Source organism: Mytilus galloprovincialis, chromosome 7, assembly GCF_965363235.1.
Source record: "Mytilus galloprovincialis chromosome 7, xbMytGall1.hap1.1, whole genome shotgun sequence".
NCBI lineage: Eukaryota > Metazoa > Mollusca > Bivalvia > Mytilida > Mytilidae > Mytilus > Mytilus galloprovincialis.
In genome coordinates, this window is record NC_134844.1 from 32,128,543 (window position 1) to 32,200,631 (window position 72,089).

The window sequence follows — 72,089 nt, forward strand, 5'->3', positions numbered from 1 at the left end:
ATCTATATAAAAATGTTATGATGTGATTCAAAATGTTCATGAAAAACATCATGTTTGAAATGAATATACTTTTATTTTGTCAGTTACGTTACTAATTATTTTGAACTAAACCTTGACCTTTGTACAGCACATATTTGAGTTGCAAAGGAGATTATAAATATCAAGTTAGTTATTACTTTTATCTAGCCTGCAAACCATACAAAGTGCAACACTTTGAAGGGACAACATTGATATAATTTTCAAAAAATCAACTAAAACAAAATGGCTCAATTCATAGGGACATGGCAGGGTGTCAAAGGTTCAATGACAAATTATGAAGCATTTGATAAGGCGATCGGTAAGTTCTTTATCCAGTGAAATGATATAACGTCTGGCTGGTTTATTGGGAATTTGTTTTATAAATTTCCTGCTTACTAAAGTATATTTTTTTTCAAAATACTTAGGATTTTCATGTTCCAGGCAAAACCTAAAATCACAAAAATACTTAAATTCAAAACGGAAAGTCCCTAATGAAATGGCAAAATCAAAAGATAAAACACATCAAACGAATGGACAACAACTGTCATATTCCTGACATGGGTACAGGCATTTCATATGTAGAAAATGGTGGATAGAACCTGGTTTTATAGAGCTAAACCTCTTACTTGTAAGACAGTCGCATCAATTTCCATTATATTAAAAATGATGTGTGAACAAAATCGCACACATAGGGGTACAAAAACAGTACGGACCCACCAAATATTAAAATGATTTTATGTGCTCTAGAAGGGTGAAGCAGATCCTTCTCTACATGTGGCACCCATCGTGTTGCTCATGTAAACAGTCTAATTCGATAGGTCACATTCGTCAAAAGGGAAGGGGATTGAAGCTACGAAATAAGGAACATATCCGATATCTTCTGTATAACGAATTCTATATAATGTTCAACCAACTCGTGATGGCGTCCGTAATATTTACGAAGTGATGATTACAACTTCCCTATTTGGATCTCTTTATTTAAAAATGAAAAGGTAACAATGGCAGCCTTAAATCATCTGTTTTGTCGTAAAGTTTTGTTTTCAACCGACCAACATAGTCCATTTCTAGTTACAAGTCTTAATCAAATGGCAAAATCAAACGCTCAAACACATCAAACGAATGGATAACAACTGTCATATTCCTGACTTGTTACAGGCATTTCATTATGTAGAAAATAATGTATTGAACCTGGTTTTATAGCGCTAAACTACTCACTTGTATGACAGTCGCATCAAATTCCTTTGTATTTATAACGATGCGTGAATAAAACAAACATAATAGGTAAAATTGTCAAAAAAGGGATACAGCAGTCATCGTTGTGTCAAAATCTCATTTAGATCAAAACAGAAAAACACCCAACAGAGAAACAGAAAAAGCATCTATCAAATCTAACAACCACATGCATTGCTAAAAGTCAGGTGTTTGTCGACACAATATTAACGTCAATATAAAATAATTGTGTCGTTTAAAGTATTTTCAATTTTCAAAATTATTATTTCTAATGGGGAACGGTGGTATACAGGGTTGAAAAATTAAAAGTTTTGTTAGAACTAATTTCAGAAAAAGACCGAGATTTAAAAATTCTTTTAGAATTCTTGAGAATGTTTTAAGCATCCACATATGGTTAATAACATTACGCGAGTAAAATAATTTTGTCGTTCAAAGTATGTTCATAGTTGTAATAGAACACTTACATTATGGCAATAGAACACATTTACGGGATGTTTAAGTACCGGGCCACGTCAAATGGGTATCACATAAAACAGACCAAACAGTTAAAGTAATATTAATAATAGCACAACGACAAATAAAAGAACAATATAATATGTTATTAAGATGATAAACAACGTATTGACGCAGAATCTTTTCAGCAAGACCATCATAAATTATTTGTGAAGTTGATATGGAATATTTATCAACAAGGAAAATAGGACGAGACGTTCTTTGACAGACCCCTGGTTTTTCAACTTTCTCTCAGACAAGTCTGAGTAGGACCTTAAGCTCTTGAATATCGAATACATTGTGAAATGTATATCGCATATGTAGGTGAAGTTGGTATATTGATACTAAGGTGCAGAGATTACTGAGCGGTATTTGGCACAACGTTTTGGAATTTTTGGTCCCCAATGCTCTTCAACTATGAACGCTTTTGGTTGTATATATATGTTGAACTGAGTGTCACTGATGAGTCTTATGTAGACGAAACGCGTGTCTTGCGTATTAGATTATAAGCCTTGTACTTTTGCTTATCACATGTTCCCCATTTGACTATAAATCATCAGAAGATCTGTTTAGGTTATTAGTGTCATTGGATTTTTTTCATACATAAATGCATTCCTTTATTGTTTATTATGAACACTTCATCTTTCAGTCATTATTGGTATTTATTTTTATTCATATTATAAGACGTATCAGATACTCATACACGTTATTATATAATAATTATATAAAAAAACTGATTTTTATGGGGGGGGGGGGGGGGGGGGGGGGGGGGGGGCTAGGATGAAATTTGAAAAAAATAGGCAGGACAGGAGTTTTGAGTAAAAAAAAAGGCAGGATGAGACACTTGCAAAATAAAAAAAGTCAGGACGATAATTTAGGTAAAAAAAAGTTAGGATAAACTAAAAAAAAAAAGGCAGGACCGAACAGAGTGTAAAATAAAAAGGCAGGACAGAGATTACAGCTAAAAAAAAATGCAGGACAAAATTTTTCATCCTAGCCCCCCCATAAAAATCAAATGGTAGCTCCCTTAGTTGCCAACACGGTAAATTTTCTATTTGTCGTCTTGAAGTAGAAAATAAGATTATTGTTTGACTCTGAGGACTACGCGAGAAAATGGGAAACAAACAATTCGGTGTAATTTTTTGTTGTTGATAAACTGGCACCCCGATAAATTATTAATCTACTAAAATATAATAGTTACGAGCCCAAAAGATTTAAACATTTAAGGAATCCGAAGATCGTCGATGCTTTAAGTCATATACTTATACCCTATGTTCTTGTGCCCGATAATAAGTTTCTTGCAATATTGATTTGTATCAAAATTAGTTATTTTGACTTCATTTTTAATGAACTTAGATACAAAGGTGCATCTTATAGTGACTGGAACCCGGTTTTTTCTTTTCGAGAAAAAAAAAAACTAAACAAAAAAAATCAATTCTCTTGTTTTATATCACACAATCAGATGTTAATATATATGGATTGAAAAACTAACCATAGATTGTAAGATAACTTTTATACAGACCTTTACCTGACTGACAACTAGTTACATGTAATCCACTATCCGACTCTGTTACATCTACAAATTCCACAATCAAACAAGAGCTGCAAAAGCGTATTAATAAATACGCCCTTCGACAAATGCAAATTAGATTGGAAGGCTCGAGAACGCTGACAATGTTAACAACAATATTTATCCATATACTCAATATAACACTTACTAATTTAAAAATTGATCAATTAAAACAAAGTCTTATTCAATTCATTATACATCATTTATTTATGCAATAGATAGCCGGGAAATAAAATGCCACATGCAGCGTGATCAATGTCAGTGATAAACTAACAGAAAAGAAAAAACCTCTTCAGATGGGCAATACTAACAACAACTCTAAAAACAATTAAGAAAGAGAAACACAAACAGCGAAGTCAAAACACATTAAGATTGGCAATACCTACAACTGTAACAATACTAGCCTGCTAGTCAGTGTAAAGCATCAATCTGAAACCGATCGACCGAACATCAAAAACGCTGTAGCTAGAATAATAGATAAAATAGAGGTTTTAGTTTTAAATATATTTATGCATATAATGGATCGGAAAACAAGTTATTATTTTAATCCCATTCCATTTTGCGGGTGTAAGTGCTGCCTTAAAGCGAAATATAGCCTTTTTTTCGAAATCTACAAAGGTGTCTTTTACGTGCAAGGGATGTAGCTCTCTCTTAACAGGTATCAGCCATTTATCGGCCCCTTCCGACGGATTATCATCGTTTCTCAAGACCGTACTCGCCAATGTGTTACAGAAAGTCGCCAGTTCAGCCGCTGAAAATTTCTCCCCGGCACGGGGATCAAACTAGCAATCTTTGTGTTAGCAGTCCGATGTGATTACCAGTACAATACGGCTCTCGATTGAGACATTTTGTAATTCGGGGGTAACTATCAAAGTGATAACAGTAATTGTCAATCAAATACCCATAATTGTTTTGTGAACTGAACTTTTTAACATAACACATATATAGCATGATACATATGACTAAGGGCAACTATGTCGACAAGTAAAACGCTTTAGATAATTGTAACCTTTGCCATTTGTGTTTGTTGCTGTGGATCTAATGACTGTTGATCATGGGTGGTTATCCCGTATATTTTTTTTTCTATGTGTATAAATAAAAAAAACACTATTGAAATGATATTCGATGTCAGTAGAATATGAGTAGAAAAAAGAGGGACGAAAGATGCCAGAGGGATAGTCAAACTCATAAATCGAAAATAAACTGACAACGCCATGGCTAACAATGAAAAAAGACAAACAGACAAACAATAGTACACATGACACAACATAGAAAAGTAAAGAATAAGCAACACGAACCCCACAAAAACATGGGGTGATCTCAGGTGCTCCGGAAATGTAAGCAGATCCTGCTCCACATGATGCAACCGTTGTGTTGCTTTTGTGATAACAAATCCGATAAATATTCTAATTCGGTGGGTCACATTCATGAAAGAGAAGGGTATTGTAGTTACGACGTAAGGAACATATCCGATATAATTTTTGAAACGGTTATTCCATAATGATCAACCAACTCGTGATGGCGTCCGTAAAATTTACGAAGGGATGATTTCAACTTCACCATTTGGAACTCTTGGTTTAATAGCTTCCTTGTGAGCAGCAACCCTCTATCAAGAAAATCATGATAGGAAATGCAAGCATGGGAATATCGTATCAATTGGGAGATATATATCCCATATGCAAGTGTTGCTGGAATGTTGCTACTTAGAAATGGAAAGTTCACAATTGGAAAGGTGAAATCATCTCTTTTGTTGTTTTTTTTTTCAACCGACCCTCATTGTCAATTTCTAGATGTAAGTCAAGATATGAAGCCGACTTAACTGTATCTGTAGTATCCTTTATCTCTAGTTCGATGGAATAGATGCGTTCAACATAGTCACCAAATTTTGAATTATTTAGTGAATGAGCATCATATATATAGCGAAAGTAGAGTTAAAGTATATTGCTAACTTCTTGTCCTTCTTCATAAGAAGTTCCTGTATGAAGTCAGCCTCATAAAAATAAAGAAACAAATCGGCAAAAAGAGAGACACAATTTGTACCCATTGGAATGCCGACAGTCTGTTGAAATTAAATTTTTATGTAATGTTTTGACATAAATCATCAATCGACAAGGACATATTAAAAGATATCAAAAACTGAATTTTATGAATGAATCTTTTTTAACGATGAGCTGTGACTAATCTTACAACCATGCTTACAACAAATATTTGCATCACCTAAACGAGTATATTAAACATGAACAGACACCTCACAGACAAACAATTTAATCTCAACGGTTAACCTTTGAATTCGTTCGTATATTAGTCATGTTAGTTTGATCAGATATTTCTTGACCTCGCTTGTCCTTGTAAATTAGAAATAGCTGGATCAAAACAACACAACGAAAAAACTATGTTTGAGTTGAAAAACTGTTTTCATGATGTTGCTGTTGTATAATTACTGACCAAGTAACGGATACGTTGTATATTTTTCTCAACGATGGTACTTGTTAAAACATCGATGATCATATTGTAATTTGTTAAAATGTACTTGATTTTAGATATTAAGAAAATGCAATGAATCGATAAAAGAAAAAAAAAAAACATAAATTCCCTTTTTATATTATTCAATCTCTTTGTGTTAGCAGTCCGATGTGATTACCAGTACAATACGGCTCTCGATTGAGACATTTTGTAATTCGGGGGTAACTATCAAAGTGATAACAGTAATTGTCAATCAAATACCAATAATTGTTTTGTGAACTGAACTTTTTAACATAACACATATATAGCATGATACATATGACTAAGGGCAACTATGTCTACAAGTAAAACGCTTTAGATAATTGTAACCTTTGCCATTTGTGTTTGTTGCTGTGGATCTAATGACTGTTGATCATGGGTGGTTACCCCATATATTTTTTTTCTATGTGTATAAATAAAAAAACACTATTGAAATGATATTCGATGTCAGTAGAATATGAGTAGAAAAAAGAGGGACGAAAGATGCCAGAGGGACAGTCAAACTCATAAATCGAAAATAAACTGACAACGCCATGGCTAACAATGAAAAAAGAAAAACTTGACCTCGCTTGTCCTTGTAAATGAGAAATAGCTGGGTCAAAACAAGACAACGAAAAAACTACGTTTGAGTTGAAAAACTGTTTTCATGATGTTGATGTTGTATAATTACCGACCAAGTAACGGATACGTTGTATATTTTTCTCAACGATCGTACTTGTTGAAACATCGATGATCATATTGTAATTTGTAAAAATGTACTTTATTTTAGATATTAAGAAAATGCAATGAATCGAAAAAAGAAAACAAATATTAATTCCCTTTTTATATTATTCAATCTCTTTGTTTTAAAAATATTTTGAATAATGCAAATATTAAATGGATGCAGTTTTTATGGGCTATGAATGTTACGTTCTTATTAGAAAAGAAATGTGCAAATGCGATTTATTTTGTGACGAGTTATATCTTAACAAATATCACTTTTTTAAATGCCGAATATTATTTATATCTTGTTTACATCATTGTACATAGTAAATAAGTAGTATATGGTGCGCTTTGTTACAAGTATATGTAACAAACTTAACATTTTCAAAAGAAGTGAACTGTTCAAATATGCCAAAACATATTGCTTGCAAGTATCATTAGGACTTTGAATTGGGTATATTCTCAGACAAAATATATAATAGATGCTTTCAGTTATTGACCTCAAATTAAAGAACTATTGAGTCGGACCTTCGCATATATATTTCAGCAACCTTTTTGACCTCACTGATGTTATAGGGACTGCCTTCCATTCTGAAGCACCCGTTCTATTGCTTATTTATAGACCTTGAAGCATACATTTATTATTTTATAGATAGACGAGCATGCGTACATAGTCAGATATCTTTCTATTTCGAATGAAAATATTTTCACCATTTTATGAATGGATTTTTTTTTTGTAGAGATGACCTGGCATGCCACGCCGATCTGAATTCTTCTATCAACTCTATAATGATAACAAGGACAAACAAGCACTCCTTACACAAACCATTTAATATAGAACGTTAGCATATTAGCTTGGCTAGACATGTCCTGTGCTAGCTCGCCATTCCATGCTTGATATGATTTGTGACAAAACTACGCAAGGAATACTTAGTCTTGTTATCCAAATTATAGTTGATATTAAAATCTTGGGTAGATTTTATGTTTCATTTACGCTGTATCTCTATAAAAGCTTTTTAATTTCAATATAGTATCATTTTTCTCTCTCTCAAAAACGACGTTGTCCTGATAACAGTATTGTTACATGTGTGATATGCTTTGAAAATAAACTGACAAAATAACAAAGTAAAAAAACATCAGAAGAAAAGTCCTAACATGACAAAACAAATGTATCCATAACGTTCTTGAAAAATATCATGCTTGAAATGAATTTACTTTTTTTTTGTCAATTCCGGTACTTAATGCAAAAGGAAAATATTATAAAGGATTATATACAATTGAATAAAAATTATAAAAGATTATGACCTCACAAGATTTGAAAAACAGAATTGACCTTTGTGCATGTACACATTAAAATCACATAGGAGATTATAAGTACGATTAGTGATGTCGTAATTACATTTAAACCACACATAGTGCAACAATTTGAACGGTCAGCATTGATATTATTTTATACAGAAGTTCAACTAACAAAATGGCTCAATTCATAGGAAAATGGCAGGCCGGCAAAGGTTCAATGTCAAATTTTGAAGCATTTGGCAAAGCAATGGGTAAGTTCTTTATCAAAATTCAACGGATATAATGTCTAGATGTTTTATTTGTAAATAAATTTTTCAACATGTTCGTCACATTTACTTTATCACCAGAATGTCACAGAATAAGATGTCATTCTATATCGTTTGAATAACAATTTGTATATTGCAAGACACCTTTTAGAATTTTGTTAGAAATTGTTTACGACATAAATGCTGTATATGTATATGCAAACTGTATAAATTGTGTATATGTTTCATCCTATGAGATATATATACGTACGGAATAAAGTATTATTATACAGAACTTAACATAATTGAAACTGATTAATCACTTACTCTACCGACTACAAATCCCCCCAATTAAACAAAGGTTTATGCATTTTTGTTCAGGGGCCAGCTGAAGGACGGCTCCGGGTGCGGGAGTTTCTCGCTACATTGAAGACCAATTGGTGGCTTCGGCTGATGTCTGCTCTATGGTCGGGTTGTTGTCGCTTTGACACATTCCCCATTTCCTTTCTCCATTTTATTATTATTGGAAAGCTCCAGCTTTAACTTAATAAGATTGTTGTCCTTTTCAACCATTTCCTCAATTTTACATTTCCTTACTTTAAAATAGCGTGACCAATAAACGAGATACACACACAGCAAAGACACTTAACGTGACCAATAAACGAGATACACAGCAAAGACACTTAACGTGACCAATAAACGAGATACACACACAACAAAGACACTTAACGTGACCAATAAACGAGATACACACACAGCAAAGACACTTAAGATTGGCAATACTAATAACAACCACCAAATATACAAATAAACGAGATACACACACAGCAAAGACACTTAACGTGACCAATAAACGAGATACACACACAGCAAAGACACTTAAGATTGGCAATACTAATAACAACCACCAAATACACAAATAAACGAGATACACACACAGCAACGACACTTAAGATTGGCAATACTAATAACAACCACCAAATATACCAATAAAAGAGATACACACACAGCAAAGACACTTAAGATTGGCAATACTAATAACAACCACCAAATATACAAATAAACGAGATACACACACAGCAAAGACACTTAAGATTGGCAAACATCAATCTGAAACCGATCGACCGAGCATCAAAAACGCTGTAGCTATAAAAATAGATTAAATACAGTTAACCGTGTCTGAGGAGTAAAAGAATAGTAAGTTTGATGAACAAAGGTAATTTATGGATTTTAATAAAATTTAGAATGAAAATGTGTCTAAGAGACAACAATTCTACAAAAGAGCAGACAACAGCCGAACGCTACCAATTGGTCTTCAATGCAGCAAGACATTCCGGAGGCGTGCTACAGCAGACCCTTAAAAAAAACGTATACTAGTTCAGTAATAATGGACGTGAAAATAAACTCTGAAAGAAACTAAAATTAAAAATCACACAAGACTAACGAAGACCAGAGGCTCCTTAATTTGGACAGGCGGTGTTAAACATGTTTTTTTGAGATATCAACCCTTCCCTAAACCTCTAGTCATTGTAGAAAAAACAAACAGACAGCAATACGCACAGTAAAACTCGGTTCAAAAGAAGTCCGAATCCGATGTTAGAATAGGTAACAAAAGAAACAAAATGACAATGATACATTAATAAAGAAAGGACTACTGACAGTTACTGACCATCTCAAGACCTCAATTAAACTGATTGAAAGATTATGTCTTCACCATATGAATATCAAGTACAATCCTTCCCGTTAAGGGTTTAGTATTATACCATCATAAAATGTTTGAAAAGAACACAACCCGTATCATGACAACAACTGGTTTTAGAATAAATGTGTTTATTTCCGATGCAAAGACCCCAAAAAGTCAATCAATATTAAAGCCAAAATATGTAATCTTTAATGACATGACAACATTATCGTAACTATATCCCTTCTAAAAAAATTTTGTAAAGGTTTTGTTTGTTTTTTTAGGAGAATGCCAGCGGCATTTTTGTGCTTTGTAAAGAATATTACCATAAAAAATTTGATGTGAAATACCTCAACGTATAAGATGTCTGAATGGTGAAATACATTCACGAATGATGTCCTTGTACCGATGAAAAAAGTTAGAAATGTGTTGACTAGTTTAAGATATCGGAAACCCTTGTGTAGTAATTTATTCAGTAATACACAAACTTTTAACTTTAAAATCTAATACGTTGTTACATACACGAGCGAATCTTACAAGTTGAGATAAATACACACCATAAGATGGTGACAAGGGAACGTCACCATCTAAGTATGGATAATTAACGATAGGAAATGAAAAATCAGCTCTTTTATCATACATATTTTGGTATTGAGTTTCCCGTTAATGATATAGATATCAAGATCGAAGAACGGACAGTGTTCTTTATTAGCAATAGCTTTATTTAAAGTTAGTTCAACAGAAGAAATTTCTTTAGTATGCATACTGAAGTCGTCATTATTGACAGCCAATATATTTATCCAAATATCTAAAAGTATTGTTAAATTTTTGTATCAGATGTTGTTTCGATAGGTCTTTTAGTCATAAAGTGTAACTCATAACAATATAGAAACAGGTCCGCAATTAGTAGTGCACCGTTAATCCCCCATTGGAATTCCGATATTTGACGATGTGCGGAATCACCAAAGCGAACAAAAAATTCCAGGACAGTTATAGTAAAGTTTTGAAATGTATAAATCATAAGGAGACACTTTTGTAACCCGGGCGTAACTATCAAAGTATTAAAAGTATGGAAAGTTAAATCTTGTATACAGACAGATGAAGATGTGATATAAGTGCCAATGAGACAACCAATTCATAAAAGTAAACCATTATAGGTCATAGTACGGTCTTCAACACGGAGACTTGGCTCACACCGAATAGCAAGATGTAAAGGGTCCAAACAACTGCTAGTGTAAAACATTCAAAAGGGAAAACCAACGGTCATATGTATGTATAATTCGAGAAATGAGAAACACTTATGAACTACATTAACAAACGACAACTACTGAACATGAGATTCCTGACTTACAACAGGTGCAAACAACTGCAGTATCTGTTTTTGTTTATAAAAATTTAGGCCTTCCTGCTGAAATACTTGAAAAGTTTGGAGACGCCACCTGGACTGCTACATTTACTAAAGATGGAGACACTTGGTCAGTTGAATACGGTTCAGATGTTTCACCTAAAAGGACGTATAGTTACCAAGAGGGGAAGGAACTAGTTACAACAAATATGTTTGGAAAAGGTCTTAAGGTACAAATATATACAAGTTAGTGTGTACTTTATAAGAAAAAATCAAAATGCATACAAACAAAGTTTATATAACAGGCATATTTGAAGGCAATGTTTACATATATGTTCCAATAAGTTAAAAGTTATATAGATCTCAGTATTTTGAAGTTTATATAACAGGCATATTTGAAGGCAATGTTTACATATATGTTCCAATAAGTTAAAAGTTATATAGATCTCAGTATTTTGAAACAATTTGAAAAAAAAATATATTGCGAAGAACATTCTAAACAAAACTTTATAAAAAGGTTGTAACAAATCCATTCAGCTTGGGAAATAACTAGTAATAATAGTCACAATTAGTTTCAATTAATTTGAATGGCATGCTCAATAAAATTTATCTTATTTTTAATCATACCAAAGCTTATTTTTTACATTCTTATCAATCAACTGTAGACAATTCATATTATATTAAGATCTGGTAATTCAAAGAGCGAATATTTTCAAGAAATATTTAGCGCGTTTGCTTGAATTTTTACATTCTGTAACCAAAACATTATTTTATATTTTAGTTAACAGCTACATTTGAATCAGATACTAAAATGACAGTTATGGAACAAACTGAAGGCGAAAATGGTTGGAAAAGCCTGAAAGCAATCCGAGAAATAAAGGGTGACAAGATGATAGCTGTAAGTACACGTATGTCAAGCCGTTACATTTCAGAGGTTTTAGCTGGTGGCTGTTTTTCATTAATTGTACTTCCATAAATGAGGTTATTTTCAGAGATTTGTTTGAATTATTTCATATTTTGTCATGTTAGGGCATTATTTAGCTGGCTTTACAATATGTCTATTGCTCATCGTTCAATGCTGTGTGGGGACAGAAACATATGTCTCTGATTGTGATATAGTCGCTTAAGCCTGCATCATTTGCTGGATATTTGTCTCATAGGCACATGTCCTTATTTTGTCAAAGTATAAACAGTTTGACAATTTATTTTAAAGATTTAACATATTATTACAAGTACTTAAAGCAATTTGAATGTTAATCTCTTGTAAATGTTTTCCTTTCTTGTTTCATAGTCATTGATAGTAAATACTGCCTATTTATTGTATATATATATATATATATATATATATATATACACACATAGATTGAAAGGAGGGCCTAGATAAAATGTAAGTGTACTTGTATTGTTTAAATCTGTATTCTCATTGTTTGACCTCATGATGTAATGAATCCAACAAATAAACTATAAATCAAAATCACTAAAGAAATTATGTTTTATTTGGCTGTAAATTTGTCATGGCATTTATTGCAAGAAAGAAACACAATCAACTTGTCAATCAAAACTTGATGACGATTGAATTACTGAAGGGCGATCCAGCAGTAACAAAGTTATATCAGGAGCCACTGGGTAGTCCATAGCAGCTTAAAGTAAATTCCGCCTGTCCATTCACAATACATAAAAACTCCAAACTCAGTCTGTTATATATGCCATGACGCTGGTTCTATAATCATTCTTCCAAAACTGAAACGATGAATGAAAAGCAGCAGAAAATATTCATAATGGGAAAAAAGGAGGGCGGGTAAATTCTATAGCTTTGGTCAAGCTCCGTGTAAGGTTTGAATCAAATGACCAAACCACACGAGGTAAATTGCACGGACTAACATTTCGCGGGCTAAACTAATTAGCATATTAAAGTGACCAGTATAAAATGAATCGAACACACCGTCAATTTAAATCATTAATAGGCATACCAAGTTATATAATTACAATAACTGAATTTAATTATTATTGAATTAAATTCTATTATTGTATATATATATATATATATATATATATATATATATATATATATATATATATATATACACACATAGATTGAAAGGGGGCCTAGATAAAATGTAAGTGTACTTGTATTGTTTAAATCTGTATTCTCATTGTTTGACCTCATGATGTAATGAATCCAACAAATAAACTATAAATCAAAATCAATAAAGAAATTATGTTTTATTTGGCTGTAAATTTGTCATGGCATTTATTGCAAGAAAGAAACACAATCAACTTGTCAATCAAAACTTGATGACGATTGAATTACTGAAGGGCGATCCAGCAGTAACAAAGTTATATCAGGAGCCACTGGGTAGTCCATAGCAGCTTAAAGTAAATTCCGCCAAAATTACAAGTTGAGTAACTAGTTGCACAACTTGTAATCCGCCATAAAATTTACCGCATGACAAATTTAACAGCAAGAATCAACATCAATATCAACTTCAACATCATTATCAACTTCGATGTCATTATCAACTTCAACATAATCAATTTCAACATCAACATCATTATCAACATCATTATCAACTTCAACATTATTATCAACTTAAATATTACCAACTTCAACATTATTATCAACTTCAATATTATCAACTTCTATATTATCAACTTCAATATTATTATCAACTTCAATATTATCAACTACAACATTATTATCAACTTCAATATTATCAACTTCAACATTATTATCAACTTCAACATTATTATCAACTTCAACACAAACATCAAAAACTTCAACATCAACTTAAATTCAATACTTTGAACTTCATTAAATTGATATTCATGTGGCAACATCAACATAAACTTCAGCTAAAATGCAATACTGTCAACATCTAAGCTATTTTATTCATTGTAAGGGAAAACCAAACAATGAGGAAATTTAAAAAAAAATAACATTTTCAGAGCTCCTTGAATCTGATTTAGGAATACATCCAACTATCTCTAATCCGAACGATGCACCTATAAGCTTAATATGACAGCTCCTATGACAATAAAAGAGCCAATTACCCAAATATCTTTCAGGTACCCTGAAATTAAGTGTTTCAACTATACAAGGTTTGTTCTTACATAACATTTTTTAAAGTGTATGAAAATGTCCATCATCTTTGTGTCTCATGGCAATGTAGTCCGACATCAACCGGACAGGACAAATTGAACTAGTTTATTATTTTCCAGAATTGTCGTTACTGAATTACCCAGCTGATCTGTTTTCTAAGAAGGAACTTTTATAATAAGTGACCCTGAATAAGCATCAAATTATATCTTGGATCGTTTTACAATAAGATTTTCATTAAAACTTGAATTTGCAATTTCTCCAAAACTAAGAAACCCGAAATTCTAACTGAAAATGAAGCTTTGAATAAACATGTTTCATATACTGAATAAGAAACTAAATTCAGTGCATCTAAAAGTCTAGTTAATATACCAATAGTAATAGGCTTACGACAGACGTGTCGCTTATGTCACTGAGCATCTTTTGAACAATAAAAGAATGAGTGTTGTCCAATAAACCATTGATCTTATGATTAAACCTAATGCCTAAAAGGTACGCATTCCCAGTGGAAAAAGAATATTCATCCTTAAACATGTCAGCTAATATTAACTAAATGTGAAACGGGGCTTGGCCATACGTCATACAGGTTTAGTTTATGTTTAAAGTTTTAAAATTATTTTGGACATTTGATACGTAAGCCAAGTATTTGAATAACTCTTGCACTACCGATAAAGAGATTTAAAACAGAACTCGACAACCACTTGTCACCCAAAATATAAGAAATGCCATTATAATTTCTAAAATTATTTTCCAAACACGTAGATTAGAAATAGGTCGATAATAAAAAGGCCCCGCAATACTACCATTTTCAATTCACTCATGATTTTTCCAAGCTAAATTTGGATCTTGTAAAACAGACTTTAATGTTTTGCTTGTATGATGTGCTCGAAAACCATATTTAAAAACATTATATGATAAATTTGCCAATATTTTAACGGGGTAGTCTGTCAACATATTCCCTTAAACCGTAGTAATAACAGGGGTACAACCAAAAATACCAAATATCATACTGTGATTGCAAGCTGTAAACAAAATTATAAAATTTGAAATGATTAAATTGCATCCGTGGAACATTTGCCTGCTGACAGCGAAATCTTTAATTATTTATCGAAAAACGAGTATTTGGGTTAAAATTTCCATGTGTATTCAAAAACCTGTTTGACTGCGTTGTAGCTCTAGCACTGGACTGATACCTTGGTGCAAAATTGTTTGCATCAGGTGCCCTAAGGTAGTTTTGATACCTAGGAGCAGAATAGTCCGAAGTTACAGAACTTCGAGGATTATTCTTGTTATATGAATAATTTGTACAGTACATCGAAGGATGGAACTGGCTACATCTTATACATGAATGGCTGTATACACAATTCATACGAGTACAAACGGCCTTAAAATTATAATCGTAGCAAGGACTAATAACTGTGTGAGAAGTATAAGAAGATGTCTGTGGAACATGATTTATGCATACTGCAATAAACTGAAGCCATAGCTGCCCACCAATGACGTCCCATGCATGCATATGATCACGTGCTTTTCTAAGTCGAAATTGCATGTCATATTTATAAACGTTCTCAAAAGTTACACCCCCTTATAATCGTCATGTTGCTAATCAATTCATTTGCCAATTCCGGGAATCTTTGCAATAAAATTTTCATATAATTTAAAAACCCTTCAGTCCACTCACCTAAGTTAGATAATGATTTTACTTTTGAATATTTGTTTCTGTCAATTAAAATGTCTCCATCTTCATCAAAACCGAGCACTTTTTTCGGTTGATCAATATTTGAAACAAAGTTTTTGTAAAGTAAATGTGCCAAATCAACATATTCTAAATTCCATATTTGGTTTATAATTTTTTGTGGTACAAACACATCAACATCATTACTAGTAGGTATAACTAAAATCTCACCGTTTTGTACAGAATTACGAGCTGTGGGCTGCCCTGGGTGTACACATCCCTGATCAGGAACTTGTTGTTCAGCGGGCTGCTGAGGAACGTTTGAAGTTCCAATGAGTTGTGGTTGTAGAATTGGCTGTAGTGGTACAAACGGCTGTTGTGGTAATAACTGCTGTTGTGGTTATAACTGATGTGGTGGCAATAATTGATGTGGTGGCATTAATGGCTGTTGTGGTGGCATTAATGGCTGTTGTGGTGGCATTAATGGCTATTGTGGTGGCATTAATGGCTGTTGTGGTGGCATTAATGGCTGTTGTGGTGGCATTAATGGCTGTTGTTGTGGTATTAATGGCTGTTGTAGTGGCATTAACGGCTGTTGTGGAATGGCTATATTTTGTCTTATAATTTCAGCTCTCCTTGGGCGAAGCCTTCTGTTTACCGGTAGCTGTACTTGATTTTGCCTACGTACAGCACGGTTTGGCAGCACCCTCTCCCCTTTTCCTCTTGGCATACTGGCTTAAACAAATAATTACAATGTTAGTCAATGCATTAGTAAAATAGTATATCATTTGTCAATGTTACATCCCTTAATTAAACAATTGAATCAATATTGAAATACAAATATTTCAATTTTTACCATTGACTAATTAGTATTAAGATACAATGGCAATAACCAAAGTAGAAAAAACCGTAAATGCTTGATTGTGGCTGTCAATGTCCAGTGGCAGATATTTCAAGTATATTCATAATGATAATATCATATTGATAACGAAAGTCATAAAAGAAATAATTATTGTATCTACCGAATATCAATTGGAGTGGCCTTCGTTAATGAGAAATATTCCTATCCTATAATCGACTATAATACATGAAAACTATGAAACAATTAAATCGAAAAGTATATATATTTAAATAGTCAACTAACATCCTTGATGGCTCGTAAAAGTTTACAAAAAGTAATGATTCATAGATTGTTTTCTTTATGTCCAGTGGCACCTATTTCATGCATATTGAGGACTAAAAAGAATTTATATATACATTTATGTTGAAATTAATATGTGGCATACTCACCGGTTACTTCGCGCTGCAAGATTTGGATTTGGATTAAGAATAAATAACATGGTAAATGTTCATTAGCGTATTAAGACAGTTAAACAATTAGATATAACAACTCGCACAATAAGTATAACCATCTACTCAATTTACAAATATAAATATAAAATAATATCCAAGAAAAGATTGACAATTTACGCAATGATAGAATTTAAATTCAGTTATAACACCTAAGAAAAAGTTCCCGACTATTTAAAGCATTTAACAAAGTTCAAATTATTTAAGAAAGAAAAACAAGATTAACAGTTTAAATTGTTGAGCTATTATTTTTTATAAAATGTTGCTTAATTCTAAAACTAAAAAAGAATACTCATCTTTTCTTCTGTGTTTTAAATTCTATAGCTTTGGTCAAGCTCCGTGTAAGGTTTGAATCCAAATGACCAAACCACATGAGGTAAATTGCACGGACTAACATTTCACGGGCTAAACTAATTAGCATATTAAAGTGACCAGTATAAAATGAATCGAACACACCGTCAATTTAAATCATTAATAGGCATACCAAGTTATATAATTACAATAACTGAATTTAATTATTATTGAATTAAATTCTAGTATTATATAATGTTGATTCATTAACATTTCGCATTCTTGATCTAATTTCATCAGAGTGACAAAAATATTAACGCTGCAGATGTAACAAACATACTGAATCAGCTTCAATTATATGATCAGAATATTAGTATTTAATGGAAACAGAATGGATATATATTTATGTTTTGGCTTTTCAAAGACGTTGGTAAAGTAAAATTCAAGTTGTTGGTATGACATGATGTTTATCAACGTAATAGGCATGAACTAAAACGAGTCTGCTTAACAGACAATTTATTTTCATTTCATGTAGACTAATGCATGTTCTTATCAATCAATACAGTTATAGTTTCAATGACTTCCAATTCAATTATCTGATGAATGAATCACGATTCCCTGTGTTTAAAGTATAAAAAACAGACTAGAATTTGAAGACTTCGGTGTTTTTACGAATTGAAGACATATAGTTAAAGAAAAATTACTGATTCGGTAATTTGACACCCTTGAAAGACTCAACGATTCCAAAATCGTTTGCCAGCAGCTACTTTTATTTTCAAAAACTTCAGTAAAGATAAGTAATATTTTAATCATATTAAAAATCCGTATAGAAAGAATCAAATAAAAAAACACGCATATAATTAAACTCGTACAGATTTGTCTCTAAATAAAAAATGTTCAACAAACCTTGAACCCTTTATAATTATATTCTATGATATAATTACGTTCAACTTATTTTGTAGACAGTTCAGGAACTTGAAAGTGGAGTAACGATGACACAAGAATTCACAAGATGCTGATTTATGAAACATTGTAACAGTTACGGATATACTATAATTTAGACTAATACGTCGATCTAATACGTTGATGTTACAACATTTGAAATAACATTTTCCCGGATGTAATTTCAATTAATCAGTGACCAGAGAATCAGTTGAAAATGAAAGGAATGACATTCAAGAGTCGGTTGCTGAATTACGTATCAGTACGACTTTAAAGCAAACATACGTCTTTTGAATGGTAGTGATTTATATGTTGTAATACCCTAGACATTGGTTACATTGCATTAAATTTTAATAAAATACACAAAAAACTGTGTTACTGTTTAGTCCTCCCATTCAGTGATAGGGATTTCAGTTTCCCAATTTTAACAGTATAAACTCTATTCGAAGAATTTTTTTTTTATAATCGTTTGTAACGAAAAAAAAAAAAACAAAACAGAAAAAAGCTTAATATCGTTTTCCTTATCAGCCGAAAATCTCCCAAATAATTTCAAAATAAAATAGAATTAATGTATTAGTCATCATTATCACCATAATTAATGTATTAGTCATCATTATCACCATAATTAATGTATTAGTCATCATTATCACCATAATTAATGTATTAGTCATCATTATCACCACAATTAATGTATTAGTCATCATTATCACCATAATTTACGTGTCTATGTCGTGACGAGCTATTTTTGTTAGAAGTAAAACTTCCACTATTTCCCCCTATTAGTTTTTTTTTAAATTGCATTTTTCAAAAATGTGCAAAATTTATCTTTGTTGCAAATAAAGACATACTTGGCATGAGTAAAGTTTTATCCTGTGCAGTACTACAGACAACATTTCACATAATATGTCATTGCATATAAGATAATAACCATCACTGGAAGTTAAACGATCAAATTTTCACCCCTTAATTCCTGTTTACAATCTTTAGTAACCGTGTAACCTCTAGTTTCCAAATTATTTTATACAAACAAAAAATTAAAAAAAGAATGGTCCTTTTTTATGACTCAGATTTTTTTTCTGCGATGAAATACAGGATTGACAACCTACAATTGTTAAATTAAAAGGATTTGCTTTACACGAAACTGTATTGTGTTCTAAATAATTGTATTTATGAAACACATATCACTATACAAATGTACAAAACTTAAACTTCTACTTCTTGCAGAACAAGAATAAATTATTAGCATATGCTTTTAAATATTTTTCTTAATTGTTCTGTTTAATAAATGTTCAAAATTCCTTCTTACTGTAGTGATGGTCTTATATGGAACGCCACAGCTGTCTTATGTGGAACTCAGATATTACTTTATGTTGTTTTATTATTACTGAATGATATTTTGTCTTTACTTAATATGGTTTTGACATTACGTAATAATGTTTTAATATAATTCAATATGGAATAGTCATTACTTAATGATATTTCGATATTACACTATATGATTCGTAATAACTTGATATAGTTTCGTCATTACTCAATATGGTTTTGTCATTACTCGATGTGGTTTCACCATTATTCAATATGGTTGTGTCATTAGTCAATGTGGTTTTAACATTACTTGATGTGTATGTGACTTAACGTAATGTAGTTGTTTCATAACATGATGTGGTTTTGTTATTTCGTAATGATGATTTGTCTATTCTTTATATGGTTTTAACATTACGTAATGATGTTTCAAATTTTGACGATTTTACATTACTTGATGTGTTTGTTTCATAATTTGATGTGGTCTTGTTATTCTTTGATGTGGTCCTATCATTCTTTGATGTGGTTATCCCATTACTTGATGAGGTAAAACCACGTGACCAAATCGGAAAAACCTGTTCTATTTTTAGATAGTGTGCCTCGAATTCATGTGGCCATCCAACTAATTAGTGTTCAAATTAAAGTTCGGGTTACTGTTTGAGTTAAACTTTGAGTTAGTTTTCGAATTCAAGTCATGCTTAGAATTAAAGTTCTAGTTAGTATTGAGTTTCGAGTTGGACTTCGAGTTTGAGTCACATTTAAAGGCAGAGTTCTAGTTACAACTTTGAATATGAGTCACTTCTTGAGGTATAGTTTGAGTAAGATTCGAATTTAAGTCTTATTTAGATTAATTAAAATTTCGAGTTGAAATTCGAGCTATTTTATGTCGTTTTGAGTTCGTAATTAAATTTTCTATCGCGGAACGAGGGCGTTTGCTCGGGCTTCCGAAAAGAGGTCTCCGAGATATGCGTACTAAATAAACAATGTTGCAGTATACAAAACGCAACATAGGAGTTGAAATAAAGTTAGATGTGGTGTGATTGCCAATGAGACAACTATCCACCAGAGTTTAAATACAGTGGATGTAAGAAATCATATAAATAGGCAACCTTCAACACTCCGTATATTCAGCTACAAAAGGCCCCCATGCACTATGTGAAAAAAATCAAACGAAAAAACTAACTGTCTGTTTTACAAAAAAAAAAATAAAATAATATGACACATATGTATACAACGACAACAATTGAACTTCATGCTCCTGACTTGGGGTAGGTACATAAATAAAGTGCTCGTGGCGGAGTGTAACATGTATGTGAGCGAACATCGGACTGTAATGTGTAACAGCACAACACAAGAAAAAAATGTAAACTAGACAAAGTGATGCCTCCGCACTCCACTCATTTAACGGTTTATACCCCAAAAAGGACAAAGTTCAATTTTTCTCCCAAAAGATGAAAAATAATAAAAAGAAAAAACCCTGTCCACATGCACACCTTCAATACATGTACAAACAGCTAGCAGAGTGATAAATTCCTAGCATTCAAACTGTAAGAGGAGTTATCTGGAAACGCCCTACTTATGCAAGTAAATTTCCCCAAAAATGACAAAGTTCAACTTTCTCCCAAAACAGCACATATTAATAAAAATTAAACCCTGACCACATGCAGCACACCTTCAATATGTGTACAAACAGACAGTAAAGAGAACTAATAACTATATACCCATAATGGGACGGAAAGACGGACGGACATGTGCAGAGGTTTAACACTATGCCTCCAACTTTCAGTTGCAGTAAAGTTGCGGTGGCTTAAAAAACAGTTTCAATTGGCTGACTCAATAAATCGGTATGACTGGGTAATTTAAATCCATCGGGGTTATCTCGGGTTACCCAGAAAGGTAAGTAGATTCTGCTCAACGTGTGGCACCCGTCGTTTTGATTCATTTGAGTTGTTTTTCATAGTTTTGACCAAGACTTTGTTTTTCCGATATACTTTGAAAAATTTAATGAACCTTTTATTATTTGATACTTATATTGATTTGTTTGTCGTTATCAGATAAATGTCCCTTCTTCTTTTCGTTTTTTAATGTTTTAAAATATCTAATTTCCGTGGGTATTTATTATTAGATAGATTTTTTAGCCATTTTTACGTCTCATATTTTTGTCGTTCATTGTTTATACAAACAATTTTAAAATTTCACATGGGCAATGTTAGCATACATGGTTGAAAAATCAAAAGTATGTAAGAAATAATTTCAGAAATAGACCGAGATTTAAAATAGTCCAAACTAAAAGCAAGACCTTTTGTCATGCCAAAAGCACAGATATGTTTAACGTTACTGTACGCTGAAATACACAGAATATCGAACAAAATTAATGATATACGAGTACTAGATTATTATTTTAAAGATATTTCGAAAATCAATTTTATATCTAGAAATAAGGTCAATTCTTTTATCTTGTTGTGATTGTTGGAAATTAATTGATATTCAACTTTAAATCATTATAAGATTTTTAATATTATAATATGTCGAAAAAGAGTGAAATGTCATTCTTGTGCGTCAGTGCATTGAGCAAATGACATGATCTGTTAAAACGAAAAGTGTTTTAATATCATTTTAGACATATGATAGTCCTTGTTCATTATTTGCCCCTACACGTTAAAAAGCATTCAATTAATCTGTGAACTATAATAATTGATTTTGTACTGATTTTTGAGACTTAAGATTTTTTTTCATAAAGTTTTGACATGAATCATCAATCGACAAGGACATATTGAAAGATATCAAAAAATCAAATTTTATGAATGAATATTTTTGAACGAGGCGCTGTGACTAATCTTACAACCATGCTAACGACAAATATCTGCATCACCTAAACGATAATATAAAACATGAACAGACAAATAATTTAATCTCGAGGGTACATCTATTGAATTAGCTCAAATATTGGTTTGAACAGACATATCCTGACCTCACTTGTCCTTTTAAATATGGAAATATCTGGGTCAACACACCGAAAAAATTGTTTTGGTTGAAAAACTGTATTCATGTTGCTTTTGATTGATTGTTCATTTTTTTTTATTGATAAAAAGACGCACTTGCAAAATGTTATCCTGGTATCTATGATGAGTTTATTACAACCACTGGCTCGATGCCACTGCTGGTGGAATTTCATTTCCCCGAGGATATCACCAGCCCGGTAGTCAGCACTTCTGTGCAGACATGAATTATCATTGACATGGTCGTATTTTAAAATTAACTGTTTACAAAACTTTTGATTTTTTGAAATACTAAGGCTTTTCTTCCTCAGGAATATATTACCTTAACTGTATTTGGCAAAACGTTCAGGACTTTTGGTCCTCAATGCTCTTCAACTTCGTACTTTATTTGGCCTTTTGAACTTTTTTGGATTCGAGCGTGACTGAAGGGTCTTTTGTAGACGAAACGCGCGTATCTATGATGAGTTTATTTGCATACAAAGTTCGATATCTTTTTCAGACTTTCCATCCTTGCCCGTGAATATAAAAAAAAATAAATGTGGTATGATTGCCATTTAGACAACTCTTCACAAGAGTCTAAATTACACAGAAATTAACAACTACATTTATAATCGCCATGAGGCCTTCAACAATGAGCAAAAAACATACCGCATAGTCAGCTATAAAAGGCCCCAAAATGAAAAATGTAAAAAATTCAAACGAGAAAACCAACGGCCTAATTTATGTACAAAAAAAGAACGAAAACCAAATATGTAACACATCAATAAACGACGATACTAAATTACAGGCTCAAGACTTGGGACAGACGCATACATAAAGAGTGTGGCGGGGTTAAACTTGTTAGTGAGATCCCAACACTCGCCCTTACCTGGGACATTGGTGTATCAGTACAACATAAGAACGAACTATAAAAATCAGTAAAGTCCAAGTTTTATCAACCCTTAATAGCATATAATTATTTATGTCTTTACTATTTCGAATGAATGTATTTCATCATTTTATGAATGGAAAATTTTGATAGCGATGGCCTTACACGCCACGCCGATCGGGATTCTTCTGTCATCTCAACAATGATTAAAAGGACAAACAAACACTTCATACACAAACAATTTAATCTAGAACGTAAACCTATAGGTTTTGTTCAAATATTGGTTTGGCCAAACATTTCCTGTCCTTGCTCGCCCTTCCACGTTTAATATGCTTTGTGACAAAACAATGCAACAAATACTAAGTCTTCTTATTATCCAAATTCTTCAAGTAAGACCTAGAAATCTAGTAGACTTTTCGTTTCATTTACCAAATATCTCATACATACATCGATACTTTATTTTAAATGAACACCGTTTTATTTTTCATTTATATCTGTATTTTGTTCTGTCTAAACGACGCTGTCCTGGTTACAATATATGTTACATGTTTAATATGCTTTGAACATAAACTGACAAAACACTAAGACAAAAAACAAATCTGACGAAGTGTTCTAACGTGACAACAAAAACCTATCATATCATGTTTGGAAATAATATACTTTTTTTTTAATTCCGATACTCCGTTATAATGGATATTCTAATATGACGTCCTTATACGCTTTGTAAACAAAGCCGTGTTTTAATTAAAAAAAAATATGTTTGACACATGTGCATTAATTTAGTGTTTATATTCTTGCTATTTTCATTGTTATTCTAATCAAATATACACATTTTACAAATTACATAAATTTTCATTATATATTGTTTAACATATATTTACACTGCTTTTAGTTTTTATACTTATAAAATATGAATATGTTATGTACATACTTCACGGGGAGGAAATGAGAACAAACACACATATCTAATGTGTTTTCGTACGCTTCGACCTATTAATATACTGTAAAATAACCTCAAATATAATGCCTAGCCATGTTAAAATGAGCATAGAGCATGACATAAAGGAATTATTTCTTAACTAATAATTATTTATTACATTAGATAATTATGACAAGAACTGCTCTTCATAAAATGTGGAAGAAAAGTATTGACCTTTGTGCATGTAAATATTTGAGTCGCATAGGAGATTATAGGTATATACCAGTTACGATCAGTGAGGTAATTACCTTTATCTACCCTGCAAACCACACAAAGTGCAACACTTTTGAACAGTCAACATTGATATAATATACAAAAAATCAACTGAAACAAAATGGCTCAATTCATAGGAAAATGGCAGGCTGGCAAAGGTTCAATGTCAAATTTTGAAGCATTTGGTAAAGCTATGGGTAAGTTCTTAATTGTTTTATTTGTAATTTTGTTCAACATGTTCTTCACTTTTACTGTATCCAAGAATTTTATATCACACAATAAGAAGTTAATCATTATGGTTTGTATAACGAACTGTAAATTGCAAGATACATCTTAGAAATTTGTTAAAAATTGTTTATGACATTAATGCTGTATATGTATATGTAGACTGTACATGTATAAATTGTGTGTCTCTTTCATACTTTAAGCTGTATTTTCCTTACGAAAGTATTAATATCATACAAAACTGAACATAACTGAAAACTTATTAAACCTCTATTCGTTACTCTAACGACTACTCATTCACCACGATTAAACAAGGGCTGCAAAAATTTATGAATATAAATGTAATGTGCATTTGACCAAATATGTAAATAAAATAAGGAGGCTCAAGCTTTTTAGCTTAATAAGATCGCTGTTCCTTATGTTAACAACCGTTTTCAACCGTTTAATTACGTGTCCTATTATTAAAATAAAACATCGGCTACATTAATTTAGGCGTGGCGGATCCATAAAGTTAGGGATTGGAAGGGGGGGGAGGGAGTCAGGAGGTTGGACGATCAATACATTTGAATGGAGACATATGGTTAGAAACCCACCTTCTTTTTAAAAATGACTGGATCCGCCCATGAAGACGTATTTACATTCCGTGAAATCAAACAAGTTTCCGTAAAATTTGACGTCACAATTAAAATGTGATTGTTGTTTGACGTCAGAGGGTTAATCAGAGCATATTCAATGTCATTCGGAGAAAAATGTCAGCTAAATACCAAAAATATAAATACGTTGAATATGCAATATGGTAAATGAGAGAAAGCCAGAAAACCAAATAACACATGCAATGGGATCATTAAAAGAGATACACCAGCAATAAAGACAAAACCCATAAAGATTGCTAATATTAATAGCAACAACGAAAAACAAAACTCCTAAAGATTGGCAATACTTATAATAACAACCAACAAAATTGTCAATAAAAGAGATACACAACCACCAAAGACGAAACCCTTAACGACTGGTAATACTAATAACAACCACAAAAACGGAACGAAATCTAGTGTTCATCAGCCAAACCTTTCAATATTGTTCAATGATCAGTAAGGAGACTAGTTTGGTACTTAAACGTAAAGCACTTACGGAAATATATTATACCTGAGTATAATATCACGGCCATTATTCAAATTGATTAGTTACCTTGAAAGGTTATATGAACCAATATTTATAAAGGTACCAGACGTATCATTTAATTCTCCAGACGCACGGTTCGTCTTCAACAGACTCATCAGTGACGCTCAGATTAAAATAGTTATAAAGCCAAACAAGTACAAAGTTAAAGAGCATTCAGGACCCCAAATTCCAAAAATGCCAAATACAGCTATGATAATCTTTATCTGGGCTTTAATTATTGTTGAAGGCCGTACAGTGACCGATAATTATTAATTTCTGTGTCATTTGGTCTGTTGTGGAGAGTTGTCTCATTGGCAATCATAGTGATACCATATCTTCTGATTTTATATATAGTCTGCGATGCAGTATGAAGAAACAATCTGATAACGATCGACCATACTGCAAAAACGCTGTAGTTATCATAATATATCAAATAGAGTTTTGTACAAAGGAAGTTGATGGAATTGCCACACTCCTGAGAATCTATGCATTTCTAAAATATATAAATTATACGGAGACGATTGAAGAATTTTGTAAATCGAGCATAACTAATTAATAGTATCGGAGGTAAAATCTTTAACAACATACTGTATCTGTTTCATGATATAATTTTAGGCCTTCCTGCTGAAATAACTGAAAAGTTTCGAGACTCTACTTGGACTGCTACGATCAGTAAAGATGGAGACACGTGGTCGGTTGAAAACGAATCTTCTGTTTCACCGAAAAGGACGTATAGTTACCAAGAAGGGAAGGAACTAGTTACAACAAATATGTTTGGAAAAGGTCTTAAGGTATAACAAATTTGTTCGATATGTATCATCGTAGAAAAAATGCAATAGAAGTACTATGTCAGGAACCTGTAATTCAGTTGTTGTTTGTTTACTTTTTAACAGCTGTTATGCTATGATTAAGGGCAACTATGTCAACAGGTACACACACTCAGTTTTAGGTAATTGTAACCTTTGCGCTTTGTGTGTGTTTTGCAGTTGATGTGCTTATAGTATTTTGCGTCATTTGTGTTACCACATATTTAGACAATATACGTATAGTGTCTTGAAATATGAAATTTATTTGTATGAGGTTTAGAAACGGGAGAAATGCGAGGTTGTACCGAGCATTTCTCCTGTTTCGTGCCAAATACAAATAAATTTCATATTTCAAGACACTATGCGTATATTGTTTTTATACTGATATCGATAAAAAATAATAAAAAATAAAAATATGTAACATATATTGTTAAAAAAAAGTGTTTGGAATTTCCCTCTTGGGGTACCATTTTGGGGTATTTCCCTGTGAGCGTAGTCCAGGCGGCAAGACATTGACATTTTAAGGAATTAGAAAGGGAAAATGAACTTAATTAATAAAATTTAATAAAAATTGTATATAAATTACCAATTTGAAGACATAACAAGTTAAATTTATAAAAGTTTGACCATTGTTACTACACGTTGTCATGGTTGTAACGTGACGTTGTTGATGAAATACAGTAGTTCCGGTAAGTACGCGGGGCTTATAGGTTAGTTGAGGTCATTGACGTATAAAGCTAACGTATAGCTTTATCTGTATAGTAAAATAGCTGATTGCAGTATAACTTTTGTTTTTCTATTTGTATAAATATAAAATGATTGTTTGAATAATTATCAATGTCATCATAATATGGGTAGTAAAGTCGACTACTTGACATTAACCCAATGGACCTGACGTCAGGCAACAGTGGTATCGGCCCAGTTGTTGTAAAACCCATCAATATGTATATTAAGCTTATGATTTCTCATCAACAACACCTATTTCATATATTTTCGCATATACTATAGGTCTCAATCTTTAAAAACAATCAGAAAACCAAAGAATTGCAAAGAATATTTAAGACCAAACTTACAAAAGTTGTAACACATATGGCAAATCCACATAGCGTTGGAAACACTAGTTATAAGTGTCACAAGGTTTTTCAATTAATTTGAATGACATGCTCAGTAATATCAGGTTTGTTCATCTAATTTACAAACATACTAGTACCAAATCTCCATTTTTCACATTATTACCGACCGAAATTTTACAGTAGACCGATCATATAATATTTAGATTAAGAGATTTAAAGACCGAGTATTTTCAAAAATGATTAGCACGTTTGTTTAATTTTCTAAATTCTGTAACCAAACCATAATTTGATATTTCAGCTAACAGCTACGTTTGATTCCGATACAAAAATGACTGTAATGGAACAGACTGAAAACGAAAATGGTTGGAAAAGTCTTAAAGCAGTCAGAGAAATAAAGGGTGACAAGATGATAACTGTAAGTATTTACAAACAGTTCACTACAATGGCTGTCGTTGGTTGCTGTTTATCATATTTGTGTTTTCGTTAAATGACTGCCAGAAGTCAGGTCATGGGAGATTTGTTTGAAATATTTCATACTTTTGTCATGTTGAGGCATTCGTCAGCTGACTTTACAATATGTGTATTGCTCATCGTTGAATGCTGTGTTGGGATCTATAGTCGATTAAACCCACATCAGTTGACCTCTGTTGGATAGTTGTCTCATAGACACATCTCCTTATTTTTTCCATGTATTAACAGTTTGACAATTTTTTCAAAGCTTTAACATATAATTACTAATACTTAATTTAATTTGAAAGTTAATCTCTTGTATTCTTTAATGTTGATAAGATAACATTCCTCATCGGTGAGCAAGCATAATTGATAATAATTAACTTCAAACGAATGATAAGTGCTGTCTTAACAATTGTGATGTGAGAATGTTATGTTCCGGCTAAAATCTTCTTTTACTTGAGATTAAAAGTGGGAATGGAATCGCATTTCCGTTAGATTTTAATTAAGTCAAATGCGTGAACGATATTTCAGTGATAAATTAATATACAATTCTGCTTTGTTTGAACAGTGGTATACTGCATCACCTCTCTGTTTTCATGTACTAAGATTTATTTAAATACCTTTACTGAAATGGTTAAATTCAAATGTACATACCCTAGCACTAAATTAGATGATCTATTCGAATCTTCAACTGCTATTACAAGTCTGAAATTTTATAGGTTTTGCATGTAGACAGTACAGAGTAGGTATAATGTCTATCAATGCTTTTATTTTTTTTATTATGACGTAATTATTGTTTTGGATAAAAACAAGATGATACAAAGATGTCAACAGAAGTTCATAATTTCATTATGATCCAAACTGGGAGACTGCAGAAATGAATCAACTCAAATTATACGAACAGAGAACTAGTATTGAACCGAAACGGAAAGTATATAAAGTTATGTTTTGGCTTTTTCAAAGACGTTGTTAAACTAAAATTTATGTTGTGGGTATGAAGTGCTGTCTATCAACGTAAAACATCACCAACAGGACAAATATTCTTACTACTTGTAGACTAATGTTAGTTCTTGCCAATGACTACATATACAGTTTCTATGTCTTCCGTTTCAACGTTTTACCTTGTGCGTAAAGTTTAAAAACAGACTATAATTTGAAGACTCCGACGTTTTTACGAACTGAAGGCACATAGAGCAACAAAATTCAAAGAATGAATAAAAAATACACGATTGAAATACTTTACGATTCCGAGATTTTCTAGTCATACTGTCACATAATTAGCTATTTTCAATTTCGAAAACTTCAAAAAAGATAGATAAATGTTTATTAATCCTAAATTATCCGTATAGAATCAATAATATCAAAAACCAGTATAGAATTAATAATATTAACGTGGTACCTAACACTACAGGGAGATAACTCTGTAAAATCAGCTAAAAGTTTTAATCACGTTGTATCGTTAAGGAAATATTAAGATTCTCAATAATCAAATCAGTGTTGTTCAAACTGCTATATATTCAATGAAATTTTTTCCGATAAAGTGTATGGTTCAAGTTTTTAGAATTTATTTTTCTATTTTTGTGAAAGGGTCAAAGTAAATGATTATTTTATCAAAATTTTATGAAAATAAAGTAGCCAAATCAATTTAAGTCAAGGTGTTCGGTACCACCTTAAAAACTCGTACATAGTTTTATCAAAATAAATAACTATTTAACTCTTTAGAATTCTATAATATAGTTATATTCATCTTATTTTGTAGACAATTACAGAACTTGAAAGTGGAGTGTCGATGACCCAAGAATTCACAAGATGTTGATTGATAAACCATTGTTATTATAACAGCTACGGATAATCTATGTTTGAAATAAACAGTAGAGACTAAAACATCGAACTAGTACGTTGGTGTTACCGCATTTGAACCAACATTTTCTTAGATGTAATTTTAATTGGTCAGTGACCAGGGAATCATTTGAACATGAAAAGATGACAACTAAGAGTCGGCTGCTAAAATACGTATAAGCACGACTTTAAAGCAAACATTTTTCTTTTAAATGGTAGCTATTAAAATTTTGTTATATTATTATATTCTTGTTACGTTGTACAAAATCAAAAAATAAAATGGACAAAACAACTGAATTACAAAATTTTATCGTCCCATTTAATGATGGGCTCTATGTTTCTATTTTCTAACAGCTTTCATTCTTTTCGACGAAAGAATACACCTTCATGTTTTCTTTTTCCAATTATGGTCTGTAACAAAACAAAAACTAAATATCGATTTCCGTATCAGCCGAATATCTCACAAATAAGTTAAAAATAGAATAGAATTAGTGAATTTTACAGAACTTTACATGCATTTGTCTTGACTATCACAACACTTAACGTGTCGATGTCTTGACGAGCTATATATTTAAGATGTAATACCACCACTGTTTCCCCTTTTACATTTTGTAGTCTTTCTTAGATTGTCACTTTTCAAATCCAAGTGCAGAATTTTATGTTTGTTTTAAATAAAGAAATATTTGGCATGAGTAAAATTTAATCCTGTGCAGTATTACGAAAAAAAGTTCACATGACATTTAAATGCATATAAGACAATAACCAACACTGGAAGTTGACCGATGAATTTTCACCCCTTTGTTCCTGTCTACAAACATTAGTAACCATGTTACTTCAAGTTTACAAAATATTCTATAGAAACACTAAAATAAAAAAAAAAGAAGCGTGCTTTGCAACACCTTATTTTACTTTTCCTTCGTCGTCTTTAAGCTGTCTCTTTTTGGTTATGACAGTGTCAGTTTCCCTTCAACTCATGATTTTTAATGTCAAACTTGGTATCTTTAAATCTTTTATAGTTCGTGTTGTGGTACTGCAAATATGTTCAAACGTATAAGCAGTTAAAAGGCCATATTTTTATATGAATCATTCATTGCAACGGTATTAAATAAAACTGTCATTATTCAAGAGTAATATATATTTTAAAGGCAGATCGTAAGTTCTTTAAACCGGTCCTCGTTTACGAGCCTTGATCAATGCTTTCTCAGTTTCATAGTGGGCTTCCATATATAGTCATCCTGATACCTTGATATACATTTTGATTGACTAAAAGATTAAAAAGTTTTTCATCCGATGCATTACGAAAGCCAGCAAAGAATTCTCTGTTGTACATGTAACCTTTTTTAAAATGTTGAAATTATATATGAAAAGGCTTTATTTTACACAAGGAAAAAGTAGAGCGAATCGCCATGGACGATTTCATCCACTACAATTATGCAACGTCTGCAAATGATAGGAAACTAGAGACTCTAAAGAGCCTTTTTAAGCGGGCGGGTTCATTGAACACAATTTGAAAACTAAGTACCCTAATGATGATTGTGGACAAGTTTGTTTAAATTTATTTTAGTAGTTTCAGAAGAGACGAATTTTCTAAACAACTTTCTAAAAATGTAAAAAAAATTACTGTAAAGGGCAATTACTCTGTTGATCTTACTTTGTTAAACATTACTGCTGTTTACAGATTATCGCTTTCTATAATAATATTCAAGATAATAACCAAAAACGACAAAATTTCCTTAAAATTACTAATTCTGGGGCAGGAACCTAACAACGGGTTGTCCAATTCATCTGAAAATTTCAGGGCAGATAAATCTTCACCTGATAAACAATTTAAATCCATGTCAGATTTGCTCTAAATGCTTTGGTTTCAAAGTAATAAGCCAAAATCTACATTTTAACCATATGTTCCATTTTTAGTCATGGCGGCCATCTTTGTTGGTTGGCTGGGTTACCGGACACATTTTTTTAAACTAGATACCCTAAAAATGATTGTGGCCAAGTTTGGTCAAATTTGGCCCAGTAGTTTCAGAGGAGAAGATTTTTGTAAAACTTTACGGCAACGGACGACGGACGCCAAGTGATGACAAAAGCTCATTTGGCCCTTTGGGGCAAGTGAGCTAAGAAGGGAACGAGAAACAATTATGAGTCACACCAACAAACGACAACCACTGAACATCAGGTTTCTGACTTAGGAGTCAGGACACAAAAAAAAACCAAACGCATTTATAAATAACAACAATATCAGATAACTAGAGAATGCGTTAAATAAACAGTGTTAATAATACATAGATAAACGTTCTACTCAAATAAAATTTATACTTGAAAATTATGTTTATTGACTTTTTCTATTTCACAATAGTAAACGTAAATGTATTAGTATTAGTCCAATCAATCTTTAGTTAAGTCAGACATGTATTTTAAAAGGACATTCTACTTTCTTGCAGAATATGTATGAGAAAGTTCTACTTATTTATTACACAAAAAAAAAAAAAATTATTGACTTTTCTAATTCGCAATAGTATGGAATAAGATGAGTTACAGTTTAAGCACAATCTATCATTCAGTTGGACCCTATAGTTTATACCCATCTTTGATTGGACATTTAAAGAACGTTGTTTTTTCTTCTGTAACTAGAACGTTCAACTTTTAAAAAAAATGATGACCTGCTAACCTTATATCCTAACAGAGGTATGCTATATAAAAGTGTAACTACTATCTAACCCACACGTATTTAACGACCACAAAAGGTTAACATCCGATTTTTTTTAGTGTTTTCATCAATATGGCTCAATTTTTAGGAAAATGGAAATCAGTATCTATGTCCAATATGGAAGGTATAGGAAAAGCTTTAGGTAAGTCAAGGTTCAAGATTTTAATGTTTAATATATATTAATTCTGTGCATGTTCCTTTGATCATGTTGATAACTATTTACACCACTCGGTGGATACTACTGCTGAAGGACGTTTCGTCCACGAAAGTATCACCAGCCCAGTAGTCAGCAGTTTGGTGTTGACATGAATATCAATTAATATATGGTCATTTTTATAAATTTACTGTTCGCAAACGTATGAATTTTCTGAAATACTTAGGATTTCCTAACCCAGGCAAAGATTAACTTTAGCCGTATTTGGCACATCTTTTTGGAATTTTTTGGTCCTCAATGCTCTTCAACTTCATACTTGTTTGGCTTTCTGACTATTTTGAACTGAGCGTCACTAATGAGTCTTATGTAGACGAAACACGCGTATGGCGTTTCAAATTATAAGCCTTGCAACTTTATAGCTATATTCATTGATAATGGAATTTATATGTCGTAAAAATTATTTTCATTTACATATTCCTTGCAATGGCGTTATCGTTTTTGGTTTTATGTATAACAAATTATATTCAATTTAACAAAGAATTTCAAATTAGGGAACGGCTTCCATACAGAGCTGTTGATTACGTGTTTTTACATATACTCCAAACAATTTTCCAATTTTATTTTCAACAGCAATATAATGGCTGTTCTGTTTATTTGTCTTTGTAAAATCTGTGTAGGTGTTTGTTTTAAAACTCGATACCGCATGTTCGTTCGAGTCCTACCTCCTTTTCTCTGCAAGAAAAGCTACATATAGGACCCCTTTTTGGAATTGGTTTTATACGTCATGCAATTATACTCTTCATCTTTTCTTCGCCATTTTTGTTGTTGTTGAACAAAACATATCTCAATAAAACACCCCGTATCGTGGTAGAGTGATCTTTTTGTACATTAGATTTGCTTAACCTCGTTTTTAAAAGTTTAATATTTTGAAGTGGTAAAGAAACTTAAAAGATTTTTCTTTGACATTTAAATCATAACTTATCAGATTGTAATGTTAGCGTATCATTAAATTAAACTTTACTTTAATTTGCGTAATTAATTTCCAACAATCCTAGCACCTAATGTAGTGCTTGGCCTGAAACCCCTTTTTCTGCTTTTCAGACTTTGTAAAAAGTCACCAGTTTCTGAGCAGAAAGTTGATGAACCAAGGTTATGTTAAAGAACGTCTCGTCCTTCTTCAACATAAGTTAATCGGAAGATACTAAGACCGTGTTGATAAATATTCCGTATCAACTTCACAAATAATACACGATGGTGTTGAGTATAAACTCTAATTACAGACGTTGTTTATCATCTTGATTACATGTTAAAGTGTTCGTTAATTTGTACATTATAACCATTACTGTTTAGTCAATTGTTTGTTATAGTTTTTTGACGTCGCTCGGTATTTACAATCCCGTCATGGTGTTATTGTGCTACGGTAAATTTTTGTATTCCTGTCTTACAATTTTGCTTATGTGCTTTGTCTTTATTCTTGTTGCTTTTCTTTGTTGACATTTTTGTTTGTTTTTATAGTCATTAAGATTACAGAATGATGATGAATCCTGAACCTTTATTTGACAATGTTTCCTGTTATGTCTTTTTGTTTTGTTTACACATTGTTGTCAATATAATATCAAATAAGCGATTATCAACGATGGATCTAAGAGAGAGTTTCAATAGTAATTGAAGAATCTAGGGCACTGTATTATAGATCGATTTACAACTTTGTGATGGGGAACTTAGAACTGGTGGATACTTCAAAAAACTTTGAAGTTATTCATACAGTTATATTCATTTTCATTTATTATATTTATGACATGAAATATGTAATACACTTTTAGGCTATTCAGATGAAATGATTAAGATGGCCAAAGCATCCACCTGGACATTTGAATTCACCAAAGAAGGAGATAGGTGGTCAGTGTCAAATGAATCGAACAACACACCCAAATCAACAAATACTTACGAAAAAGAAGGGAAAGAATTGGTTACAAAAGGCCCATCTGGAAAATGTATGAAGGTAGTTTTAATTAAAGAACATGCTCATGATATATTACTTTTCTACCCAAGCTTAGTAAAGTATAAGTAGAAAAAAAATATTGTCAATCTTCAGATAAGGAAGATTATTTGTTTGTCGATTGTTCAAGTGTGGGAGCCTCACAATCGATTTCAGACCATGTGAAACCAGAATTTACTGGTTTTATGCCATGTATGCATCATAGAGGTGATGCAAAACACGTTGGACACCCGCAGTAAAACAAATCTGTGTTAGTGGTGGATGACAGGTTTTTATTTGATATGTCAGGAATTCAGATTTGATTTTGTTCTAGTATAATGTCAGGAATTCAGATTTGATTTTGTTCTAGTCTAATCTTTTTTCGTTTAAATTTTATGATTTTGGTTATGCTTATGATTCCATCAATGTTCAACAGACATTGTTAAATGTCTGTTTTGCAAAGTTTTTTTGTATTAATAAATCAACATTGAATTAAATGTTTTTCTTTCACACAAAGCAAACTTTAAAAGTAAGAGTATTTACTTGAATCACGAATCGTTGTGCATGACGCTGTATAATTTCTTTCGAAGGCCGAACCGTTTAACTATTACTTTTTAAACGTCCATAGATTTTTTATTTACTTTTTTACTAAAACTGGACAATTGAACTTCTCACATTATCTGAATTAGAAAATCTTGGATTAGTTATAATAAAGAATATGTTGTATGATTGCCCATTAGACAACTTAACACAAGAAACCAATAAACAGTTATAGAATAGATCACTGTACGGCATTAAACAATGAGAAAAGCCAATACCACATAGTTAGCTGTAAAAAGCTCCAAAGTCACAAATGTAAACCAATTTAAACGAAAAAAACTAACGGCCTTATTAATGTTAAACCAAATGAACGAAAAACAAATATGTAACACAGCAACAAATGACAACCACTGAAATACAGGCTACTGACTTTGGACAGGCACATACATACAGACGGTGGTTGGTTAAACATGTTACCTAGAACCCAACACTCACCCTAACCGGTGGTGTAACAGTACAACATAAAAACGAACTAGACAGATCGATACATATAGATATATATCCAACAAAAACATTTGTACATCCCAAACCAAACTAAAATCAAATTGTTTGTGTGAAATTATTCCAAAATTTATATCATGACATATTTTAAAACACACTTGTTCTTTTCTATAACTCGATAAATAGCTTTAAGTTGACAACAAGGAAAACTATATGTTTGATTGGTGCAGAGAACTGAAAAAAAGTTGTCTTTGAATATTGGTGAAAAAAAACCGTGATGAGATTACAAAAAGTAATACGTAGGTTTTTTTTTTTTTATAAAAAGTCTACCTTTAAAAATTCTAAATGTGTAACTTTGTAAACTTAATTGTAAGCTGTTTCTTGTGTTGTAGCTTATTATCAAATTTGACTCGGATACCAAAATGACTGTAATGGAAAAGTGGGAACAAGCAACTGGATGGAAAGATATGAAACTCGTACGAACAATTGAAGGAAACACAATGACAGCAGTGAGTATCCAATAAAAGAATATGATATGGTAAAATTAAATCATCTGGTGAACGGCATTTATTCTTGATTGTGAGTTGTCTCATTGGCACTCCTACAACATCTTCTCATATCTATTGACAAAAATATAAGACATTAGTGGATTTGTTTTTTAATCATGGTATCTATGATGAGTTCAGTATTGTCAATGTTAAAAACTGGACTGAACAAATGGATAACTCAGAAAAATTAATGGTATAAATCATGATTTTGAAGTTGCTTACCTAACACAAAGATTAACTCTATTTCGATCTTTTGCATCTGTAAACATAATGAACAACTAATAAGTCAAGTTTCAGTTATTCATTGTACATTGTTTTTTCATCAAATCAAAAACGAACTATCGTATTCCTGCAATTGATATACAAACTCATAAAAAGTGGTTTTTCTTACCTTTGAATTAAGTGGGCAAATATTGAAAAAAAATTGGCATGTATCATTTGCACTTGCTCTCCTTTGTATGGGTTTGGTACAGTCTTTTAAATTTCAAATCTTGCAATTCTTCACTTCTCTGTTAGAGCACAAACAAATAGAAAGAACTTCATTTGCAGGATCAGTCTAGGTTTAAGATTTAGATGCATCTTATGCTTTACGAATATGTGATTGAAATATATTGATATATAATTAGCTAATTGCAATTAAAGGTTTTGGAAGATCTGGAAAGTGGAGAAAAGATGACCCAAGTATTCGAGAAATGCACATAGATTGAGGAAAAAAATAGTGGAGTGGAAATAAGCGTCATCAATTGGTGTTGTTTGAGTATTTACTAGTGCATATTGTAATGCTGACTAAATATGTTTGAAATAGAATGCGATGTAGAAAAAGCAACAAAAGGAAGGACTTCAACGAATCGCAAGCCATCACATTAACAAAAAGATTGTTTTTTGAGGCAGCATTGTAATAAAACCATGTTTCTATTATAATGTCGTGTGTTTAATATGTTATTTACAAATTATTTCGATAAAAGAAAGGCGAAATATACCAGATGGACAGTCAAATAGTTATCAAAAGTACCAGGATTATAATTTAGTACGCCAGACGCGCGTTTCGTCTACATAAGACTCATCAGTGACGCTCATATCAAAATAGTTAAAAAGCCAAACAATACAAAGTTGAAGAGCATAGAGGATCCAAAATTCAAAAAGGTTGTGCCAAATACGGCTAAGGTAATCTATTCCTGGGACAAGAAAATCCTTAGTTTTTCGAAAAATTTAAAGTTTTGTATCAGGAAATTTATAAAAATGATCACATTATTGATATTCATGTCAACACCGAAGTGCTGACTACTGGGCTGGTGATACCCTCGGGGACGAAACGTCCACCAGCAGTGGCATCGACCCAGTGGTGTAAATAGTTGTCAAAAGTACCAGGATTATAATTTAGTACGCCAGACGCGCGTTTCGTCTACATAAGACTCATCAGTGACGCTCATATCAAAATAGTTAAAAAGCCAAACAATACAAAGTTGAAGAGCATAGAGGATCCAAAATTCAAAAAAGTTGTGCCGAATACGGCTAAGGTAATCACTCATAGATATAAACTGACAACGCCATGGCTAAAGATAAAAAGACAAAAGACAAATAATAGTACAGAAGACACAACATAGAAAACCAAAGACTAAATAACACGAACCCCATAAAAAACTGGGGGCGATATCAGGTGCTACGGAAAGGTAAGCAGATCCTGTTCCACATCTGTTTAGGAGAATTATACATTAAAGGATCAATAAAGCTTATCACTTTTTAAATAAGGGGCATGATATCAAAGTGTAAATAAACCTAGAAAATACAAGTGTATACAACTGCCAAAATCCTTACAAACAGACGAACAGACAGCAATTTCCCTATAAATACTCCACATTACGAAATAGAACTCTAAAGCATGTGCAAAAATTGATCATAATCAGAAATCGGGGATGATTAAGTTGTTCTGGAAGTGACAACTGACATGTTGCTCATTTGAATGATCGGTGACCTAATTGTAATGATCATAAACTTCATCTTAATGTTTGTTTATTGTCAACATACAAAATAAGGCAAACCTACCGTTATTTGCATGCTCATGAAATCAATACGTTTTATTTCTACTGAATGCCCGCACTTAAACCCCTGAAAAGAAATTGAAGCAAATCCTAGTTGTATTTCTTTATTTACTTTGGAAAAAACAAATTGATATGAAGACTATGTTGTTAGCTCTTTTCAACTAAGATTCACTAAACCGTTTTGTATAATTAACACCAGGCACACATTTATTCCAAATGAGCATAACCTAAGGAACAAAAGAGGGGCAAAAGATATCAGAGGGACATCCAAACTCATAAATCAAAAAGAAACTGAAAACGACATGGCTACAAAAGAAAATACAAACAGACAAACAATAATACACAAAACACAACATACAACATACAAAAACAAAAATAAAGACAAAGCAACAGAAACAAGCATTCCATTATTAATTGTATATTCTACATGGAAAAATTTAAACGTAACCTCATCATGACTGACATAATTTATCTTAAACTACATGAACATGATGAAGGTCAATAGAAGCTGCAACGTAATTCAATAATTTTTCATGGATCGGTTTAAAGGCTACAAACAGAACAATAGCAATTGACAATATCAGCAATGTCCTGATTAATATGCAGATGATAATGTTTATCGTTTAATCTGTATTCTTAAAATTGAGCTGCTTGGAACTTAGGAATGTAAAATCCTAGTGCTACTTTGCTTTTACTTCTTAAGAAAGCAGAACTCACAATTCGTTTGCTCTGACCGTGTCTGTATTGACATTTTGGATATCACTTAACGCAATATAATGTTTTCCTGGTAAAATATTAAGTCAAGTATTTCGCCAACACATATTTCTTACACGTTTACCAAATTTTTCAATAGATAAATAAATTTGGTTCGGAACTTGCTTGTTTGTAGTTAACCTTTTAGCACATCCTATGTATCCTATTGGTCTGGTGATACCCTCGGGGAATAAGAACTCCACCAGCAGTGAATCACTATTGGTCTCAGTGGTGATACCCTTGGGGAATAAGAACTCCACCAGCAGTGAATCACTATTGGTCTGGTGATACCCTCGGGAATAAGAACTCCCCCAGCAGTGAATCACTGCAGTAAAAATATATAGTGATTTACCAATTTATGATGGCGAACTGAGAACTTAAGTATTTTTTTTATAACTTTCTGGAGTAAATTTATGGAGATATCAGGTTATTTATTAAAACAAATATGTAGTGGGAAATCTTAATTCAATACGATAATTTTGCATCATGGTTTAGGTTGTCTATATAATATGATGTTTTTATTTCTTAGAATTTTTTATATTATAAATTTATACTTACGCATCTAGAACTCATATTTACGAAGAAGGGAAAAAATTGTCGAAAACACTTTTTTGGACAATGTCTTAGGGTAGTCAAAACTGAGGTCCTTGCTATTGGTCTATTTTATTTCTTTCTAAGCTTTAGTCGATTACAAGGTGAAATACTGTTTTCACAAGTATATAAATATCCGTAAGTATGATCCATTTTCCGTTAAACTAACCCATTATGTTGGTCGGTTCTTCGAGTTTGGTATATTTTTTTTTAACATTTTCTGGTCATGTAAATATATTGAAAAACACCATTAAAACTCAATTACACTTTTATATTCTCTTTTTAGAAATTAACCAGCGATAAAATAAACGTCACAAAAATACGCCATCTTTTGTGATGGCGTTGAATCATTTGTGTGATGCACAGTTTATAATTCTATTGTGGTATCCTGTTATACTGTCGTAAATGCATGGATCATGTCTGTTTTTATTCTGTAGTTTACATGTTTAAATAAACTACTGACAGTTACTATATTATGTATTTGTGTACTTCTCTGTCCTGTGTCTTCTTGTGTTAATTTGTATAATATTACTGTCATATGCAATTTTGTCATTTTAGCGGTATTTTATAACATTGCCATATAAATGGTAGGTTTGGGTAGCTATAAAACCAGGTTCAAGTGACCATTTTTCTTAAAATGTATTGCATCAAGACAGAAATATTGCAGTTGTTATCAAAGAGTCAGTTTGTTTGTGTCAGTTCAGTGTTTCTGTTGTTCCGCTGTTTCCCTCTTATAGTTGGTATATTTTACACGGTTTTGGTTTGTGAGTGACTCAGATTTGTTTTCGCTCGATACAATAATTCGTGATAGAGATTTCAATAAGTTACCACGAGTATTTTTAAAATTTGAGATCTAGCTTTTAATACGAAATTATAATTTCGGGAGATCATACGTGAGCTCCTTAGATTTTGGAATAGTTTTTAGCAGATTTCAATCTGTATTGCATGTACATTACGCATCTGTCATACAGAAAACCGGTTAAAGATTGTCTATTGGTATTATTAGATGGAAAACAATGTAGAAAATTGTTTTCTAAAAAAAATCAGCAAAAGTGTTTAAAGAAGCTAGTACCCTTTTAGTTGATGTGGCTTTCAAAGATAAATAACAATTGAAGAGGAAATTCAATATAAACAAATCATTTATTAGACCTTTTTATATATGGTCTATTTATCGGTTACTGAACTGAACTTGGATAGATAAGAGAATCAATGATGTTATCGCAAAACAAATATTTCTGTTTCCATATATTTTACGCTAAAAGGCTTTTTGTGGCAATAAAAATCGTTGATAGTAATATATGTTACTACTTTATGTACATGTTACTTGAACTTAAACATTGTAGTAGACCTTTTCAACAACTGTTTACACCTACAGTTGAGAACGACTACGACAGGTAAGATGTATGGGGTCGTCTCAAAAATAAAAATTAAAAATAATAGTATTGGTCACTATTGATTTTATTGCTTGACATTTATTTGATCGGCAATGATACATCTTTCCAAGAGAGTCCAAATGACATGATGTATTTTTTTCTAATTTAGTATGAAGAAAAGTATGGGCATTAAATTACATTTATTCTAGGATCTTTTTGGACGTTGAGCTGTCATGGTAAAATTTGGAAAATGAAAAAAAAAAAAAAATTATGCTCTTCGGCAACCAGATGGATGGGGCTGATGAATTGGCTCGCCCTAATGTTGTTAGGCAAAAAAAAAAAAAACTGATAACGAAAAAGCGCCTAATATAATAAGCGGAATATAATAAAATTTATATCAAGAAAAGGCCCAAACTTTTAAAGCCTGTGTCGCTCACCTGTTACTGTATTTACTGATGTCGGCCATCTTATTTGTTGAGCGGGGTCATTAGACACTTTTATTTAAAATAGATACCCTAGTAATGATTGTTGCCAAGTTTGGTTATATTTGGCCCATAGTTTAAGAAAAGAAGATTTTTGTACAAGTTAAAAAATGACGAAAAGTTGTTCAATGTTGACTATAAAGGACAATAACTCCTTAAGGGGTTCTCTGACAATTTTGGTCATGTTGACTTTTTTGTAGATCTTACTGAACATTATTGTTGTTTACAGTTTATCTCTATCTATAATAGTATTCAAGATAATAACCAAAAACTGCAAAATTTCCTTACAATTCCCAATTTTAGGGCAGCAACCCAACAACGGGTTGTAGGATTCATCTGAAAATTTGTGAGGGGATAGATCTTATTCTGATGGACATTTAAATCTTGAAAGATTTGCCCTAAATGTCTTAGTTTCAAAAGATATAAAGCAAAAACTGCATTTTACCACTATGTTCTAATTTTAGCCATGTCGGCCATTTTGTTTGGTAGGTGGGGTCATCGGACACATTTTTTAAACTATATACCACAATTATGAGTGTGGCCAAATTAGTTTAAAATAGGCCCAGTAGTTTCAGAGAAGAAGATTTTGAACAAGTTACAAAAAATGACGAAAAAGTTGTTAAAATTGACTATAAAGGGCAATAAACTCTTTAAGGGATTGACTGACAATTTTGGTCATGTTGACTTATTTGTAGGTCTTATTTTACTGAACATTATTGCTGTTTACAGTTTATCTCTATCTATAATAGTATTCAAGATAATAACCAAAAACTGCAAAATTTACTTAAAATTTCCAATTCAGGGACAGCAACCCAACAACAGGTTGTCCAATTCGTCTGAAAATTTCAGGGCAGATAAATCTTGACCTGATCAACAATTTTACAACTGTCAAATTTGCTCTAAATGCTTTGGTTTTAAAGATATAAGCCAAAATATACATTTTACCCCTGTGTTCTATTTTTAGCCATGGCGGCCATCTTTGTTTGATGGCTAGGTCATTGGACACATTTTTAAAACAAACTAGATACCCCAAGGATGATTGTGGCCAAGTTTGGTTAAATTTGGCCCAGTAGTTTCAGAGGAGATTTTTGTAAAAGTTTACGGACGACGGACGCCAAGTGATGAGGTCAGGTCAGGGGAGCTAAAAAAGAGAAGGTTTCTACGACAAAGGGACTATGTATTTTTCAATCAATTTGTGAGGACGATCATATAATCAAATGAGGGATAATCTGTCGTTTGAGTCTAAATCCTTGCTAGCCACTGTCCAAAAAGACTTTGCAATAACTACAAGCTTTATAGTAACTTTCAAGATGAAATACAAATTCCATTCGCAGGTATGTACTGCTTAAACGTTGTTACATAAGCAGAAGCTTACTGATTAGAACAAGAAGTCAATTACATTATATCCCCAATTCTTTCTTCAAGGAAATGCATCAACCGTTACAAGGTATCATGAAGCCGAGTAATCCCTCGTTGATAAAATACTGATGGGATATTTTCTATCGACATTTGGAATCAATTGGTTTTACCACTCTCGAAATTGAGTATACACCAGTTAAGGTGGAGATCGGTTGAAAAATTCGATCGTGTTTACACGCGCGTAACGGACGGATGGACAATCCAGTAATTATCTATAATCTAAAATTAATTATACTGAAATAACGAGGTCAAATTTGTCAGCCGTCATGAGGTAAAAACGACAAATCAAATTTCAACTTTATCTATAGCTAATATAGGTATACAGTGGTGTTGATTAAAAATTACACCACTTCAGACCTATTTGTTTTCCACATAATTAATATTGCCAATAATTGATAAGATCCAGGTCGACGAGTTCAAACAGAAAGATTTGAAAGCCGCAGATAAAACTGTGCATCTTATAATCGGCATGACTTTATCAGATGACAATACCAATACTAAAATAAGGCTTAGGCATAGTTATATACTTTAATCGGACACACGATATCACGGTTGTTCTAGTATTTCATAAATTTCGTAAATATCATAAAAAAAATTACAGAAACAAAGTAATTGTGATTGGCATGGGGCACAATCTTTTGATGGAAAATCGCATAATAATAAAATTGAAGAGAAAGCTGACAATGATGCCGAATGATTCGAGTAATTAAAAAGCAATTTCAACGTGAAATGTAGTGTAAACACATGTTATAAGAAAATAAGTGACAGAGGAATATATTTATTTAATTCGAATTTTGTTTCACCTTCTGTAGCGATATATTCAAGACACTATATAACCGCCAAATCGAATATAATCATGATGTTGTTTTTTTTTATGTTCTTGAGAAGATCCTTCCATTTTACCTGTAAACTGTAGGTGTCATCAGTCGGTGTCGAGAGTAATAGCAAGGTTCCCTAATTCTTTTGAATTACTCATTTTGCGGGACAAACTTAGATGAAAATAAAACTAATTTGATTGAAATAAGAATTCTATTTTATATTATTGTTGCATAAATTAAAGGACATTCTACTTTTTTGTAGAACGTTCTACTTAAAATTTAGCGTAACCCAAGTTTAAATTGTATGTTGTATATTGAATAGAAATTCTACCTTTTGCAGGTCATATTTTAGAACGTTCTACTTTATAATGATTCAGTTTACCTGGTAACTGATACATGTATATTGATTAATGGCGAGGGTATCTACTATATAAAAGAAATGTAAAGCCACTGAATAACCCACAAATATTCAACCAGCACGCCAGGTTAACATCTACATACTATTTCGATATGGCTCAATTTTTAGGAAAATGGAATTCAGTATCTATGACCAATATCGAAGCTGTAGGAAAAGTTTTGGGTAAGTTTGTGTTTTATTTCATATTTATTCTCCATATTTGCGTATGTCCTGAATAGTTACGAACACTCGTTTCGGTCTAATATATCATATTATTGTATTTTCTATCAAATATAAAGCCACAATAATTTAAAATTGACTTGAGTCATCAGAACGACAAAAAGCATCAAAATTAATACAACTACCACAAGACTTTTAAAGACACAAATAACCAAAGTACAAGTAACAGCAGTGATTATGCTCAGAATAATAATTAAAGGCAAATATTGTTACTAAGATGAATATCATATAAAATAATTTGTAATCTATATGATCGCTCAAAATACTTAAAAAGTTTAATATGTTTTATGTATAAAAAGTATTGGCGGAATTAAGTTGTGGCACAGATGAGTTACTTTTTGGCGCAAAAAGATATCGCCCCATCACAGTACTGCTACAAGAAATCTAAATGTCAAAAGGAGAAGAGAAAAACAAAATGATAAATTATCTCTAGGGCTATGTCAATGATACTAATAGGACATAATCTTAAGTCTAGATATATACTTTGAATTCACTAAACGATAAAATGATGTATTCCCATTTTCAGTCAAAATAATAGTGAGTGCAGGTAAGCTATACTCACACTCACATTAAATTGAAAGCAGTCGGAATAGCATGACTTCAAAACTTGTGAAAAAATGTCCCACAATTCCAAAGTTGTATCCACCATAAGTCATAACTAGAGACAAAACAAAACCATCAATAACATTATTTTAAAAAAGAGGTGCGATAGATACCAGAGGGACCTGCAAACTCAAAGATCGAAACAAAAATTCCAACGCCGAAAAAGAAAAAAAAAACTAGATGAATAAAAGTACACTAGACACAACATAGAAAACTAAAGACTAAGCAACACGAACCTAACCAATAACTAGGGGTTATCTCAGGTACCGGTGCTATGGAAGTGTCAGCAGATCCTGCTTAACTGGTGGCACCTGTCGTGTTGCTCGTTATTACAAAATCGGTAAATAGTCTGATTCGGTAGGTCACATTCATGAAAAGGGAACGGATTTTAGATACTACATAAGAAACAAATACGATATCATTGTAGACGTTAAATGAATAAGACAGTTAATGTTTAACTAGTAATTTAAGAATCTTTGTCAATGTAGTATATTGGGATTAATTTACGATGACGACCAAAGAATTTTTGTATTTGTTGCCAAAGAAGATAGCCGGTTACAAATTAAAGATATAAAATCAGTAGAATGACAACTGTATTTAATGAAAACCTAGTTTCAGTTTTCCAAATAGTTAATATGTCTCTTATCTTTTTTAACGTGTTGAATATACATGTAAAATGAACTTTCAGGGTTTACAGATGAAATGATTAAAATGTACAAAGAATCTAAATGGACATTTGAATTCACCAAAGATGGAGATAAGTTTTCAATTACAAATGAATCAAACAACACACCGAAATCAACTAATACATACGAAGAAGGGAAAGAATTGGTGACGAAAAACTCATTTGGACAATGTCTTAAGGTATCTGTTAATGTGTTTGAGCCTTTGATGTTGTCGTTTGATTAGGTACTTTCCTTTTTGAATTTTCCACGGAGTTCAATATTTTTGTGATTTTACTATTTTCTATGCAAGATTGAGGAATTGGAGACTGTTAACAAATATGTTCATTTTTAAATATGATCCATATTCAGTTGATCAAACAAATAAGTGAGGGTATAAAGGTTTGTAATTAATTTCAGGTCATGTAAAACCGGAATCTAATGTTTTTTTTGTCCAGTATGCACCACGGAGGTAAAGCATAAAACCACTTTGCCGACTTTAAATATTATTTTTGTCCAGAATGGACGTTAATAGATATAGGTAGATGTGTTGTGAGTGCCAATGAGACAACTCTCCATCCAAATAACAATTAAAAAAAAAACAGTAAACCATTATAGGTCAATGTACGGCCTTCAACACGGAGCCTTGGCTCACACCGAACAACAAGCTATAAAGGGCCCCAAAATTACTAGTGTAAAACCATTCAAACGGGAAAAACTACGGTCTAATTAATCTATATAAAATAAGCACACATTAATTAGTAAATGCAGTTTAAAGTACTGCAGCACAAGAAAAAAGTTTAAAAACTGAAAGTAAAAACAAAACGTTTGTCCTCCTCCCCGCAAGGAAGATAGATAGTTATCAAAGGTACCAGGATTATAATTAAGTACGCCAGAGCCTGAACATATAACCCAATTATCGCTTTGCTCCCATTTCTATATATGACACCTTGTAAATGAGCTATTCGCTTGAAAATAAATAACCTTTTTACGATCTTCATATTTTTCTGTATTTTAGATTACTATCAAATTTGACTCGGATTCCCAAATGACTGTATTGGAAAAAATGGAACTACCAGGGGGTTGGAAAAATATGAAACTTGTTCGAAATGTTGAAGGAAATAAAATGACAGCAGTAAGTATTCATTAATGTTTATGAAGCCTTCTGTAGCCATCTGTATGGGGATAGTCTCATTACCAATAATAACACATCATGTTAATGTTTATGAACCCTTCTGTAGCCATCTGTATGGGGATAGTCTCATTACCAAGCATAATACATCACGTTAATGTTTATGAACCCTTCTGTAGCCATCTGTATGGGGATAGTCTCATTGCCAATCATAACACATCACATTAATGTTTATGAACCCTTCTGTAGCCATCTGTATGGGGATAGTCTCATTACCAAGCATAATACATCACGTTAATGTTTATGAACCCTTCTGTAGCCATCTGTATGGGGATAGTCTCATTGCCAATCATAACACATCACATTAATGTTTATGAACCCTTCTGTGGCCATCTGTATGGGGATAGTCTCATTACCAATCATAACACATCACGTTAATTTATATATGTTTATGAACCCTTCTGTAGCCATCTGTATGGGGAATCCGGATAGTCTCATTGCCAATCATAACACATGACATTAATGTTTATGAACCCTTCTGTAGCCATCTGTTTGGGGATAGTCTCATTACCAATCATAATACATCACATTAATGTTTATGAACCCTTCTGTAGCCATCTGCATGGGAATAGTCTCATTGCCAATCATAACACATCACATTAATGTTTATGAACCCTTCTGTAGCCATCTGTATGGGGATAGTCTCATTGCCAATCATACCACATCACATTAATGTTTATGAACCCTTCTGTAGCCATCTGTATGGGGATAGTCTCATTGCCAATCATACCACATCACATTAATGTTTATGAACCCTTCTGTAGCCATTTGTTTGGGGATAGTCTCATTACCAATCATAATACATTACATTAATGTTTATGAACCCTTCTGTAGCCATCTGCATGGGAATAGTCTCATTGCCAATCATAACACATCACATTAATGTTTATGAACCCTTCTGTAGCCATCTGCATGGGGATAGTCTCATTACCAATCATAATACATCACGTTAATGTTTATAAACCCTTCTGTAGCCATCTGTTTGGGGATAGTCTCATTGACAATCATAACACATCACATTAATGTTTACGAACCCTTCTGTAGCCATCTGTTTGGGGATAGTCTGATTACCAATCATAACACATCACGTTAATGTTTATGAACCCTTCTGTAGCCATCTGTATGGGGATAGTCTGATTACCAATCATAATACATCACATTAATGTTTATGAACCCTTCTGTAGCCATCTGTTTGGGGATAGTCTGATTACCAATCATAACACATAACATTATTTAATAATATTAACCAACAATATAAATGACATCTTACTTCCAAGACGGTTATCGCGAAGCACAATAAAGCTTTATTATATACTAAGTAGTAAATACAGATAAATGGTATGTGTAATACCATCAATGGCAAGCGTGCTGTATCATCCACCCGTGATGATATCGATATCAGCACGGTTGCAAAAGCTTTATCACACCTTTAATCTGTATGACGTCACGTCATCGATTGCAGTCACTGTTGCAAAGGATTTATCAAAACCCTAATCTGTATGACGTCATGTCAAACCTATACTCTGTATGACGTAATTTCAAACCTCCTTATCTGTATGACGTCATGTCAAATAAAAAACGCCATATGATATTCTCTATTTATAGAATGCTTAAATGGCTTCATATATTAAGTGCAACTATATCTTTATCTGTATTTCACACTTCTGTAATTGGATTCTGTAGGACACAGATTCCTTTCGGCTATGTTTTTACTTATATGGTACCTAAACTATCTACTCGATAAGGATTTATTGAAACACCATCATTTTTAATCTTAAGAATATTTTATTTGAACAAGTCTTGGTAAAGATTATTTTGTTTAGTTGCCAGGATTTTTTTACCACTCTAATCTACCCTAACCCATCACGAATATCAAATAGTCATCCCATTGGTAAAAACTAAAGTTAATAACCTATTTTATTATACCTCACTTATCATTATCATTTTCTATATAAAAAGTAGGAACCCAATATTTTGACTATTTTTTCAAATAGCAAGTTTGAACTATTGGACCGGTCAATAGTTTCTTACTCTTGGACCACGATGAAACTATTTATTTTCGATGAATTGCCAATACAGCAGCGTCATTGGAGGATGTAATAAATGCTTCGGGAGTAACGACGCGACGTCGCGGTTTAAGTATTTTATGTTTGATGTCAGTGCAGGACATAGCCTTAGCATTTCCGAATATTTATAAAGTAAACGTTAAACAATATGCTTGTGTTTCTGTTTTATATATATATATATATATATATATATATATATATATATATATATATATATATATATATATATATATATATATATATATATATAACGATAATGTATCCCCTCCCCCATTTATTATCTGTTGTCTTCTTCGATATAATAAAACACTTACTTATTTGATATTCGTGACATAGAAAGTTTATTGTCCCCTCGGAGTACAACTATTGCCGTCGGTTTCGCCTCAGGGCAATAGTCGCACCTCGGGGACAGTAAACTTACTATTCCACTCATACCCAGTCAATAAGTATACAATGTAACTGTATTTGTTCTTTGAAACAAGTTGCACTATCCTAATTATCTGACAAAAAAACAGTTTTATTTTGTAGCTGTAATCATATACTAATTACCTTTTACTGTGTCTGACGTATTTTTGTGTAAGAAACATAAATGATGAATATTTACTAATCAACTATTACGAATGAATCATAATAATTTCGACAATGATGTTATATCAACTGATTGTCATTTAAGGTTTTGGAAGAACTGGAAAGTGGCGCAAAGATGACCCAAACTTTCGAGAGATGCACATAGTCTGAAGAACAAACAAACGGAGTGGTAGTGAACGTCATTCATAAGTGTTGTTTGAATGTGTGAAAACGTCTTGAGATGCCTAATGAATGTAAACACAAGATGTATGTGTGTAATAAGCGACAAAAACAGTTTTTAAAAGAACAGAAGAGCACAGCAGTCTTCTGCGAAAATCAGACGATAATTTGCTTTTATGTTCAACCCCTAGAATATTTGTCGTAAATACACAATTGTTGGCATCTTTGAAATAAAACTTTTTCTAACATAGTTAAATGTATCTCTTAATTTATTTTTGCTTAACTACATCTAATGCGGGGTTCACACATTGCCGATTATTGCTCCCGTTTGAGATCAGACAGCAATACGACACGAAAAGTGAAAAAGTCGGATTAGTATCCTCAATTATCTGGAATGTCCTATCATTGTCTGAACGAAGTCGTTTTAGTTCGTAACAGATTCCTACGGGTCGTAAAGGGTCCGAATAGTTCAACAGAGCACCCCGACAGTAAGGTGCGTCCCGTAACACTCGGGGCAACTCAACCGATTTTGTCCAGTGGCTATGTCGTGACAGATTCTGCTGTATCGGATCGAATTCCGAACAATGTTTTGTGTATTCTGGATGGTGTCCTGTGGAACGGGGATGATCTGAAGTAATTTTTCATAGCTGTTTTTCTGCCGATTGAGTCCATATTGCATCCAGATCTTGTCGATTGCGATCCGTTTTTTGCCGAAACCGTTCCGAAACAGTCCCGTTATTAAAACGAAGTTCGTCAATGATATCCGAGTCAGAGTCCCGACAATTACAGAATACAATACGACTGAGACTAGACAAAGCCGTTTGCAATGCAGTAGAGCGGACCTTGATAGAATTACGTTCGACAGTACCTGATCATCCCGAATATGCCGACAGTTTTCGAACGGATAACTTCCGTCAGCGTCGGTTCATTGTCTGATCTCTGTCGGATTACATTCGATAGAGTTGGGACGCAGTTGTGACAAACTCGGTCGAATTTTACCTGGCGAAAAATACGAATCGGATTAGGATTCAGAATGGGATTATCGGGACATATTCGCTTGGAAACGGTTGAATATCGACGCTTCCTGAACACTATCTGATTGTTGTCGTGATCAAATAATTTTTTTTTACAAATTTTAATTAAAATTTTAATTTCCATCCACGATTCACAGGATCTTACTCAGACTTTTAATAAATTTTAATCGGAATGGTCCTGTCAAGGACGGTAGTAAAAATCGTGAATGTGTGACCCCAGCTCTAGAGAAATTCCTGCAGCATGAACATATCATTTGGAATAAAAAGGCTCAACACTGTGTTTAAAAGGGTGGAAAAAAAGTTTGGGAAAATATAAAAATAAGCAAAATCAGGCAATTCAAAAGTCAAAATCCCTATAAAGAGAAGAATGAAAAACCAAACAAACAGACCAAACATGCCCTAGACATTAAACCAAGGCCTTGCACAAATGAATCCAAAACAGAGACCGAGGATGCAATAAGGTGCTCTTGAAGGATTAGAAGCTTTTAATTATGATAACTAGTGTGTTACTTCTGTTGATGATTTTAAAGCGGACAGTAATAATTGTAAACTTCTGCAGTAATTGGTGTTTTTTTTTAATTGTAAACACATAAAGCAATGCTATTGTTAATTACAGTATAAAAAGGGTTTTGTTTTCGAACCTTCGAAGAGAAATAGATGAAGTTTTAGCTGTCTCGGACCTGATAATATCGAATCTTACTTGCAAATTACATTGATGTCATAATGTTTTCATCCGATGAGTTAAAGTTTTACCCATTCTCACTGTGTATCATCGCCACCGGAAATTGGGTACTAACGAAGCGGAGAGAAATAGAAAAAAAGTAAACAAGTTAAGAATTCATTCAATTTAAAGCATTTCCACTCATTTGATAAGGGTGCCGCTTAAGAAATGATTTTCTGATATACAATTCTTTAAATTATTAGGCAGATAAGTACAAAATTGATACAAGATTTTGTGTAATACTCCAAAACTTGCCACTTAGTACCGGAAAATTTCGAGGTCTATCGTCCTCTGTCGCCCCATTCTCAAGATATTGAACTGTTTTTCATTATTTTTCCAGACACGTTTTTAGATTATTATAGTGTGGCATCATATTTACTGAAATTTATTGTCAAAAAGATGTATTTTAAAGAATATACTTACTTACTTAGTCCTTGTTATGCCTTTTGGCACAATAGGCAAGGACAAGTAAGTTTCTTGTCCTTGTTTCCGTAACTGTTTGTTTTTTTTGCGAGACGAGATAGTTGGTCTTGTGCTCAACCCCCAACCTGGAGGACCAGGAGATTTTCTTTCAAGGTTCTCTTCCTTTAGATCAGTTGTCGTCCCCGACTATGAGTCATGATCTACCCATGTTTCAATTCAGAGTTGTCTCTCCTAGATAGATAGTCATCCCTGACTACGACCTCTATCTGACCGTTTATTTTCCCATAACTGGGGCAAGGTTGATGAGTGCTAGGGCGTATCCACACACCGATGGGCCTACACACTGCATCTCTAGGGTCCTTGCTACTCCGAGATCTCCAACAGATTAGCCTGACTAACTAAGTAATCAGTATCCATGTGTTACCGCGAGGAGGATTCTGCTGGAGTCTTGATAATACAGAGGCTATGTACTGGCAGGAAAGGCTTACACACTCGGCTTTCTTTTCACAATAAATTGCTAGCCAGCGGCATAAGACATCCACAAGGGACAGTCCCATACACTAGACGCATGATATTACCCTGTGGTATACACCACCAACACATGAAGAATATAGACCATGAAAAATAAAGTCTAGTGTACGGCAACTTGCTCTTGTTGACAAATTTACTGTATGGCAACTTGTTTTCCACTGTATGGCAACTTGCTAATTTTAGAATAGTTATTTACCGTCCTTTCAAAGAAAATAAAATATTAAGTTCAAATATTTAAGGGGTGGGTGGGTTGGGGGGGGGGGGGGGGGGTGTAGGTACCCTTTTATGTTAAACTGTTTTTGTCTTTTTCAAGGTTTTAATTTGTTTAAAACTGTTATTTGACTGGTATATTTTAAAACCCTTAACTGTTTTCGACCCACTGTCTGTAATCTGTTTTGTTAAAATTTGCAATGTTTTTTAACTGTTTATTTGAAATTGAGATTCCAGTTATCTGTTACTTAATACTTAAAGTGTTCACTGTTTTTGACATTATTTTCTCTGTTAACTGATCTTAACTGCAATTTACAAGAATCACATGAAAATTTGCTGTCTATTCCTTTTTTTACGTTGCTTCCGCAAAGTAAAAAATCTTTGAGTATAGTAAATCCTTGATAAAATTGAGAATGGAAATGAGGAAAATGTCGAAGAAACAGAAGCCCGACCAAATAGAAGAAACTACCCAACGCAACGAGAAGATTATGCACTAGGATGGGTTGTCAATTCACAGATAGGAAAAAACTTTTCAAAAAGAATTGACACTCATAACTTTAAACACCCTCTTTCCCTTCCTTCCTAATAAATAAGGCTTACTATTTGAGTTATGCATGTGTATATTTATGGAAAGAGAATCGTCCACAGATTTGATTTCCAATAGTAATAATATTAATGGTGAAATGTAATCTTTTTTGTGTAACCATGACAACAATCAGCATTTATTTGATACCAAATATTGCAAGATAGGGGGTTGAACATATCACAAAGATCTCAAAAATTTGATCCAAAGGAAAATGTCAATCAATAAGAGTGAAACCTTTCTTGAAACCATAGACATATATCTATCAAAAGGTAAAAAAAAAATATATATGCATTTCTGCTGTTTTTTTTCTCCATAAAATTGAATTGAAAAGATTGAGCGTCAAATCTTTGTTGAAAAACAATACAAAATTTTTTAATCTATGGTGGTACGGATAGGAACGTATGGACGTTCAAACTGAAAAATGGCTTCTAAAACATGTTAAAAACAATATAAATGTTCATATAAACTCAATAGGAAGGCTATATTATTATTCAACTATCTAAAAATCAATTCAATTGTACAAAAACTTTCATATTTAGAAAATTCACCATGGCTATAATGCGAAACTAAACTTGTAACTGTGTATTGATATACCCGAAGCTGTCTCCTAAGTGATCAATCATTTAACTACAAAAAGGGGGTAGAAGTTCAATGTTTGTTTCTTGAAACATATAAATGAACCAAAATTTAAAAAATTAAATAAATACAAGACTATATACAAATGTAGCAAAGGTTACAGACTCAAGTTGGGTCATGCAGGTGCAACAAATGCGGCAGTGTTAAACATGTTTAGGGATATCTCATACTCCTCTTTATACGTCTAACCAATGTAGTTATATCTGCCTTCTATTTGTTATGTATCAAAAACGTTAAAAGGAAAGGCCACTTCTTATCCAGCTAAAACCCTGGTCAGTCCTACGATGAAAATAATTCAGAAGTATGTGGAATGTTTGATAAGTTATATTGACCCTGAGTACCTGGACGGAATCGTGAAAAATAAAGTACCTTTTCCTTTTGCAATTCGTAAAATAACTGAACAGTGTGGCCTGGTAGAAGAGGCCGAAAATGAGGACTTGGTTCGCAAATTGATGTCAAATTTGCTAGTCTAAGACTTCAGAAATGTAAAGATGGACCAAGGCTTTTATATATCAGCTCAGAGTTCTTAATTGGGACTTGGAGATGAAAGAGCGCTTGAACTTGTGACACCTTACATGTTACTTTTTTGATTTATACACTGGTGTTGACGATTTAAAATAAAAATGAGTAAACCTTCGTAATTCCTTTTAATAAAATCATGTAAGCAATGAGTCATATGAATACCCTGACTGAGATGTAACCATAATTTAAAAGAGCTCCCGCCATAAAAAAAATAATGTTCACGCCCTATAGTATTCACTCATTCTAACTGTTTGTTACACTTTCCTACGTCGTGACGATAACCCAAGTTTACTACGACTGATTGACATAAAACATTTACTCAACAATATACATAACCAGAAGAAGCCTCCCTTTTGCTGTTTGAAGCATTTTCGATTATTCATGACATAGTCCTTTTCCTTGGAGTCGATCACTCCGTCTGCTTTTCCATCGGTTCAATTGTCTGTCCATGTGTCAATAAAAAAATATGGTACTTGCGTGCGTCTTCTGAAAATTAGTCAGCTTTATAAAAGATTCCTTATGGAGCTTGGCATTTATGCGACTTTGTACAGTGGTTTTCAAACTTTTTAATACATTGAAGATAATTATGCACTTCCCCTTTTCATTGCTTTTGGGTTCGTTTGGAAAAATGGTAATTAAAGTTGCTGTTAACTTTTATTAATATTTAAAATTTGTTGTTAACTGTTTTTGCCAAAATCGAGTTGTTGTTTACTTGTTAACGGACCCCCTTCCCCCCATCTAATTATGCATTAGATAAAATGGTTAATGCATTTGATAGAAATACCATTTGCTTGACAGCATTTAAGATGTATATAAATTATATATTTTCAAAACGAAACTGACAAGAAAATTAATTCGAAATGCAATTCACGATTTGTTTTTCCTTACTTTCGATGAAAACAAAGTATTTTCTTAATTTTGTCTGTCCGAATTCTCGATCCTGTGGTTCGGTGGTTTCGTTGCTTCATCTCTATCTTATTTGTTGTTTTCATAAATTGTTTTGTTACACTATATAAGTTAGGCCGTTAGTTTTCTTGTTGAGTCCTTCCATATTTTTCTGTCGGTGTTTTATATAGCCGACTATAAGGTACGAGTTTTCGTTGTTGAAGGCCGTACGATAGCATAATTGCTTGCATACACTTTATTTTATCCTGATGGATAGTTATCTTATTTGCTATCATACCACACCTCCACTGTTTTTATCTAAAAAAAAAAGCTAGCACCAACAAAAGATGAATGGACGGTTTATTTTATTGAACTTACACAATTCAACCTAACAAGACAACAGTCGTTAGTAGTATAACGATATATAAATGTATTTATGATAGTATGGTTGAAAAAACCTTTTTGTAAAAAATCGAAAAGCGGTACGCAACGAGGCCTTCTGAACTGAATTAACGGCATATATTTAATAATATTTGATAAGTAAGACATTTTGTATATTTGTAAGCCTCTAAAGCTTTGATATCAACAAAATATCGTCACTTGATATTATTTAAACAGTGATTAATTTCCTCTTAAAATTATAAAATATTGCAAGACGCCGTACAGACAAAAGTTGTTATTTTGCAATTCGCCGTACAACAAACAAACAATGTTTTTGTCCATATTCTTTAAAAAACATGTTTTTGACAACAAATTTCAGTAAATATGATGCCACACTATAATAATCTAAAAACGTGTCTGGAAAAATAATGAAAAACAGTTCAATATCTTGAGAATGGGGCGACAGAGGACGATCGACCTCGAAATTTTCCGGTACTAAGTGGCAAGTTTTGGAGTATTACACACAATCTTGTATTAATTTTGTACTTATCTGCCTAATAGTTTAAAGAATTATATATCAGAAAATCATTTCTTAAGCGGCACCCTCCTCCAATGAGTGGAAATGCTTTAAATTGAATGAATTCTTAACTTGTTTAATTTTTTTTCTATTTCTCTCCGCTTCGTTAGTTCCCAATTTCCGGTGGCGATGATACACAGTGATTCTGTAAACTGATAATCGATATATACATATAGATTCGACCACTATATCGAGAGTGATACGATATTTATCCACTCTAGACAGTTAAACTTTCAAATTTAAAACGCGAGGGTCGCCGAGCGTTTTAAATATTTAAAATTAAACTGTCGAGAGTGAATAAATTTCGTATTACACGAGATTTGGTGGTGGAATCTGTTTCTCTAATGATTTTCAAACAATATGCAGGCAAACTTATTCCTGCGTTACGAAAGTTCTGCAAAAAGATATGTTCTTTCTATGTGACTTTATTAGGCATGGTCGCCTTTTTTCATGACGTCACAATACAAAATTCAGAGGAAAGGAAGAAAATTCGACGTCATAATTTTAACTTATGATGAACTGAGATCAATCGAACCACACGTTGATTAATTTTTTTATACAATGGGTGCAGAGAGTGATAAATTCATGAAGAATAAGAGAAATATATATACATGTATATGTGAAACGTCTGAATAATAGTTAACGATCATGTTTCGCCTCAATGGATTTCAATTATTGAAGTTAATACAAAAACGATACTTACATTAAATCTATGTTCTTGTCATCCCTTTATCCGCATTTTTAAAGTCAGAATTTAATGTCCGTATCACAATTATATATATTCACAATATTGCATGTTACTTTTACAACTTATACAGGTAAATATTATAGAAAGTCATTGATAAACACACTAGTAACAGTTGGTGTTTTCCCTTTGGACAGATCGTTTGGGTGTGTTTGATTATTCAAAATAAGAACGTTTGATATCCATTGAGCCGTTTCTATTATTTTTTGTGTATAAATATTATAATAACAATAGTTGTGATTTATTTAATTATTTTTCATGCCTTCATGCTTATTAGAAAAATACAAATTTATGTAATGTGCTATATAAATATAATGTATATTCATGTATATTATGGAGAAGACGGAACTAAGTTGAAAAACTTGTGTCTATTCCATTTGTTTTGAACAATAAAATATGTTTAAACTAACGATCATGTTTCCCACGAGGGCGCTGGATCGTTACGAGTAACGATACATGTACACAGCAATTAAATTATATAAACGCATAAAAAGTGTTTGTACGACTTTGCCCCCCGCAGAGCTATAGAAAAACAGTACATTAACGGGTGTTACACGGACTCTTTTTAGATGATACACGGACTCTTTTTAGTTGTTACACGGACACTTTTTATGAATAGAATCACTCGTGCATGAACAATGAGTTCATGGGCACTTTAACTTTCAATTAGATTTGAACCTTTTGGTTCACCGACATATTTCCTGTCTATTTTTTAATAAAATATTTTCGTTATCATCAATATTTTATTTTAAAACATTTCCAGTAAAATACTATTCATATCAGTATACTAATAGATTCGTACATTTAACTTCTAAAAAGGGGGGGGGGGTATGTTTTTCTCCTAATAAAAAAGATATTTTGATCCCAAATTTTATGAGAAAAAAATTACTATGGTCAAGCAGATAACAAATTAATGATCTGCATGATTCCTGATTTTTCGTATATATATATATATAGTGCTAATTTAAAATATATATATATATATATATATATATCTATATCTATATATATCTATATATATATATATATATTATATATATTGGGTGATGGTGTTGTAAAGTTAAATAGTTGATATATTTAGAAAAGTACATACCCCTCCCCCTTTTTATGGAGCATGGATAATGAATAGTAATTTTAGATAATGCTGAAAGTGAAGAAATGATGATACTGACGCTTATATTTCAATTAAAAAAGACAGAAAATATGTAAATAAGAATCAAATCTCATCAAAAGATAAAATCCGTATCAACTCACCAATGCATGATTGATCCTATAATTAAAGAAGTGTTCGTGTAATACATGTCCAAATAAGCAGCAACTCTTGAAGAAAATCATTCAACTTATGTCAGGCCTCAATTTTGGACGGTTGGCTGCGATTGGTCATATAGTAACACGTGTTTAATTAATCGCGATCAACACTTGCAGAGACCGAGCATGATTTTTTTTTTTTTTTTTTTAAGTATTTGTCTTAATATATACAATAACAGAACAAAATCCTTTTTTTTTATAACATTTCACTCAATAATAAAGTAGAAAATTCATTCTTTTGAAACATTTATATTGTTATTGAATTTAATTATAAGTTGAATTCAAATCTATCAGGGGCGGATCCAGTCATTTTAAGAAAGGGGTTCCCAACCCAGGAAAAAAGTGGGTTTCCATTATTTGTCCACATTCAAATGCATTGATGGTCCAAAAAAAAGGGATTCCAACCCCCGGCACCCCTCCCCCCACTGAATATTAAATTCATGTATTTGACAGCAAACGTGCGATTTTCACGAAATGTTTAAAGGGGGAATGGGGAAATGAAATGGCACATCCTGCATTTTTTCATCAAAGTAAAGATCACAGCCTGTTTATTTCAAATCAAATAAGGCCCCCTCCCGCTTTCCGTTTCACCCATAAAATTAAACGCTAGCTTTCTACCACTAAAATATTTCTTAAATATATTACATTTCAACGAAGTTGCATTTTAAAAAAAGTCTCAAACTTGATAACATAAATCTTATACTTGAAATGGTTCTTTTGTTTTTATCAAATTATTAGATTCCTGATTTTTTTTCTGGAAAAAAAACTCCGTTGAAGGAAAATGAAAAAAATGTGTTTATTCTATAACTTACATTTACTGATTTGAGGCCCTTGAAGTTTCTCAAATATTCAGCTTCAAAATGTAATACTTCTTCCTTGAAACGTCGTACAAGTCAGATACAAAACAAAAGTAACAAAAAAACAGGCCGGAAACAACCTGTCGTATAGTTTTTCTGCACTTGTAGTCAGGTCAAGGTCCTCGGCTAGCGCCTCGGACCTTGACCTGACTACTCGTGCAGAAAAACTAGCGCCTCGGACCTTGACCTGACTACTCGTGCAGAAAAACTAGCGCCTCGGACCTTGACCTGACTACTCGTGCAGAAAAACTATCCGGCAACGGTTGTTACCGGACTGTTTCTTTGTTTCCTTTGTATTGTATCTAATACTTGTACGACTTTGCCCCCCGCAGAGCTATAGAAAAACAGTACATTAACGGGTGTTACACGGACTCTTTTTAGATGATACACGGACTCTTTCTAGTTGTTACACGGACTCTTTTTATGAATAGAATCACTCGTGCATGATCAGTGAGTTCATGGGCACTTTAACTTTCAATTATATTTGAACTTTTTGGTTCACCGACTTATTTCCTGTCTTTTTTAAACAAAATATTCACTTTAGCATCAATATCTATATTCAAACATTTCCAGTAAAATATTATTCATATCAATACACTAAGGGATTAGACATTTAACTTCAAAAAGGGGGAGGGGGTAATGTTTTTTTTCCTAAAAAAAGATATTTTGATCCCAAATGTTATGAGAAAAAAATTACTATGGTCAAGCAGATGACAAATTAATGTTTTGCATGATTCCTGATTTCCGAATACCGTAAATAGTGCTAATTTAAACAAAAACATTTGGGTGATGGCGTTGAAAAGTAAATAGTTAATTAATGTACTAAAAAAAAAAAGAATATACCGCCCCCTTTATGAAGCAAAATATTCGTTCAATAAACGTTTTCTTCAATATATGGATATGAATAGTATTTGGGACAATGTTGAAAGTAAATTTTAAGAAAGGATGATACTGACGTGTATATTTTAATAAAAATAAGACAGGAAATAAATAAATAAAAATCAAATCTTATCAAAAGATAAAATCCCTATCAACTAACCAATGCACGATTGATCCTATAAACAAAAAGTGTTCATGTAATACACGTCCAAATAAGCAGCAAATCCACGGCCGACACTCGGCTAACCGAGAGATTGGTCGGTTAATCTATATTGAGTATGTGGCTATATGGGCGATTGGTCTGTTAATCGGGTTGGTTATACGTCTGTTAAGAGTAAAACGCTTAATTTAATGTTAAACTCTATTAAATATACAGATTTTTGGCATGTTATAAGAACCAAATCAAAAAAAGAAAAGTGTCTGACAAAATGATATCTATCATAGAACATTTTGCACTTGTAAAAACATTTCTTAGTCTGCGCAGTTTTCAGTAAAACTAAAAGGCGTCGCGCAAGTATGTAGTATTTATGCTTATACGCATAGCAATTATTTTAATAAAAGGCGAAACAAACAAATTTAGATATTATTTAAAGGACAAAAAATAGTACTGTGGTTCTAAAAAATAAATTGACATTAGTAAATATTTCATAATTGTAAAATAACGTGAATAATACCACGTTTTAGTGAAAATTATGGGAATAAAGTCTGTTAATGGGTTGGTCAATTGAAATTGTGTCAGTTAAGAGTTATTTAGCCACGACAATAATTTTGCTACCTTTATATTTTCCCCTTGAAAAATTTAAGAATGAGATGTTCCTGAGGGAACAAAAATGACAATTAGGTGCCAGAGTATCCTAGAAAGATCATTTTTATTTTGACTTTCTTTGCATTTTATTGAAGGGTGTATCACTTCAATATAGCGTAATATGGATTGGCCTCTGAATTTTTAATTGACGTTTTCAATCAGCCTTAATTTTTGTGTCTGTTCGAAGTAGCACGTTCTTAATTCCGACTGAAAGTGTCTTTCTAATACAACACAGGGTACATATAACGTGTTCTCGTTCACATATGAACATGTGTACGGATTGATAGTTTAGTCTTAGTTGCATGATATTTTTATTAGTTGTTAGTGGCTTTGAACTAGCCGTCAGATAACTGCGAGTACTCTCAGATTTGTTCATTGTGTCGTTTTGTGTCGGGATATATAAGTACCGGGCCACGTCCACTTGTATTTTTGTCCATCTGATGAGTTAAGCCTTTTTCAACTGATTTTTATAGTTCGTTCTTATGTTGTACTGTTATACCACTGTCCCAGGTTAGGGGAGGGTTGGGATCCCGCTAACATGTTTAACCCCGCCACATTATTTATGTATGTGCCTGTCCCAAGTCAGGAGCCTGTAATTCAGTGGTTGTCGTTTTTTTATGTGTTACATATTTGTTTTTCGTTATATTTTTTACATAAATAAGGCCGTTAGTTTTCTCGTTTGAATTGTTTTACATTGACTTATCGGGGCCTTTTATAGCTCACTATATGGTATGCGCTTTGCTCATTGTTGAAGGCCGTAAGGTGACCTATAGTTGTTAATGTCTGTGTCATTTTGGTCTTTTGTAGATAGTTGTCTCATTGGCAATCATACCACATCTTCTTTTTTATATGATATTTGTCACTGGACGTTAAATCCTAATTCGTCAGCATCATCCAATTGGTTCTTCTCTTCTATTACTTAATCATATGTTGTTTACAAATCACTCTAAAGAAGTAAACGGAAAGGAACGAATGCAGCTACATTTGGTTATTTTAAGTTTCAATTCATTTTATTCCGTTTAGTTCCTTTCTACATAAGTGCAGAGGAGAACTACAGTTGTCTATGGTGGCCGGTAAATTACATTTCGCGTTTTCGCGATTTCGCCTTTCATATTCTATGGGGCGAAAACGCAAAATCGCGAAGTCAAAAACGCGAAAACGACTTCGCAATTTCGCGTTTTCGCCATATAGAATATGAAAGGCGAAAACACTAATTAAAAGCGCTAAAACGCAAAATGGAATTAACCTGCCACCATAGTTGTCCGCATGTAAACTTCTAGAATTTGTCACCAATATAAGTACATCGCAATTCGTTACTGTTTCAACAGTCATCGGTGTTTCATGTATGTATTCTTAAACAAGTATTATTTTTCTTTCGTTTTTAGCAGTGTATCACTCTCTACTGTCCTTATATAATATTCTATATTCTGCGTTTCCATCCAGATTCTCTTGTATACCATGAGGGTCCGGATTGGGGGTATAAAATTGTTTATTTCTGTATTCTTTAAATTATCATGTCATTTTTTTCTACATTTTATTTTGTCTTACTCATTATTCTTTTTTTTTCATATTTTGTCATCCCAATATATTTTACTTACTGATGTTTAGTTACATTACGACGTTTATCTCTGATTTATATACTTGTTACCAATGTAGATGACAAATTTGTGTCATTCATGACAATTAAACAGAATCAATATGATATATGCGATCATTCTTGGATGAAATTAATATTACTTTAATATTACACTTTTCGAAACCATTTTTATCAATTTTCAATTTCATGTGTTGTTTCCGTAAATGTTCTGTTTCATTGCTCATGTGTTGTTTTCGTATGTTTTAGCCGCTCGTCTTGAGCCTACTCATTTGATCCGATAACACCCCATATAGCAATAAAATTATATTTTTATTGCCATTCATAACTCTTAACAGACCAATTAACAGACCGAGTTTTATACATCCGACCCATTAACAGACCAAGTTTTAAATAAAGATTGATTTATGTCACCAAAATACAGATTTTGGTGTAGATTTTTCACACAATGATATCAATATGGTTAACAAAAATAATGCCTTTCTTTTTTTGATGTTCAAAATATTGAATGCAAGTAAATTTAACCAATGTGTCATTTTGTGTACATTTTATGTGTGTAAAATGTGTATAAATTTATTGATGAGTAACCCGCCTTTTTATTTTATAGATCGTACATCGAAGCTAGAAAAATAATAATTACACCACTGAATTCATTACATTGAATTGTTTTGTTAGACATGAATACTTTTTATGATGAAAATATATTTAGAAAGTTATACAATGAAACATGCTGAACTTTCAATGATTTTCTCGGTAACACCTGATTAACAGACTTTAGCCAACCCGATTAACAGACCAACCGCCGATATAGCCGCATACTCAATATAGATTAACCGACCAATCTCTCGGTTAGCCGAGTGTCGGCCGTGAAATCTAGAAGAAAATCATTCAACTTATGACATCAATTTTGGGCGGTAAGCTGCGATTGGACTGATCATATAGTAGTAACACGTGTTTATTCCCGATCAACACTTGCAGCTCTAGAGACGAGCATGAATTTAAAAAAAATAAAGTATATGCCTGAATATATTTAATATTAAGACAAAATTCATTTTTTCATAAACATTTTATTTACTAATGAAGTAGTAAATTCATTCTTTTGATACATTTATATTGTTATCGAATTTATATCAGTGGCGGATTCAGGTCAAAATCCAGGACAAAACAGGGGGTCCAACGTTATTCCCCATTTAAATGCATTGATCATCCAAAACAAGGCTGTTCCAATCCCCGGGACCCCCCACCACTGAATATTAAATTGATGAATTTGGCAACAAACGTATTTTTTTAAGGGGGGATGGGGGAATGGAATGGCACATCCTGCATTTTTCATCAGAAATAAAGATTACAGCCTGTTTATCTTAAAATAAATTAGCCCCCCCCCCTTCTTCCCCGCTTTCCGTTTCACCCATAAAGATCAAACGTAATCCTACTTACCACTAAAATATTTCTTTTACATATTACTTTTTTAAGAAGTTGCCTTTTAAAAGTCTTAAATGTGTACAACATTCATCTTTTACTTGAAATGGCTCTTTTTTTATCAAATAATTAGATTCCTGATTTTTTTTTCTTTAAAAAAATCTCGGTTGAAGGGAAATGAAAAATGTAAATACTATAACTTACATTTACTGCTTTATGGCTATCTAAGTATCTAAAATGTTTAGTCTTGCAAAATGTATTATAACTTTCTTGAAACGTCGTACAAGTCAGATAAAAAACAAAAGTAACAAAGGAAACAGGCCGGTAACAACCAGCCGAATAGTTTTTCTGCACTTGTAGTCAGGTCAAGGTCCTTGACCTGACTACTCGTGCAGAAAAACTATCCGGTAACGGTAGTTACCGGCCTGTTTCTTTGTTACCTTTGTATTTTATCTAATACACAAAACAACACCAATAACAAAAAGAGGAAACTATAAATTTAATTATCTATAAATATTTCGGTTAACAGATATCCTTCATCAGTATGATGGTGATGTGAAATGAATATCACAGTCTACTTTGATTATACTATAACATAGATATAGGAAGATGTTGTGTGAGTGCCAATGAGACAACTCTCCATCCAAATAACAATTTATGAATTTAAAGTAAACCATTATAAGTCAATGTACGGCCTTCAACACGGAGCCTTGGCTCACACGGAACAAAAAGCTATAAAGGGCCCCAAAATTACTAGTGTAAAACCATTCAAACGGGAAAACCAACGGTCTAATCTATATAAAAAACGAGAAACGAGAAACACGTATAAATTACATAAACAAACGACAAGTTAACATCAGATACATCAGACACATACATCAGATTCCTGACTTAGGATAGGTTCAAACATTTGTAGAGGGATTAAACGTTTTAATGGTACCAAACCTTCTCCCTTTTTCTGAAACAATAGTTTAACATCACAACACAGAAAACACACGATAAAATATCAATTGGAAGGCTTAACTCAATCAAAAAACGTAAATTAACACACTATGAACGAATAAATTTGATCTGCGATACCTGAATGCAAATACATAGTTAATAAAATATTAGGGACAAACACTCAAGGCCAAAAAGCAAACAAACAAGTCCAAACAAAGTGGTGGCAAGACACCACCGCGAAATATTAAATAACCCTAAGAAAATATTCACTTTTGAAAAAAAACAGTTTTCATAATATATACAGGTAAATAAAAAATAACTTAGTCGTTTTAGGTATACTACTTCTGTGCATATAAAATTTTCCAATAATTAGGAATACCAAGAAAGTTCTGTCGTATAAATACCTTATTTTACACTAGATACATATGGGGTGAATATCAACAATAAAACTAGACAATTAGAGCTAGATAAAACTGCCCTTTACAGATTTAAGGAGAATAATCTTGATGTACATACAAATGTAGTATAAAGAAGTGAAAATTAGTAGATCTTCTCCTTCTTCTTAGATATAGTAGTTAAACTCAATAATGAGTACTCAATACTTGTGCGTTACGTAGGTGTTGGTAATGTCTATTTACAGTCAAAGATCAAAGATCAAAAAAGAAAATACGGCGCATGCTGTACAGTTAGTGCAGGATAAAAACATTCCATCATCTAAGTAACCAGTGTCTTGAAAGCTTCGATAGTGGGAGCTTTCACTGTCGATTCCGGTAATTTATTCCAGGCTATTTCTGTTCTTGGAATAAGAACTTGTATTAATCGTGTCTTGGGCTGAAGATGGTGTATGCCATGGTATTGTAGTGTCTTGATGTTCTGTTTATTGGTATGAGGTAAGTATCTGTTGGAATTGCTACTTGTCCATTTCAATTTTGTAAATAGACACAATCTGATGTTCACTCTTCGTTGGTAGAGAGGTATCCAGTTAAGCTTGCTTATCATGCTTGTGACACTCGATTCGTTACTGTAGTCGTTGATAATATAGCAAGCAGCTCTTTTTGTACCCGCTTTATTTTGTCAATATTGTCTTGCGTATAGAGATCCCGTATGTCTGCGTTATATTCCACTCTTGGTCTTATAAGTGCGTTGACAGCATTGGTTTTTGTCTGTGGAGCTTTTTTGATTTTTCTGCTGGGCATCCCTTGTGCTTGATTTGCACTGGCTATAATGTTGTTTATGTGTAGGTTCCAGCTTAGGTCATCTTTGATGGTAAGTCCCAAGTAGTTCGCGTCTGTGACTACTTCTAGTTGATTCCCATGCATGTAATAGGGTTCTTTTATGTTTTTTTTTTATCTTGTTAGGTGCATCACGTTGCATTTGCTGACATTAGATTCCATTTTCCATTTCTGTTCCCATTTCGTCAGTGTAGTCAGATCTTTTTGTAGATATTCCAAATAATCAAAGTTGGTATATAGACAAGATCCATATTAATATGAAATAACAAAAAAGCATTACAAATAGTATCAACAGGTCAAATTAACAAGAAAGTACGATTTGAGAGTACTCGCAGTTACTGACAGCTAGTTAAAAGCCAAAAACAATTAATAATAAAAAAAATCATGCATCAGAGAGTACAATCAACTAAAGCACATCCCAGGGATTTAGTATTTTAACGTCATGAACAGTCAGGGAAGACATGACTTGTGCAATGCCAAAAATAAATGTTTCAACAGGTAGTAGGATAGTGAGGAGCGACTTCTTCAGGGATAAAAAAAATTAACGTGTGTGTGTCTCTATACATCCCGCCTCAAAAGAAGATACAATTTTGTTATGTTTTAATTTGCTAATGACAAAATCGATATTAGTTTATACAATCGAAAAGTTAAACTGAACATCAGTTAAGATGCTTGCTCCATTCTAAAAAAATTGTCAAACATGACATAGGTTGTAGCATGGCTAATTACAACAGTGACTGCAAACATATGCTTCAAATAAAAATAATAATGTGCGCTATGAATTAACACAGTTATATAAAATTTAAACGGTGACGACAGATATGTTATATATATATATATATAAAAAAAAAAACATGTTATGGGGTTTGAGTTTCGTTTGGGGACATTCGCATTTCCTTAGCTTACCATCATTTGTAACTCCCTTAGATGTTAGACATCATAATAGGCATGCAGAATAATACGTGTATCTGCTTCTTCTTGTGTACTTGACAATTCACTGCAATGTGATATACCTTAGAGACTTATTATTTTTCACTATTTCTGGATTGGGAAATGATCCAGCAAGGTTTAGTTTTTGTCCATCTGTATAAGTGACTGCTTGTTTTCACCTGAACTAAGAAATTTTTTCCAGTCTGGAATGATTCTTCCTTCAATTACTTGAAACACCTTTGGATTGAAAAATGACTTTGATCGACAATCCCGTTCAGAGCTTTTAATGGAATTTTGAATGTCATATCTATTAAAAATGTCAGCAACCACTGAAGCATATTGAAAGCAAGCAACCTGATTGCGGACAAAATCTAAAGCCAATTCACCAAATGTTTTAAACCTTTTTGCATTGATAGATTGCAATAATGCCATGCCATCTCTTATATGGGTGGTTCGGGATGTATCGAATATTGGAAGGAGTTGACAGACTAATACATCATGTTCCAGTATGTGAGCTAAATCTGCCTTGCAAGTCTTGCGCATTGTACCATCGTTATGGAACATGGATGTTGGGATTGTACCAATGGGATAGGACAGAACTTTTTCAACATCCTCTCGACAATTTGCCAAAGCCAAGGCACGCATAAAAACTAACTCTAGGTTGATAGGCACATTAACTGTGTCACCAGAACGACACTTCAGTTTAGTTTTTTTCGTCATATCCTCGAAAGACTTTAGTTTAGATCTTGATATCGGGTTATAGAAACTTCGAGACTGCCCATTCGACAAAGAGCCATCAACAAAGGATTTAACCCTTTGTGTGCCCTCGTCAATAGAATTCAATAAAGAATCTTGAACTTCTTTAGATGCGTGCATCCCAGTCGAAATGTTTATGAGAGGAACTGGATGTAAGGTAACATCAAAAGGATCAGTCATTTTGTTGATGATATGATTTATCAAATCACTAACCTGTTGGTTATCTCGTGTCATTACTGCTGGTGTCATTTCCTCGTGAGAAATCACTCTATATGGACAAACCAGCTCTATCACGCATTTCTGAACCGAAATGACCGAGAACATGTCTCGTTAATGTACATCTAATCAAAGCAGATTTTTTGCGGGTTAACCAAACAATCCCCCCATGCCCTTTAGAGTCTTTGATAATGTTTTTTTCGGTGGCCATGTCACTCCAAATGCCGTTAAAAGATCCCTTTTTTTGGTGAATTGCAAATTCACCAGAATCAAATGCTGATTGGACTTTATGAGGAATATCAAGCATATCAAGAATATAAACCGGGGTCCATCTGGAGTAATTTGTTCTGTCGGTTATGAAGAAGTATTGCAGCATATCAGTAGTAGTATGTAAATGCAATGACCACAAACCCTCCCGTTCTGCACGAATGTTTTGGAGCATTACTTCAACCGCGTTCAGGAACATATCCCAGTACTTCAATGTCGGGGACTCGAGATATCCCCAGTTCCTGAATCTAACTGTTAATGGTAATACATGGGTGATGTACAGAATCGTTAGCTCGTTAAGTACATATTTGAAAGATTCTGATTCTTCTGAAAACTTTGCTTGACATTTGGACAGCATCACCCATACATCCTTTGGTATTGCACCAATACCATAATTTTCCTCACACCATCTGAAAAACGAAGCAAACCATAACGATCGTAATGCTTCATAGATGAGTGTTAAACCTCGGACTGATCGGTTAAACTGTTTCCCTAAGAGCATCTGGTCAACAGTGCATCCGGCATAAACACCAGAATCAACCATAAGATCTCGAAGACCTCCATATGCCCACAATTTGCCAATACAAGCTATAAAACAAGAAATTGTGTGAAATCCACCAAGCCTCAAAATATGGGATTGAAAAACTTCCGGCATTGACCATTTAACTTGTTGTGATACTGCGTAAAGTTGTTGTCTGTATTGCAAAGTCCTCTCCTACTTCTTTTGACATGTCCATACATTTCTTCATTGTTGTATAAACGGTTGACATATCGCTTGGCTTCGATTCAACAACTGGTGCATATGTAACAAGTGTCCGGCAAGGAAGTGATTCTAAGACTAGGCCATTAAACCCAGTCCAGAAAGAGATTGCTTGTTTAATTTGTTCTGGAAGTTTCATTGGAAATTTAATTACTTCTCTGAACAGAAGACGCATCAAAACCCAAACGGAGTCTAAAGAAGCTTCACATCTTTCTAAACAAGAGTGTATGTCACTACATGTATATGCATTCTCACGACGGGGAGGCTCAGGACGCTCTTTTGGCGTGTTGAATGGTACACAGTTTATCAAAGACATTGTCTGCTCGTCGACTGGTAGAGATTTTTCCTGTCCTCGTTTAACTTTAACCTGTTCAGCATGTACAGCGCTTGAATCTGTCATTTCAGTCTGCAGTTGGAAAACAGCTCTAGCCATAGAATGGAAAGTATCCTTGCCATCCACCGTTTCCGTGTTAATGTCAATGTTATCTGATCATTCCTGGATAAGACAACCATTGGACGACAGCGGTACAGTACCGTTTGGAACATACACGCCGTTTTTGATCCTATCAATTTCATGGCTTGATAAGCTTGTTATGTATCGCCTTACCTCATCATACGAACTGCAGAACCCATGAGCATTTAATGTTTCAGCTAATTGTTTGATCCAAATTCGTGATACAATTGTAATGCAAGACCAATTTGAAATGGAGTGATTACATTAGAACTCATTGAAACTATACTTTCTGTAAGCGACATACATTTTCGCATTTTTTCTACGGTAGTATGATTTTGGTTTGTATAACCAGGAAGATTTGGACAATTCCAGGAAGATTTGGACAATTCCAGGAAGATTTGGACAATTATGACTTAGATATAAATCAAGTTCAGACAATATATTTTAAGTGCTATAATGACAATTTATTAATCCGTTTATCAAACCTTTTACATTTCTTTGTGTCTAATTAAGTCTATTGTTCAATATATGTTTGTCGTGATGGAAATCACTCTGAGCATGACAAGTTAATCCGTTGGACACTAATCCTTTTCTATAGTAACTGTTTTTATATATGCTGTTGTATGTTATTTTGTAGGCAGTTTTTAGGTCTTCGGTCTGGTACTGTCCGGACCTTGCTAATAAAGTTTAAAGTATTGGTATTCCGTCTTTGAATTACTATAACACGGAAAACGCCCGGTTATATATTGGTGGAGGACCCGGGCACGATCTTGAGCTAGTTCCCCCAAACTAGTATATATAAATACCTTCAGAAGCAAAAAGTATGGAAGGATCCTGGAATTTCCAGCCTTGCAGAAATGGACATCCGTTTCCGTTGAGAAAAGCCGATACCTGTTTGGACTTTCTGTGCAAATATTGCGGTAAAACATTAAATGTTTTCACCTACCATCGGTGTTATGCAGTTAACGCTTATTGTTACAAGTGCAGACATCATGGACATTTTGCCCGTATGTGCAATTTTCACGTTAAGTCATGTGAAATCCGAAAACCGAAGAAAAAGTCGAAATCCAAAATCCAAAGAGACAGCGATCGAATGAGAACGTTTATTGAGAAGAAACAAATGTCTCAATTTCCGTTTCAAGGACTTGAGGACAAGGAATTCTCTTCATTTACGTGCTCCGTACAGGACGAATCCGTGAAACAACACCTAAACAAGTTGAAAGAGTCTAACCGAAACTTCATAAAAAAAATCAGTATACTCAAGTGTGAAAATTCAAAATTGGATACCGTAGTGAAAGATAATGTGATATTAAGGAACAATTTGGACAAAGTAAATTTGGAACGTTTAGAACATGGCCGGGTAATTCAAAAGATCGAACATGAGTTAGCCGAACATGCAAGTAGAAGTGAAAATTTTGAGAAGGAAATAGTGCGTTTGAAAGAGAAAAACCTAAATTTAACCAACGCCAGACAACGCTTAACAATGGAGTTTAAAAATACTGACATGCACTACAATCGCATCTTAAATGATATGGAAGGCGAAATTCAGAGACTGAGGGAAGAGAACGTAAACAGTAGAAACGAGATTCAACATCTAGATATAAAACATTCAAACCAAGATGTGCGTTCGACCCTTGCAATTTGCTCGCGTGGCAATTCGCAGCAACGTCATCGGCGAGGAGGAGGAAGATACCCACGACGATAAAAAAATTCATTCGGCAAACTCGGAGACCGAGTTTAGGTGGAGTAGTGGCGAATATAACCAGGAAGATTTGGACAATTCCAGGAAGATTTGGACAATTATGACTTAGATATAAATCAAGTTCAGACAATATATTTTAAGTGCTATAGTGACAATTTATTAATCCGTTTATCAAACCTTTTACATTTCTTTGTGTCTAATTAAGTCTATTGTTCAATATATGTTTGTCGTGATGGAAATCACTCTGAGCATGACAAGTTAATCCGTTGGACACTAATCCTTTTCTATAGTAACTGTTTTTTATATATGCTGTTTTATGTTATTTTGTAGGCAGTTTTTATGTCTTAGGTCTGGTACTGTCCGGACCTTGCTAATAAAGTTTAAAGTATTGGTATTCCGTCTTTGAATTACTATAACACGGAAAACGCCCGGTTATATTTGTAACGGCTAGAAAAGACTTTTCATCTATTAACCAACAAATAAATTTGGTCAGGTTGGGGGGCATTGATTGAATTTACAACGGCAGAGAACATTCGGAAGGTGTTGGGTA

General features: G+C 32.9%; 4 protein-coding genes across 4 annotated transcripts; all 4 read left to right on the plus strand.

Moving 5' to 3' along the window:
- Positions 1-7,893: 7,893 nt before the first annotated feature.
- LOC143081634 (fatty acid-binding protein 1-like) lies at positions 7,894-18,705 on the plus strand. Its single transcript, XM_076257406.1, has 4 exons — positions 7,894-8,064; positions 11,139-11,314; positions 11,866-11,982; positions 18,460-18,705. The coding sequence occupies exons 1-4, from the start codon at positions 7,989-7,991 to the stop codon at positions 18,514-18,516; spliced, it is 426 nt and encodes a 141-aa protein (XP_076113521.1). The 5' UTR covers positions 7,894-7,988; the 3' UTR covers positions 18,517-18,705.
- Positions 18,706-24,766: 6,061 nt separating this feature from the next.
- On the plus strand, positions 24,767-30,654 carry LOC143082776 (fatty acid-binding protein 1-like). Its single transcript, XM_076258631.1, has 4 exons — positions 24,767-24,997; positions 26,802-26,977; positions 28,364-28,480; positions 30,278-30,654. Exons 1-4 carry the CDS (start codon positions 24,922-24,924, stop codon positions 30,332-30,334), a joined length of 426 nt encoding a protein of 141 aa, XP_076114746.1. The 5' UTR covers positions 24,767-24,921; the 3' UTR covers positions 30,335-30,654.
- Positions 30,655-33,080: 2,426 nt separating this feature from the next.
- LOC143081635 (fatty acid-binding protein-like) lies at positions 33,081-37,683 on the plus strand. The gene is made up of 4 exons (XM_076257407.1): positions 33,081-33,206; positions 35,042-35,220; positions 36,630-36,746; positions 37,428-37,683. The coding sequence occupies exons 1-4, from the start codon at positions 33,137-33,139 to the stop codon at positions 37,485-37,487; spliced, it is 426 nt and encodes a 141-aa protein (XP_076113522.1). The 5' UTR covers positions 33,081-33,136; the 3' UTR covers positions 37,488-37,683.
- A 6,998-nt stretch (positions 37,684-44,681) lies between these two features.
- On the plus strand, positions 44,682-50,417 carry LOC143082777 (fatty acid-binding protein 1-like). The gene is made up of 4 exons (XM_076258632.1): positions 44,682-44,840; positions 46,189-46,364; positions 47,181-47,297; positions 50,094-50,417. The coding sequence occupies exons 1-4, from the start codon at positions 44,771-44,773 to the stop codon at positions 50,151-50,153; spliced, it is 423 nt and encodes a 140-aa protein (XP_076114747.1). The 5' UTR covers positions 44,682-44,770; the 3' UTR covers positions 50,154-50,417.
- Positions 50,418-72,089: the final 21,672 nt, after the last annotated feature.

Excerpts from the sequence above, each read along its gene's own strand:
- LOC143081634 (XM_076257406.1), top strand. The coding sequence starts at position 7,989 with ATGGCTCAATTCATAGGAAAATGGCAGGCCGGCAAAGGTTCAATGTCA. Across the intron at positions 11,315-11,865 it reads TGTTTGGAAAAGGTCTTAAG|TTAACAGCTACATTTGAATC; the intron begins GTACAAATATAT and ends TTTATATTTTAG. Across the intron at positions 11,983-18,459 it reads AGGGTGACAAGATGATAGCT|ACAGTTCAGGAACTTGAAAG; the intron begins GTAAGTACACGT and ends CTTATTTTGTAG.
- LOC143082776 (XM_076258631.1), top strand. The coding sequence starts at position 24,922 with ATGGCTCAATTCATAGGAAAATGGCAGGCTGGCAAAGGTTCAATGTCA. Across the intron at positions 24,998-26,801 it reads AGCATTTGGTAAAGCTATGG|GCCTTCCTGCTGAAATAACT; the intron begins GTAAGTTCTTAA and ends ATATAATTTTAG. Across the intron at positions 28,481-30,277 it reads AGGGTGACAAGATGATAACT|ACAATTACAGAACTTGAAAG; the intron begins GTAAGTATTTAC and ends CTTATTTTGTAG.
- LOC143081635 (XM_076257407.1), top strand. The coding sequence starts at position 33,137 with ATGGCTCAATTTTTAGGAAAATGGAAATCAGTATCTATGTCCAATATG. Across the intron at positions 33,207-35,041 it reads AGGTATAGGAAAAGCTTTAG|GCTATTCAGATGAAATGATT; the intron begins GTAAGTCAAGGT and ends ATACACTTTTAG. Across the intron at positions 36,747-37,427 it reads AAGGAAACACAATGACAGCA|GTTTTGGAAGATCTGGAAAG; the intron begins GTGAGTATCCAA and ends TTGCAATTAAAG.
- LOC143082777 (XM_076258632.1), top strand. The coding sequence starts at position 44,771 with ATGGCTCAATTTTTAGGAAAATGGAATTCAGTATCTATGACCAATATC. Across the intron at positions 44,841-46,188 it reads AGCTGTAGGAAAAGTTTTGG|GGTTTACAGATGAAATGATT; the intron begins GTAAGTTTGTGT and ends ATGAACTTTCAG. Across the intron at positions 47,298-50,093 it reads AAGGAAATAAAATGACAGCA|GTTTTGGAAGAACTGGAAAG; the intron begins GTAAGTATTCAT and ends TTGTCATTTAAG.